This window comes from Oncorhynchus kisutch, linkage group LG12 (genome assembly GCF_002021735.2).
Source record: "Oncorhynchus kisutch isolate 150728-3 linkage group LG12, Okis_V2, whole genome shotgun sequence".
Classification (NCBI taxonomy): Eukaryota; Metazoa; Chordata; class Actinopteri; order Salmoniformes; family Salmonidae; genus Oncorhynchus; species Oncorhynchus kisutch.
The window spans coordinates 14,522,653-14,583,600 of record NC_034185.2 but is presented as its reverse complement, the minus strand read 5'-3'; the positions used below and the strand labels follow the sequence as shown (position 1 = coordinate 14,583,600).

Genomic DNA, 60,948 nt, shown 5'->3' with positions numbered 1-60,948 from the left:
ATTTAAGCTGCTGTCTTGTAGCTACTGTAGGTCTACCCATCAATTCAAGATGGAATGTATCATTCACTGATATTGTTGATAGAGGCCTACTGCAAAATTCACTTGAGCTCTGTAGACTGGTCTTACCTGGCTGCCTGGCCCTGCTGGGACCTCTGTCACCATTTGATCCTACTAGGACATGATGAGCATAGTGTTGTGTAATTACTGCACTAGAGGGCTGCATTCCCACTGGATGCCTGCGGTCGGACAGACAATCTTGGGATTAAAATAGTTTTGTTGTCCCGCAGATTATTTGGAAATGGTCCTCTTTCTGCTTTGTATGCGTTAGTTTACCTATTGAATTTAAAGCTAAATATATATATTTTTGCATTACATGCTGCCTAGACCGCATGCACGTGTGCGTCTGCGTGCGCCATCACTCGCATTTAGATTTTGTCCTCCCACACCAGACGCGATCAGGACACAGGTTGAAATATCAAAACAAACTCTGAACCAACTATATCAATTTGGAGACAGGTCGAAATCTATTAAACATTTATGGAAATAGCTAGCTAGCCACAGTGGCCTCAAGCTGAGTTTTTATTTAATTTATATTTGTGCTGGGATATAAACATTGGGTAGTTATTTTGTCCCGTTGAATAAATATTGTGGATCTTAATAAATCCTTTTTGGGCTAGGGGGTAGTATTTTGACGTCTTGTTGAAAATCTTGCCCAAAGTAAACTGCCTGTTACTCAGGCCCAGAAGCTAGGATATGCAAATAATTGGTATATTTCGATAGAAAACACTCTAAAGTTTCTAAAACTGTTAAAATAAGGTCTGTGAGTAATAATAGAACTGATATGGCAGGCGAAAACCCGTGGAAAAACCATCCAGAAAAAAAAGTTCGGCCTACCACTGTTTCCAATGGCTGTCATGTTTAATATGAAGGGAAAACCTCCCATATTGCAGTTCCTAGGGCTTCCACTAGATGTCAGCAGTCTTTAGAAAAAGTTTCAGGCTTGTTTTTGTAAAACTTAGCTAGAATTTGTAGTTTTTCTAAGTGGCTCCCATTTTGGCTGTAGTTTTTTCATGCGCGTGGATGAGAGCGCGTTCTTTGTTGTTTATCTCCGGTAAAGTTAAATGTTATCGTTTATTTACGTATTAAGGTACCTGAGGTTTGATTATAAATGTTGTTTGGCTTGTTTGGAGAAGTTTATTGGTAACGTTTGGGATTAATTTTGTATGCATTTTGAAGGAGGGAAACCGGTGGATTATTGAATGAAGCACGCCAGTTAAACTGAGTTTTTGGGGATATGAAGAAGGACTATCGAACAAAAGGATCATTTGCATGTAGCTAGGACCTTTTGGAGTGCCAACAGAAGAAGATCTTCGAAGGTAAGGCATTTATTTTATCGCTATTTCTGACTTTCGTGGCGCACCTGCCTGGTTGAAAAATGTTTTTAATGCTTTTGTATGCGGGGCACTGTCCTCAGATAATCGCATGGTGTGCTTTCGCCCTAAAGCCTTTTTGAAATCTGACACAGCAGCTGGATCAACAAGAAGTTCATATTTTTCTGATGAATAACACTTGTATTTTCATGAATGTTAATATTATTATTTCTGTAATTTGAATTTCGCGCTCTGCAATTTCCCCGGATGTTGTCGAGGTGGGTCGCTAGCGCCACGCCTAGCCATAACAGGACTATCGGACCACCATTTTATTACCTTTGCAATCGCAACAAAGAATCTGCTCAGACGCCAACCAAGGATCATCAAAAGCTGTGCTATAAATTCTCTGACAACCAAAAGATTCCTAGACACCCTTCCAGACTCCCTCCACCTACCCAAGTAAGTCAGAGTACAAAAATCGGTTAACCACTTAACTGAGGAACTCAATTTAACCTTGTGTAATACCCTCGATGCAGTCACACCACTAAAAACAAAAAACATTTGTCATAAGAAACTAGCTCCAAATGTACCTTTGTGTTGGCCTTTTTTGTCAACAATGTGGCCTCATTAGCCTGGGCACAGTGGCCACAGTGGCCTCAAGCTGAGTTTTTATTTTATTTATATATTTTTAAAAAATGAATGCCCAGTTCATGAGGCCCCTTGATGATGTGGTGCCTGAGATAGTTTCCTCTTCTGCCTAATGGTACGTCCGCCACTGCTGGTGTGAGAAGCTGTGGGCTGCTTCGGTTTTATCAGATGATGCTGGGATGAAAGAGACAGGAAAAAGGGCTGAGTGCAAAGAGACCGGATGTACTGACGCAGCTCTGATGCCTTTGTGTGTGTGTGTGTGTGTGTGTGTGTGCGTGTGTGTGTGTGTGTGTGTGTGTGTGTGTGTGTGTGTGTGTGTGTGTGTGTGTGTGTGTGTGTGTGTGTGGTACAGACTGAATGAGAATAATGAGGTAAATTGAAGTGACTAATGCAGCTCTGTACAGTACATTCAGTAGGTGGGGAAGAAGCCTTAACAGTAGAACATTCGTAAATCAGAAAATGTGATAGATTAATCATTTACATTACACATCAATATCAATATACATGATTTACATATTGACATATATACAAGAGTAGGTATAGTGCTACTGACACAACAACAACAACAACTGGTGTTATTGTAAATCTTGCCATCACACTAGGAACTGTGGATGGATGTCACAGTGGAGTATCTATCCAACAATTAGCCATAAACATTAGTCCCATTATCTTTAAAGGGATACTTCCGGATTTTGGCAACGAGACTTTTCATCTACTGTGTGTCCAGTATGAAGGAAGTTAACAGGTAGTTTTGCGAGCCAATGCTAACTAGCGTTAGAGCAATGATTGGAAGTCTATGGGTATCTACTGTATAGACTACCTTTAACTTCCTTCATACTGGACACAGAGATAGCCACGAGTTCATCTGACTCTGGGGAAGTAGATAAAGGGCCTCATTGCTAAAATCTCAAACGTATCCCTTTAACTTACAGGCCAGTAAGATAATACAGCATGTGGCAGCAGGGGAAACATGGCATGTGTTTGCTGAGAGATTTGTTATGGGTGAATTTATTACTTCATTTCAAAACATTTCCAGCCATCTGTTCTTCTCTGGGTTTGCTCACGTAACAGGCTGTAATATGGGCTCCAGGGACTGGAAACAGATTCACTCTGACTAAGGCAAGCTTGCCTGGCACACAGTTCTCCACTGAGAAGAATTTGCCTATTCACTAAATAAAATGTTATAATAAACTAAAGGAGCAACAGCTTTTGTATGAATCATCGATATTGTACATGCCAGATAATATAGTTAACTTTTTTGAAGTTTTTGTTGATTTTTGACTTCCCTGTGGGGTTTTTGTTTCCTCCAAAACGTGTGTTGATTGGTTTGCAAAAAAAACTAAAAGCTTAAAGAGACAATCAGCAAAGTAACACCCCACCACCTGTTTGAGTAAACAGCATAGGGATGGGTCTGGTGAAATGTAACCGAATTCATAGATGGAACTATGGATGCAAGGACCATCCATGAGATCAATATTGTAGTTTTAACCATGTAATGAAGCTATACAGTGTTTGTTTCTAATTACATTGCTTACACACAGAGTAAAACAAGCTTATATTTTGGTGCATTGTTGGGGTTAGACAGTTGATCTAAGGGCTCTATTCAATCTGCATCCCTAAAGTGTTACAGATTATTTGATAGAAATGTAAAGTTAACTTCCAATTAAGATCATATATACAGTGTTTCAAGTGAATGCAGTCTCTAAACTTCTGAACTTTCACAATATGGAGTGAATAGAGCCCTAAATTAATGATGCATTTATAATAATATTCTTCAAGAATCAATGTCTTCCTAATATTGAGTTGCAACCCCCTTTTGCCCTCAGATCAGCCTCAATTCATCAGGGCATAGACTCTACAAGGTGTCTTGTACAGGGATGCTGGCCCATGGACCATTCTTGATACACACGGGAAACTGTCAAGCATTAAAAAAACAGCAGCGTTGCAGTTCTTGACACACTCAAATCGGTTCGCCTGGCACCTACTACCATAACCTGTTCAAAGGCACATAAATCTTTGGTCTTCTGCATACTCCATGAAGGCCCAAGCTATCAAAACAGGACATTGGGCAAAGGCCAACTAAGAAAGAGGTTGTCAGCAAATCCAGAGATTTTTCACAGCAGTGCTCGTCATCGGCACCGAACTTCCTTCCCTATAGCTTAGCTACAGGAACAGGACAAATCACACATTTTGCTGTCTTATGATATGGGAATTTTATTATGAATCTAAATGGATAGTTGAAGAGTTTATTTCCAAAACACCACATCCACCAATATTTTTCATTTGTGTTTTTTCATAAAAAATGATTGCTTATGGGTACCTTCATATGTGTGTATGACTGTTTTCACATGTTTAATTCACAGATTTGAGATGTGTATGAATGTGTTGTTCTGCAAAACGCAACAGTATCCATCCATTGTTTAGCTGGAATGGAATGTTCTTATCCTGTATATTTGACTGTGATATGTGAATGTCTCATCTATCGTGAGATGAATGCACTGACTGTGTCACTCTAGATAAGAGCATCTAAACAACCATACACCATGATTAGAAGTGAAAAAACACTTGTGTCTCTTTCATCATTTCTTTAAACAATAAAAGCTAATTTACCAATATTTCTCAAAATACAGTGCTTTCAGAAAGTATTCATAGGGCGGTGCACAATTGGCCCAGCATCGTATGGGTTTGGCCGGGGAAGGCCTTCATTGTCAATAAGAATTTGTTAAATGACTTGCCTAGTTAAATTAAGGTAACAAATAATCAAATAAATAAATAATAAATCCCGCTTGACTAATTCCACATTTTGTAGTGTTACAGCCAACAACAAATCTCACCCATCTACACACAATGCCCAAATAATGACAAAGGGAAAACGTGTTTGACATTTTTTTTGCACATTTATTGAAATATCTTATTTATTTAGTATAGTATTAAGTATTCAAAGCCTTGAGTAAATACATGTTAGAATCACAAATGGCAGCAATTACAGCTGTGAGTTTTACTGGGTAACTCTATAAGAAGTTTGCACACCTGGATTGTGCAACATTTGCCCATTATGCTGTTCAAAATTCTTCAAGCTCTGTCAAATTGGTTGTTGATCATTGCGAGACAACCATTTTCAAGTCTTCCCATAGATTTTCATGCAGATTTAAGTCAAAACTGTAACTCGGCTACACATGAACATTCACTGACTTCTTGGTAAGCAAATCCAGTGTAGATTTGTCCTTGTGTTTTAGGTTATTGTCCTGCTGAATGGTGGATTAATCTCCCAGTGTATGATGGAAAGCAGATTGAACCAGGTTTTCCTCTAGGATTTTGCCTGTGCTTAGCTCCATTCTTTGTATTTTTTTATCCTGAAAAACGTAATGATTACACGCATACCCATAACATGATGCAGTCACCAATATGCTTGAAAATACTCAGTAATGTGTTGTATTGTATTTGCCCCAAACATAACACTTTGTATTCAGGACAAAAAGTTAATTGCTTTGCCACATTTTTTGCAGTATTACTTAAGTGCCTTGTAAACAGGTTGCATGTTTTGGAATATTTGTATTCTGTACAGGCTTCCTTATTTTAATTCTGTCAATGAGGTTAGCATTGTGGAGTAACTACAAGGTTGTTGATCCATCCTCAGATTTCTCCTATCACAGCCAATCAACTCTGTAACTGTTTTAAAGTTACCATTGTCCTCATGGTGAAATCCCTGAGCAGTTTCCTTCCTCTCCGGCAACTGAGTAAGGAAGGACATCTGTATCTTTGTAGTGACTGGGTGTATTGAGACACCATCCAAAGAGTAATTAACAACTTTACCATGCTCAAAGGGATATTCTATGTCTGCTTTTTTATTTTTACCCATCTACCAATAGGTGCCCTTCTTTCCGGGGCATTGGAAAACCTCCCTGGTCTTTGCGGTTGAATCTTTGTTTGAAATTCACTGCTTGACTGAGGGACCTTACAGATAATTGTATGTGTGGAGTACAGAGATAAGGTAGTCATTTAAAAAAGAATGTTCAACACTATTATAGCACACAGAGTGAGTCCATGCAACTTATTATGTGACTTGTTAAGGACATTTTTACTCCTGAACTTATTTAGGCTTGCCATAACAAAGGGGTTCAATACTTGTTGATTCAAGACATTTCAGCTTTTCATTTTTTATCAAAGTGTAAATATGTCTGTGTGTGAATACTTTCTGAAGGTGCTGTAGATATATAGCATTTTGAAATGAAACTTCAGTTATTTACATTGTGCTTGTAATAATTTCTGTCAGTAGGTGTTCTAGGTACAGTGATATTAAATCTGAACCCAGTTATGATACAAGATAACAGCAAAATATGTTTTTTTATTTGATTGGATACAAGGCATTTAAAATAATAGAGGATAACACAAAAAAGTAAAAAATAAAATAAAATCAAAATAACTGGCACCACACTGCTAGGTCTCTGACCTCATCCCTATAGGCTGTCTCATCGTTGTCGGTGATCAGACACTGTTGTGTCGTCAGCAAACTTAATGATGGTGTTGGAGTCATGTTTGGCCACGCAGTCGTGCATTCCAGGTGACTACCTCATGATGCTGGTTGAGAGAATGCCAAGAGTGTGCAAAGCTGTCATCAAGGCAATTGGTGGCTACTTTGAAGAATCTCAAATATAAAATATATTTGGATTTGATTAACACTTTTTTGCTTACTACATGATTCCATATGTGTTATTTCATAGATTTGTTGTCTTCACTATTATTCTACAATTTAGAAAGTAGTACAAATAAGGAAAAACCTTTCCTTTGTGGTCCTCTAAGTTCTAGAGAAGAGCCACCTCTGCAAAATAACTCTACCACTCCGGAGTACTACATTTATTCATCAATCATTCATTCCATTCATCATACGTCAACACCTTCTACTCATGAGACCAATCCCATGCATATACAGTTATACAAACTTGCAGGAGAAAACAATAGTCCAGTGTTTTCTAAGGGCTCAGCAGTCATTTTCCATTCCTGTGTGGCTTACAGTGGTGTGTCTGACTTGTCTCTTATCTCTTAAAAAAAAAAAAAAAAAGTAACACAATAAACTAACTATAAAGAGGTTATATACAGGGGGTACCGGTACCGAGTCAATGTTTGGGGATACATGTTAGTCGAGGTAATTTGTACATGTAGGTAGGTTGTGAAGTGATAGATAGATAGATAGATAGATAGATAGATAGATAGATAGATAGATAGATAGATAGATAGATAGATAGATAGATAGATAGATAGATAGATAGATAGATAGATAGATAGATAGATAGATAGATAGATAGATAGATAGATAGATAGATAGATAGATAGATAGATAGATAGATAAACAGCGAGTAGCAGCAGTGTACAAAACAAATGGGGGTGGTGTCAATATAAATAGTCTAGTGGCCATTTGATGAATTGTTCAGCAGTCTTATGGCTTGAGGGTAGAAGCTGTTAAGGAGCCTTTTGGTCCTAGACTTGGCACTCTGGTACCTCTTGCCGTGCTGTAGCAGAGAAAACAGACTATGACTTGGATGACTGGAGTCTCTGACAATTTTTGGAGCTTTCCTCTGACACCGCCCAGTACATCACTTGGGCCAAGCTTCCTGCCATCCAATACCTATATCATGGATGGCAGGAAGCTTGGCCCAAGTGATGTACTGGGCCTTACGCATTACCCTCTGTAGCGCCTTACGGTCAGATACCAAGCAGTTGCCATACCAGGCGGTGATGCAACCATGCTCTCGATGGTGCAGCTGTAAAACTTTTTGAGGATCTGGGGAACCATGCCAAATCTTTTCAGTCTCCTGAGGGGGAAAAGGTGTTGTCGTGCCCTCTTCACAACTGTCTTGGTGTGTTTGGACCATGATAGTTTGTTGGTGATGTGTACACCAAGGAACTTGAAACTCTCGGGCGCTCCACTACAGCCTTATCGATGTTAATGAGGGCCTGTTCGGCCCGCCTTTTCTTGTAGTCCACAATCAACTCCTTTGTCTTGCTCACATTGTAGGAGAGGTTGTTGTCCTGGCACCACACTGCTAGGTCTCTGACCTCATCCCTATAGGCTGTCTCATCGTTGTCGGTGATCAGACACTGTTGTGTCGTCAGCAAACTTAATGATGGTGTTGAAGTCATGTTTGGCCACGCAGTCGTGCATTCCAGGTGACTACCTCATGATGCTGGTTGAGAGAATGCCAAGAGTGTGCAAAGCTGTCATCAAGGCAATTGGTGGCTACTTTGAAGAATCTCAAATATAAAATATATTTGGATTTGATTAACACTTTTTTGCTTACTACATGATTCCATATGTGTTATTTCATAGATTTGTTGTCTTCACTATTATTCTACAATTTAGAAAGTAGTACAAATAAGGAAAAACCTTTGAATGAGTAGGTGTGTCCAAACTTTTGACTGGTACTGTACATTCAATGGCAGTTAACTGTAAACAATGAGCTGTTCAGTTTTCATAAGATTCATAACTCAGGTGGTTGCTTTTGTGTGCCTGTTGAATACAGCGTGGGGGCAATGATAATACCACGTTCAAGGAAAATGTATTTGTGTGCCTGTTGAATACAGCGTGGGGGCAATGATAATACCACGTTCAAGGAAAATGTATTTGCTTACTAGGTTTGGTGTGCAGATTGCAGTCTTGGGAATGAGCTGATCATTCCCTCCTTCCCTATGAGCACATTTTTTGTTTCAAAAGACGCTGAAAATACGTAGAAAATATGTCTTTCAACCAATTTTGATCACTGGGTTACTTCCTGATAACGTACCTTCTGACTCAACATTTTAGGGACAGCATGAATTTCCCGACATAGGAATGTAAAATCAATTTTGATTCATTAAGACAACATTTTAATTGGCAAACTTTAAAAAAGGGTTATTGTGTGCCCTTACTAGAAAAAAACAACTACAAATGCTTAGGCGTTAACTTCAACTGCACGTTGATTCAAACTTGCTTGTTTTGTGAATGATAGGTGACAGACGACAGAGCACTCGTGTTGAATATAAATTTACAGAAAGTTATGAAATAGCTCTCTCTAGTGGTGGAGCTGTGAATAGCGTATACTTCTTGCTAAGGACGACATGAGACTGTTATGGGTTGGTTATTAGCAACGGAGCTGACACATGCGCAGCTATGGGGCAAAACAGAGCGGGTTGGCTTAGATTGTTGACAACGTGTAAATCAATATTTCGTATCCAATGTTTTTTTGAAAACATAAATAAATGTGCACAATGAGCACTTGTTGTCTCTCAAAGACATCATTACAGTTATTGGTTATCTAGCTAGTGATTTTTTTGCCATATTAGCATTGACATGAAATCAGTCAAAACACCTCAAAACAAGAGATGGTATCAAGAACAAGATGAAACTAGCTGAAACCAGTCACTTATGATTGCCAACGTTGCAGTTTCTTGTCATTGTTGGTAGCTATCTGGCCATCCAGAAATACAACAGATGGACTTCTTCCCCACTGAATCTGCGCATTGTTTTCGTAATGTTCTCAGCTAATCCATTATTCCCATGGCATAACTTCTTCAGAAAGTTGCAAGAAATACAAATCATAAATTCTTTAAAACATTTTAGGCCTACATTTGGGTTTTGGTTTAAAAAAAAAACGGTTCCCCAAATGCTCTGTGACCACCCACCAATGTGGCTGGTAAAAAATACATTTTTACCCACCAATGCCTAAATCTACCTGCATTTCATTTACCACCCTACCCCTATGAGATAAACTAATAAGATACACTGTTCTCTTGCTCTGCATCAAAGAGTGATATGAATATTTTAAGTTAACCAACCTTGATTGATATAGGGACTGGTTTAACTCACAGAAGCTGATTTGTCTGCAGACAATGTTGTCATTTTGATCAGTGAAAGTTTCAATGAAGTACTGTTCAACATCACTGTTATGAAATGACTCTTCAGATGAATAAACTCTAAATTGATTTCAAAGAAGTCTAATACAAATCCGAGTGTACAGTATTTTAAATGACTATGTTTTTTTCCAGACACATCCTTTCTATTTAAGGAAGCTAGTGACGTGTACTTGGGGATCAGGCTAAACCCCAGAGTAAAGATTGTCTTTAATCTATAACAGGCTCTCTGGAGTAAACACCACATCATCCCTCCGTCATCCTCCTACATATAGCACCCAAAACCTAGAAACTGTGGGACGACTCCGTCACCACCATGGACCTGAGAGTGTCACTTGGTCACATGGCTACCTGATCTTCATGATCTTACCTGCCAATCTGTCAGCTCCAGGCTGAGTCTCGGCAGTTCTCGCCAAGCCAGAGAGACGGCCTTACGGCCATGTCAACACAACCTAGATTTGGGAATCGTCACTCACGGGAAGAGGAAAGATGGAGAGATGCTGGCTGCATCCCAAGTGGCACCCTGTTCCCTATGTAGTGAACTGGTTTTGACCAGGGCCTACAGGGAGAGAGACAGGAAGAATCTCTATTTTAGAATGCTCTGGAGAAGAGCTTGCAGGTGTTTATTCTCACAAGTGTTTATTCCATGGACAACCACACTCCTACACACTAACCCAACAGTGCAAGCAAGCGAACAAGCAAACATAAAAAAACACCCACACACAGACTTCAATGTAAACGCTCTCACACATGCACATACATATAATACTGAAGCTCATTTCCTTCTGTATTTGTAACATACTCAACACATACAGCATATGAACAAACCGTTGCTTTAATGATCATGCAGGAACAAACTGTGCCGACTGAGCTCATTAGGTACGGGACAAAATAATTGATATTGGACTGACCTTTAAAAAGCTATTAAAAGGCGACCATGTCGACCCATCAGTAAGCTGTCTTGTCATGTTTAGCCCACATACACCATCTCTCTCATCATCTTACTCTCTCTCCTACCCCCTCCTTTTATCTCCCTCCCTCCATCTCCATCCCCATCTCTCTTCCTCCCTCTCAGCTGATAAAGCTTATTGTGGCCAAATAGGCTTAGCTATGGCATCGCTATGGCAACAGGGAGTCCGTAAGAGGCTTCACAAGGCACTTCATCTGGGGCTGTGATCTGCCGTTGCCCTCTGAGACACTGCCCCCAATCTCTGGAAACAAGCAATGACAGGCCATGCCTCCGGGGAGGAGGGAACTGTGTGTGTGTGTGTGTGTGTGTGTGTGTGTGTGTGTGTGTGTGTGTGTGTGTGTGTGTGTGTGTGTGTGTGTGTGTGTGTGTGTGTGTGTGTGTGTGTGTGTGTGGAATCAACCACAGGCTGTGGCTCCAGGTAGGAGGGGACTGTGTGAAAGGGGTGGGGTTTACTGTATAAGACTAAGTGAGAGTGTGTATGCTCAAAGACTTCACAAGCAAGACGAGAACTATCGGAGTCCGTGCGACCGACAGCAACACATCTTCCAACAACATCTCTCTCTTCATCTATCTTTTGGTCATAATATACATCATATATTCACTCCCTTGTGAATTCACTCCTGCTATAGCTTCCAAGACTGACGAGAGTTCAGGTAAGCAGAGTTTATTCATACAATGTTTTGTTTTAGTTTATGGGGAGATGTGCAGTATTAGTATGGACTACAATATGTGCCAAGTGAGGTTTCTGATAGTCAGGGTGTTAAAAGTGGACAATGTAGTTTTAAAATATATAATTTATCCAAATCAGTAACATGCATATATATATATATATTTATTGTCTAAGAAAGACGCACTATACACTAGATGAGAACGTCTTTAACCTTAAATCTAATCACACCTACCTACAATTACATAAAAATTTAATAACAGGGAAGCCTATCTACTTCTGGAAAGTTCCATGAAAAATGTTATCCAATGTGTTCAGTTTGATCCATAGGAGTAGCGTGTTTGAGCAAATTAGTACAACATTAGCGCCGTTTATACCTGGTGCTAACATGCAGCTTGTGTCTGGATCATATCCACATTCTGATTGTGCCCACATTTTCAGACAGGTATAGACAATTAAAATATTAATTGTGAACTGATTTTGATGAAGTCTAAGTTTCAAATCTGTGTAAAAGGGGCAAATTCAGGACGAAGGTCACATGTTAGCACCAGGTATAAGCAGGGCTATTCTGGGCAGGAGGACAGAAGAGAGTGGGACACATTCCAGGAAACAGGAGTCAATGCAGGAGCCCTGTTTATACCTGGTTCTGAGATGCAGCCATTGTCTTGATCTTGTCCACATTCTGATTGTGCCAGCATTTTTAGACAAGTGTAGATTATCAAAAGAAACATTGTGATCTGATTGTGATCAGATCTTAAAAGTGTAAACAGACAAGATCAGGTCAAGACCAGGATGAAGGATGCATGTTAAGATCAGGTATAAACAAGGCTTAGGAAATACTTGCATATTCATGAGTTAACCTTACAATTACACTCGATCAATATGGAAAGTGGTTGGGATTAGCACTGCTGGTAATACTCCATTAAGCGTTTATGAATACTCATAACATTATTATCATTGTAATCATATACATTTGAGCTCACTGAAATTCTAAATAAGGAGTTGCAGTCAGTATCATAATAGGTGATTAATAATAAACTGGTCTTAAATACATCGAAAACTTAAAGCATTGTATTTGGTTCAAAATATTTTCTAAAACCTAAACCTTAGCTGGAGATGTGTATAAACGGTGTGACCATTGAGCAAGTTAAGGGAGCAAAACTCCTGGATATAACATTGGATGGTCACGTATCATGTTCAAGCTCTTGGGGCCCATATGTGCCGGTCATCAATGTCTAATTTCTTTTTTCTTTATTTAATAAATACTTTTGACAGTACTGTATGCTGTGGTTAAGGCTACGACGGCGCCAGTCCAATGAGTGGAGCTTACTCAGGTGTTCAAAAGCCATATCAGACCGAAAGATGAATGCTTCTTAGGTAGTTCTTTATGAGGTTCCGTTTAGAAAACGATCTCTCTGCAGAAACGACAGTTACAGGGATGGTAAAAACAGCTTGATTGCCGTAGCAACATCAGGGAAACATAAGTGAGTGGTGCTTCAAACACAGCAGTTCTGCAACATCTTAAGCCTAATTGAGCCTCTCATTCCCCTTAATTGCCGGCCTCAACACGTTACAGAAAGAGATTAACTGTATAGGATGCTCTGGGGAAAGTTTGTCTGGATACTGAACAGCCCAAAATTTGTTGGTTGGATTTAATTTATCTTGAATATAACAAGACAAAACCCGCTGAGTAGTGGCTGAATGTATCCTCAAGCCTACTACTGTTTTTTCCTAATTGTTATGCTATTTGATATGTAATTTGTATTAAAAGTTTATAAATAGTAGCTAAATAGTAACTAAGTAAGGTATATAGCTATATATAGTACACTGCATAATGAAACAATCCCTCGTGAACTAGTGTTTTGAGGGTGGACTGACTAATATTTGCAGTGGCAATTTTAGCATGTAAATGTTGGTCGGCAAAAATTTTTTGGGGTGGGGGATGCATGCCAGCAAAGCCACAACACAACATGAAACAATACATGAATTGTACTATAATGGTGACAAACTTTGCCCATAACCTGTTAGGGCCTACATAAAGCAAATTGTCCTAATAGCAGAGTCCCAACAGCAGGCCGAACACCTTACCACCACTACACCTGGCTAACAGCCTTGTCTGGCAGCGAAACAGTTTCATTTACTGCCATTAAAAAAAACAGCTGATATGGTTGACTTGTTTAAACAAATGTGGTTTCTACTGACAATTGAGATGTACAAACTACGGCATAAGGGGACAACAAGCAGATAAGAGGCTATCTGTAGTTTCTATTAAGACATTAATGAGTGAGCTAGGATGGATGTAAATCATGTAATCAATATAACTATTTGTTCAGTGCATACATACTTTTGACATGTACAGGACAGAATTCAGAACATTGGCCATTCTTACAGTGTTTTTCGTGTACACCAAGTTAGAACCATAGGATAAATAAAGGGGGCATATAAGCAGACAATGAAAGCTCTTACAATATTTGATGATTACATTTCTCTAAAACAGGTTATAGGCTACATGTGCACCACCAAGTCAGATCAGTAGGTGAAATTAAGAGGGGTAAATAGACCAAATTATTAGGGTGAGGCACATGGGCTACTAACAGCTTACTACACAACATACACTTAGTATTACTTTCTTAGCTACAGTATACATGTCTCCCTGGTATTTTACATCATTTATGCAGCGGCATACAAGACATTTTTGGACTCATCTTGTTGTACTGTGCTCTCTTGAACAGGAAGATGGCGTGGCGGTCCTTCATGTGCAAATTTTGTCATCAAACTTTGTCATCAAAGCCTGGCATTCTCTCGATTTATGGTGCTTTCAAGACAACTGGGAACTGGGGAAAAAACAAGGTCGAATCATGATGACGTCAGTGATCTAGAACGCTCTAGAAAGAGGCTTGAGTTCCCGACTTACATTTCCGAGTATGATGACCGTTGAAAACGTATTTTCCCAGTCGGATCTCGTTTTTTTCCCCGAGTTCCCTGTTGTCTTGAACTCACTGAAGTCAGATTTCCCAGTTTTCAGTTAACAGTTGTTTTGAGCGCGGCAGAAATCATTACCAACCCCTACGCTCAGTATTTTAAGCTGGCTGCCCCACACCACAGAAAGCACTGAGCTAGGTCGAAACACCTGCCTTTTAGTGCTGCCTTACTCAAGAAAGCAAAAAAAGAGACTATGTTGGTTTGCTGCTTTATTAACTCAATTATTGTAATAATGTTTTAGTTTACATTGTTTGCAAATTGATATGTCAATTTAACATGCAAAACAGGCAACTCCCCCAAAATAATGTGGGGTTTAAAACAGGTGGGGCTCTGCACTGAATGATGGGTCGCCACTGATTATGTGGCATTAATAGACTGGTTTTACAAACAACTTTCCACCCAAGCTGAGAGAGAGCGCGAGGACGGCTCATGTCATGCAGGGTCAGATACAATCTGCAATGTTTGAATTTCCAACTTTAATTAGCCTATTGAACAAGTCATTATATTATTGCCAGAAGCCAACCGTCTAAAAATGGCAACATTGCGACACATTGTATAGATTGTGAAACGTGAGAAAATGAACACGAGAAGAATACAACCAAATAGGTCTACCAATAAACATGTATCCATTAGCCAAAGCAAAGCCAAACATAACATTGGGGGTGCAGAGAAACTGACTCCAGTGACAACGTGGTACTATACAGGGCCATGATCGCATGGAACTCCCTTTCATCACCAATTACTCAAGCAAAATGATCTTGAAAAAAAGATTCAACAGCATTTAATGGAACGTCGGGGGCTGTAAGGGGACACACAAAAGCATGCACACATAGACACATAATCTTGTTTTTACTATAATGTTTTATTTGTTGTATTGTTTGTATATCATTGTATTTTAATGTGTGTGACTGTCCTTGTCTATCAGTGTATCGGTGTTTTGTTACTTGTCATGTTTGGTGTTTTTTTGTGGACCCCAGGAAGAATAGCTGCTGCTGGGGATCAAAATAAATCAATATGTACCATTTAAGTCGAAAAGCTACCTACCAAAAAGCTGCACTGATCTGATCATATAGAGAGCAGGGATGGGACTAATCTCGTGCTGTCTCTCTATCTGTCCAATAAGCCCGTTTATAAACACATACATTGTTCATCTACATCATTTACAATAAAAACCAACACAAACATACAAAATATATATACATTTTTAATCAAAATCCCGCTTTCGATAATAAAAACAATAAAAATCATGCCAACGCAGAGGCACTGATGGTCAAATTAGTTTATTCTGATTATTTATGCGTATAACAAACAATATCTTGTGTATTCTTTCAGTTTTATAAATGCATAGAACAGCCCCCTTCAGTTTAAATGGACACCCCTGAAAGAGGTTGACAGGAAGTGGGAGTCATGAAGCAGAGAAGACTGCATCCCAAATGGTACCCTATTCCCTATATAGCACTACTGTTGACCAGAGCCTATAGGGTAGTGCACTATGTAGGGAATAGGGTGCTATTTAGGACAAAGACGCAATGAGAGTGGATGTGAAGGAAGGGACTGGATATGAAAGGCTTTAGCTTGTACAGACAGACACCTGAGTAAAATGATTGTGCCTGTGAAACACCTCTCTCTTTGTGCTGTTCTCCTTTGGGAATGTTTTTTGATCTGTGATAATAGCCTGTCCAAGGGAGACAGGTGTAGAAAGCCTTCAAGCTGTTGGCAACAAACAGATATTAGCTAGCGAGGGACGCACGTTACCTGTACCTCCCATGGATTACATTGATGTGATTGCAACCCAGGCTAAACAGACTTTCTAGACATCCACACAATCCATCCAACGAAATCGTAAGATTACAAATAATCCTCTCTTATACAATATGGAGAATATCATTAGAAGTACTTTGTAGGATTCCCTCCCCTTCCATTTACAATTACCTTTTTCATTAAAGAAATATTGAGAAAACCTCATTGTGGAAAACCAACCCTATAAGACAAACAGTCCATACCACAACCTAGCAAAACACAGTAGACTTTTATTTTATTGCATGCACTGTACTAGAGAGGCACTGTACTACAGATTTACACCATGGCCTCTCCTCACACTGCCATCTGTTTTCTCCCATGCAGCACTCGGCACGAAGGGAACAAGGCGTCGGTGGCGATGGCCTCGTGGTTCAGTTGGAGCAGTGAGTCGGACTACCGGAGTCCGCGGCGGGACCCGTCTGACGTGGTCATGGACACCCTGATGCTGGAGCTCAACTGGCAGCTGAAGGAGGCCGAGAGGATGCAGCGTGAGAGGGACAGCGAGTACCGGCGCCTCCAGACTGGCGTGGACTACAGCTGGCTGGTCAACACGCCACGCAACACCTATGACGTGTCACCTGGTGAGAAGCTGGGCCTGGAGGACCTGTGCTCCAAGGTGCATCCATCCTACTGCGGAGCTGTCATACTGAGGTGAGTAACCTTTGACCTTAGTTGTTTCTGTACTTAACCCCCTAACCTAACGTATCTGGCGTAAAAAGACGACAGAGCAGAGTCCCCACATCCATTTTTCAGGGAATAATACTGTATTCTGAAAACCAGAAACATCTGCTCCTTCAGACCCAGCGGAGAGTGTTATCCCCCTAATCTACACTGGCCTTTTGGTTAAGTTCTCTATACCACCCCTGACCTTCGACCCCCATTGATTCAATGCTGTCCTCATAATTGATTACCCTCTTACTCTGACCAGGGTTGTGTGATTTTCCTTCTCTGGAAAGAAAATTCACACACAGTAATGGGAGGCAGAGAGAGAGAGAGAGGGACAGACAGAGAGAGACAGAGAGAATATAAAAAGAGCTGGAGGCCAATCGGCCAAATCAACAGGAGCAAGGGTACAGGTGGGGGCTGACCTATTTGAAGGCCTAAGAACTTATCAGCCTAATCTTGAGAGGAGTAAGTATCTTTAAGTATCCAATCTCTATGGGAAGACATAGGGGCCACCATTAAATATCCCATCTGCTAGCGGCCAGCTGATGAGCAAGGGACGCGAGAGCACTGATGCTGTCACAAAAGCATGGTGGAAAAGCAGAGAGAAGCTCTTCTGATATAATAGGCTTGTTTGGATCAAAGGTTTTTCAAGTGCATTAGTGATAGCACGTTGTGGTGGTACAGTGGCGGTGGTAAACGCTGCTGAGTGGAATAGTACGAGCTCATCTCCTTCCCACGCACGTACTCTCTGAACCCTCCACTAGACGCCCACATAGTTTCTCTCCTGTGACTATAACTAGGCAAAGTGAAACAAAGCTATTGATTACAGCGTATGGCTTAAGGTCTCTTGGTTTTGTACTATTTTTAAATCTATAGATAAGTCATCCATTTATCCTGTATTGGGGGAGGTTTGGAACCACACTCACATGATGAGTCCTGAAGACTTGCGTTGGCTTCTTGTATGAATGCCTAGGCTTGAGCTTGGTGGGCTAACAGTCTTGTGGTGCGCAAGATACCTAGGTTTGAACCCTGGCCAGTAATATGAAGACCTGTGTTGGCTCACTGAGTTAATTCCTAGGCTTTAGCTCAGGGGCCTAACCTAACACAGCCACCCGACCAGTCACACATGGGTCTAGCTGAGACCGATTTTACTTCTCTCTCTGACATCCAGGTTCCGCCAGTTGGTGACTGAGAACGAGCCGGAGGTGCAGGAGGTACCTGCCCTTTTCCGCACAGTCGTCCTCGAGGCCTTGGACCGCATGAGGGAGGAGCAGGAGGCGCAGCGGCTCTCGCGCCAGTGGAACAACAAACGGGCCATGAGCATGTCTCTCATGAACTTCAAGTCACGCGTCAAGATCAACCCCTTTGGCAGCACCTTGGGCCTGACCTCGACTGGAGGGGGAGGGGAGGGTGTGTGCGAGCTGAAGACGGTGTCAGAAGACGTGGAGAAGGCGCTGGAGGAAAGGGCTGACAGGTCCCAGAGGGTGTGGAGCATGCCCAACTTCAGACATAAAGGGCTGTACACTACCAAGGCCGTCTGAGCTGGGAATCCACAGGACAAGTGTTGTGGTTCAGTGGAGGATAGAGCAACACTAGTGAGAGGTAGCCTATAATAAACCCCTGGAACCTGCCCAGTCTGCTTTGAACAAGAATGGGGAGAAATAGGAGACATGTCTCTCCCATCCTCTCCTTCGGCAGTGTGGGGTCATCCACTATTGAAAGCTTTTGACTTATGAATTTGATATGGGGAGCTATGCTAAGGATGTTTCACAATGTTTTGAGATTTTCAGACACATTCTTTGCTGTACCTTTATTGTAAATTAGATCGTTTCTAAGAAAATTGTGTTGCATCCACTTCCTTTTACTGTGCTTTTTTTCATTATAACAACATAATACTCCGGAGCTACATGTATTTAAATTGTAGTTAACCAATGAGACTTACACAATCAACAAGTTCAGTTTTTTTCTCAAGCATTTTTTTGGCACTGTAAAGGGAAGTGCTGCTTATCATGGCTCTTTAGTGACCTTTTTATAACTTGAAAAATCAACAGTAAACTGACTGCTCTATTGGAGTGGTTACCATGACATTGTAGATTATATCAATCTTCGTTCTAACTCTTTACAGTTGGAATACAGTGCATCTTGATCTCTTTGTGTTGTCGGTCTTACTTTATTGCTATTGACTTAACAGAAAAATACAATTGCTGTGCAAATATTTTAAATGCCAAATATTTCAAATCACTTTCTTACGGCAAAAAGCATAGAAATCCACATCTAAGCTATGGGGTAAGCATGAAAAAAGCTAAGCGGTAAGCACAAAGGCACCGTTTTATTGCTCAGCAACCAAGGTTGAGGTGCCTGGGCTATTTGCCTTGTCCAATAAGACTGACAAAGCCTGGATACAGGACAAACTGTGTCTCATAAGAGGCACACAATGGCAGCAATAATTCATACACAATGGGAATGGATGCTTGATTGTACTGTAACATTTCAGATTACTATTGTAAAGAATCTCTATAACAGCAGCAGTTTATTGCTGATGAGAGAAGAGCTGTTTTATTGGGTGGACTTGTAAGCAGTTTGCCACATCAAGTGGCCTTCACAAAATATAAAAAGCTCATCCAAAATAATATTGATTTATAGTATTACATGTGATGACATTCAGCTTCCAGTCTCAGATTTGTACATACTATACATTATTCTCTGATAATCAATATATCTAACAATAACTACATTCCAGGGGACCCGAGTTTAGCTGCAGGACTGTTTTGGACCTTCTTAAAACTAGAAAAACATAGATCATCATCAAACACAATGCAATGCCGGACTGGTGTTCTATTTGACAGACTACGTTACAATAAAATGTACCCAAATCTCTTTGTTCATCAGACCTGGGTTCAAATAGTATTTGCTTTCAAATACTTTAAGCTCTTGAGCCTGCTGGCGTGAAAGATGGACGGGTTGGCACTTTTCCTTTTGTTCCATTGTGCCGGGCAAGATTAATCAACTGAAGTACTTAAAAGAAAACCGATACTATTTGAACCCAGGTATGTTGTTCATCACTCAGATCTTTGCTGATCTGTAGTCTCCACCACAGCAACACTGTTCTAACTTGCTTAGCAACACCTTGTGCAGCAAACATACTGATAAAAAGTCAGTGACTGGCTCCTTTGATGTTATAGCAAAATTACAATTCTAAAGACCAAACACACAGACATCAGTTACAAACAGTGTGAAGCACTAGAGGTTGGTGGCACCTTAATTGGGGAGGACGGGTTTGTGGTAATGGCTGGAGCGGAATTGGTGGAATGGCATCGAATACACATGGTTTGATGCCGTTCCATTGGCTCCGTTCCAGCCATTATTATGAGCCGTTCTCCTTCAGCAGTCTTCATTGGTCTGAAGAAAGGGGCCGACAACCACAGGAGTGACAACACGCTTTTTCTAAAAGAGAGACATGGCACATTCTGTCATTTTGAGATTACAGGCCATGTCCCACATCTCTTGCAGTGATAATAATAACCCTGTAAATGGATGTTAGTTCAGAGCTTCATCAAAATGGTCGTCTTTCCCTGAGTTCTGTTCTGGACAAAAATTGGAAGGTTCTGGAACATAACCAACGGTGATGGCCCTTTGCATTACAACGTGGAGTTGAGGAACTCAAGCAGTTCGGCGCGATTCTTGTCCCTCTGTTGAAACAATGTGTAGTATGCATACGTTTACATTTTAGAGAGACTTACAATCAGTGCTTTCAACTATGGTAGGCAAAATAACCCTCACTTTTCATAATCACTGTAAGTAAAAAACTTTATGCATCACACTCATACACACCAGCTTGTCTTTCTTGGACTTCTTCAATTTCATTTTGATCTTCTTTCCTGTGATCATGCTGTACTTGCCTTTTCTCCTCCTCTCCTTTAAATACTGAAAGATAGATATTTCATTTCAAAATGACAGCTTTCAGAAAGCTTCAAACCACTGGTCTGGATGTAGCTAACTTGGTTAAGGATAAATAGTCCCATAAATGTATTCTACCTTGGAGATCTGAATAGGTCCAGGTCCAGCGCTTTCCTCCTCTGGTGTCATTTTCTTGTCCTTCTTTCGTTTATGCTTCTTCTCCTTTTTCCCTTTCTATAAAACAACAACATAAGTCACAAACCACACCTTTATCAAAATAAATACTGAAAACAGAATATTTGAAGAAAAATACCTTCTTGTGTTGTTTTTCCTTTTTCCTTTTCTTAGAATTCTTTCTGGATTTGTTGTGGGAATCTAGACAGGAGAAAGCAAAATCTAACTGAAACACGGTCCTTCAGGCTTTGCCTATTAGCTATACATATACAGGGCTCTACAGTACTACCATTTGGGGGGCATACGCTCCTAAATATTTTGTTGTTCTACCTGAAATGTTTATTTGGGAGCACCAGTGCCTCTAGATGAGAAATAAAATAAAAAAATCACCCTGTTAATAATTGTTGTAATGATTTCTTCACTGTTCCACTGCCTCAGAAGAATGCAAACGTGGTAGCACAGAAAGAAAGGACAGGGGAGAGCTTCATCAGGAGATGTGCTTCAAAAGTAGCTAGGATTCATATCGGCACAACGTAGCCTACATCTCAATCGTAAACATCTATTTGCTTGTGCTCCGAAACCCTGTATTTTGTAATTGCTGGCAATTATTTTCATTAATACCTCAAATATTTTTCATTGTGCTCCTGAATTTCTTTGTGGGCTGCTACATTTTTCAATATAGGAGCACATGTGACTGTAGAGCCCTGAAATAATATGGTCATCTTTCAGATACAGTGCATTCAGAAAGTATTAAGACGCCTTCACTTTTTCAAAATTTTGCTACGTTACAGCCTAATATGGATGAAATAAATAAAGAATCCTCATCAATCACACAATACCCCATAATGACAAAGTGTCAGGGACTGGGAGATTAGTCAGCATCAAGGGAAAGATAAACAGAGCAAAATACAGAGAGATCCTTGATGAAAACCTGTTCCAGAGCACTCAGGACCTCAGACGGGGTGAAGATTCACCTTCCAACAGGACAACGATCCTAAGCATACAGCCAAGAGAATGCAGGAGTGGCTTTGGGACAAGTCTCAATGTCCTTGAGTGGCCCAGCCAGGGCCTGGACTTGAACCCGATCGAAAATAGCTCTGTAGCGATGCTCCCCATCCAACCTGACAGAGCTTGAGAGGATCTGCAGAGAAGAATTGGAGAAACTCCCCAAATACAGGTGTGCCAAGCTTGTAGCGTCATACCCAAGAAGACTCGAGGCTGTAATCGCTTATAATCGCTTCAACAAAGTACTGAAAAGGGTCTGAATACTTATGTAAATGTGATATATTTTAAATTCACTTGCGAAAATGTATAAAAACAGTTTTTGCTTTGTCATTATGGGACACTGTGTGTAGATTGATTAAAGTGATTTTTACTTTCATCAATTTTAGAATAAGGCTGTAACGTAGCAAAATGTGGAAAAAGTGAACGGGTCTGAAAACTTTCCCGAAAACACTGTACATGCGCGTCTTCACAATTACAGGACAAGTACTGGCACACTCACCACTGCTGCTGGAACTACTCCTACTGTGGGATGAAGAGCGGGATGAGGATGACGAGGATGATGATGATGAGCTGGATGAGGAAGATGATCTACTGTGGCTCCGTTTCGTTTTCCTTTTTTCTTTCCCTTCAATAGAAAAATACAAGAGAACAGTGACTATTTACATTGACTCCAAGGTAGGCGCACGCCCACACACTTGTGATATCATTTAATAAGTGATCACAATAGACCATTAAATTACCTGTGCTTGGTGATCTTCTGTCATCTCTTGTGGCAGACTCAGTACTCCTTCTGTAATTTCCTTTTGTGGCAGACTCAGTACTTCTTCTGTCATTTCCTCTTGTGGCAGACTCAGTACTTCTTCTGTCATTTCGTCTTGTGGCAGACTCAGTACTTCTTCTGTCATTTCGTCTTGTGGCAGACTCAGTACTTCTTCTGTCATTTCCTCTTGTGGCAGACTCAGTACTTCTTCTGCCATTTCCTCTTGTGGCAGACTCAGTACTTCTTCTGTCGTTTCTTCTTGTGGCAGACTCAGTACTTCTTCTGTCGTTTCTTCTTGTGGCAGACTCAGTACTTCTTCTGTCGTTTCTTCTTGTGGCAGACTCAGTACTTCTGTCGTTTCTTCTTGTGGCAGACTCAGTACTTCTTGTGGCAGACTCAGTACTTCTGTCGTTTCCTCTTGTGGCAGACTCAGTACCTCTTCTGTCGTTTCCTCTTGTGGCAGACTCAGTACTTCTTCTGTCGTTTCCTCTTGTGGCAGACTCAGTACTTCTTCTGTCGTTTCCTCTTGTGGCAGACTCAGTACTTCTTCTGTCGTTTCCTCTTGTGGCAGACTCAGTACTTCTTCTGTCATTTCCTCTTGTGGCAGACTCAGTACTTCTTCTGTCATTTCCTCTTGTGGCAGACTCAGTACTTATTTTGTCATTTCCTCTTGTGGCAGACTCAGTACTTCTTCTGTCATTTCCTCTTGTGGCAGACTCAGTACTTATTTTGTCATTTCCTCTTGTGGCAGACTCAGTACTTCTTCTGTCATTTCCTCTTGTGGCAGACTCAGTAGTGGTACTTTTTCTTTCAAAACTTATTATACTGGACTCACTTTTCACTTTGTCTACTTTGCTGGACTAACAAAGACAAAGTAAAGGGAAATGCCTTGTAAATCAATCTGCATTGTGAGCCCAAACCTCTATCATAAGCCCGTCAGATTTTAAACACAGATCATCAGTAGCGTTATTTAGCTAGCTAATTAGCATTCCTAAATGCAAAACAAGTTGCTAGCTAGCCCGATAACGTTAGGTACCTAGGTACTTACCATGGTGGCTGTTGTCTCGACCAAAAGAGGCGAATGCAATAAAAAGTTGCTGTTTATCAAAGTGATATTCTCTAAACAATTATTAGCAATACTTTATCGACTGTACTTATGTGTAAATGTAACTGTATGGCTATAAGAGATCACTGGCTGGCTACTCTGCTGACAACACGATTGAGCCATTTTGCATCCCACAATGCATCATTGATTTCTTAAAGCAACACAGCAATGTTTTAAACAGCAATATAATTCCATTTCTATGGTTGTAAACCTCGTTGGGCTCAAATATTATTTTTTGCATTTGACAGCTTGGGAGAGGTAAGGCAATATCGCTGTATTTCCTTAATAAAAACAACAATCAATCAGAAAGAGAGAAAAAACCTATCCCTAATAGGATACAGTCACTGGATACTGCACACACAAGTCATGAATCTACAAAATCATTCAGTGACAGTAATAATGCTCCTCGTGCAGAATAAACCTGACCTTTCAACCCCTGGCAAATCCTGGCAAATCCTGTGTGGTCAAAGTATGCACATTCATTAGTGCATGGGTCTTGACCCTGGAAAAGTTACAGCACTCCATCACCCCTTCTACTAGCCACAACTTTCTGGTTGTAAAAATAATGTTGATGTTGATTGTGCAATGGAATCATGGCAAAAAACACACACAGAGTCACTCTGATATTATATATAATCATATTTATAAGTGCCAGTATTAGTATTTATACATTAACAACAGTGTCATACATATTCATTTTCTGTAACCTAAAAAGCTAATGCCATGTCAATCATTTCAACAAAGTCTTGACTGCTGGTGTACTAAGCTTCAGGCCTACGTTTATATCACACGTTGGCTACTACATCAGCCAAATGAAATACTAGGCTATTTATCTATCTGTAGTCAGTTTAATCTTTCCTTGCAACAATGGTCTAGTACAGGAACTATTGCAGGCTATTTTCCTCCTGCATTCTAAAGTATAACCTTCGCTTTATTCAACAAAATGTTTGAAATATATAAAGACATACTTTTTTCTCTGATACACACTGTACCAATTGCTAGTCCTAGGTGCAGGGATTTAGAGAAACTAACTATATCCATTGTGTAACTAACTACACTGTACATTAAGAGGTTACAATAAGAAGTGAAAGAAATAAAGAAAGCTTATCAGTGACTATCTTTGTCACGCCCCATTTATTCTGTATCCATATTATAATTGTGACATGTAGCCTATCCGGTTTTTAATTGGACGTGTCAGATTTCAATGCAGCCTTTCTGTATTTGAAAAAACTTAGAGGGAGAAATTAAAATGTAAGACACTCTACTTTAGCTTTGAGGTGACTGGGGCTGAAGAAGGAAAACCACAGAGTGTTGGGAGCACACAGAGAGTAGTTTAATGCAGGACCAATCCTTGCCCTACGCCAATCCCTGTGAGCCATGGGCCCATATTTATCAAGCGTCTCAGATTAGAAGTGCTGATCTAGAAAGGCAAAACTGATCCTAGATCAGCATCCCAATATCAGACACTTGATGAATACTATCCCTTACCCACTGGGCCAAAAATGGTTGAATCAACGTTGTTTCCACATAATTTCAACTAAAAAATGTAATGTGATGACGTTGAATCAACGTGGAAAACTGATTGGATTAGCTAAATGTCATCAAGGTAAAGGGATTTCAATGTTAACCTAAATTGATTGATGTATTTTTGTTGTTGTTGTTGATTTCATGTTAAATTCACGTTAGTTGACCACTCAAAAATATGTCAATCAAAACTAGATGTTGAAATGATATCTGTGCCTAGCGGGTAGCTACTGCCTATACTTCACAGGTCTGGGATCAGATTCTCTCCAGTAGGAGTAGTGGGCGGACTTGCTCTGCAGCAGGCCAAAGTAGCAGTTGATTCTCTTCATGAAACAAGGCTTAGCACACAATATCGGTTATGTCAGTTGGATGGCGAAAAATATACTATGTATATGAGGAAAAACAAATGTCTGTTAACATTTTGAGGAGGATTGGTGATATGATTGAATGTCAGCTTGATATACTGTTTCTACTATTTCTATACTGTTTCTACTGTTTCCAGTGGCTCAGAACATGGCACATTATTGGTCATCAAATTCAGTTAAAAAAATAAATCCCTGAAAGTATCTTTCCTCCGAATGTGTGAAAGAACAGTTCATGCTTATATGCAACTTATTAAGGGGCATTTATATCAAAATGCTGCTTCGCTGAAATCAATTTTCAGACTAACACATCCAAAACTCGGCAAGCATGTAAGGTTTGATATGATTTTCTGTAAACAAAAATACTTACAATGTTATTTCAATTACATTGAGACCTGATAATACATGTTTTGTATGTAACATCTACGCCAAACCTCTTACACTTTAGTTGGAATTATAATGAGCTAGAACATCTTCCCCAAATGCTCTTCAGTGGACCTATTCTATTCAATTAAAGATTAAAATATTTAATACAAATCTATGGACAATGAGGACGTAGTTTGATACACAGAAAAGTGCAACATGAGCTTCCTTGCTGTTCGGATTGAATTAGTGATGTGTAAATAAGGTAGCATGAACCACTTCAAATATGATTTGATATGATCTCAAATCAATACATTTATGCTCTGGGTAAAAACAACTGACAAGTTGATAGCACTGGTCATTCTGGGTTGATCTCAATAGCATAACTTGGCTTCCTCTCCTTCTCTCCGTCAGCACTGATGGTCAAGACATTAGACAGGTTACGCAGGAAGTCCTGGTAGGGATCCACCACTTAAACGAAGGAGAGGAGACGAGGAGAGGAAGCCAGCTAAGAATATTAACATACACCCAAGGTCTAATGTCTGGTTCATGATAGCTCCAAGGGTTGTGGATAATGTATTTGCAGCACAGGGCAGGAGATTTAGGCCTCTGCTTTGTTCATGGAATGGTCTCCGTGAGCCAGGCTCTCCTCGCCCTCTTCCTCTTCAGGAACCTAAGGACAGTCACATCTCAGTCAGTAACAGAGCTTACATTTTAGCCCAATTTCATCTACGCCAAATCATATTTGTTATAAGATAGTATTTTTTTTATTTACAAATTAAATTGTTTTTGCATGTCACTAGGTGGTCACGTGACATGTAATACAATACAATATGCCATCTTAGCTAATGCCACATTATGGTATTGGATATCTCAAATGTTATATGAGTGTCACACCAATACATGAAACATCATGTACCGTGTACTATATAGCTCAGGTGTTTGATTCAACTGTAAGCTAGTGATGTTCAAGGATGGAACATTATGATGTGTTTTATCTCTCAAGTTCTTACCTCCCAATAGATTGAATCATCAAAGCAGTTCTGATCTGGAGGCTGTCCCCAGAATGGAAGTTTCATTATCAGACCTGTACAAAGAGATAAGTCAATTACAGTATTATTCAATACGTTTCATGGAATAAAGTCAATTGTTATGACCTACGATTTGATGATGAGTGTAGAAATATAATATTTCTATTACCATACGAAAACTGACACGACAGTGTGTTCAAATTGATTTTGTGATGTCAATTTTTTTGAATGACAAAACATTTGACTGTGTTTTGTCCACCCACCTGTCATGGCTCCTCCAACCAAAGCGAACCCAAGGGATGAGGCCAGGGCTGCAGCCTGCATGACAGCGCTCCTGAGGGAAGAAGGGCGGAGAAGAGAAAATGAGAAGGGTACAGTACGCCTTCACTGAAAAGTGAATTACTATAGACATTCCAGAACTACAGTATCTATACAGAGATCACAAATATGGCCACTGGTCAAAGATGCTGAGTTTCCCATTTCTGTTGAACATAAAAATGACTACACATTGTAATTTACCGAAAGTCTTTATAAAATCCTTCCTGTTTCTTAATCTGCTTGTATAGATACAGTATGAAGAGTGTGGTTAGATGAGCCTTACCCATCCTTCTTGCCCAGAGCGACAGCCACAATGCCAGCGATACCCCCAAGGATGCCAGGCATGCCGTGCAGATTGTGAACGCCACAGGTGTCCTGGATGCCCAGGTTGGATGCCAGGATGGGCTTTAATGCAGAGAGAAACAGTTGTCATTTACATTATTCCCTCCTCATTAAAAAAAAAAAAAAGATTTATCTGATGGTAGGTGTTTGTTTTAACTAAAATGCAAGTTTCTCCCAGCACGCAAAACTGGTTTCACCAACCACAACCAGAACCATTTTTGCTCATTAGGCTCATTATTCAAAATAATGTAGGTGTATTGCCACTCACAAGACACATGACAACCCTAGTTAACTATGGCATTTTCTAGACAGTTTGGTGTCCTGGTCCATCTCAGGATTGTCGTCCTATTGGTTCAGACGTGTGTGACCTTTGTACTCACAGTGAGGAACTTGAAGCCCAGGGTGGAGACGATGCCAGCCACGAATCCGATGATCATGGCACCGAAAGGCCCGATATTCATGTCAGCGCAGGTTCCCACGGCAACACCTCCGGCCAGAGTGGCATTCTGGATGTGGACCTATGGAAGCATCTATTAGCTTTGCTACAGTAGGTGCTGTGTGAGATTCTATTGTCTCTCTCCCAGAGACACACATGCACACACACACACACACACACACACACACACACACACACACACACACACACACACACACACACACACACACACACACACACACACACACACACACACACAAACACTCAATAGCCTTGTTTGAATATATTCAAGTCAAATAAATTGAGGAGGTAAACAAGCTACAGCTTTGCTGTCTTCTGACTTTTTGTGGTTTGAGTGAAGCATGTGATATCTCACCATGTCCAGTTTCCCTTTGTGCTCCACCAGGCTGGAGACGGCATAGGCGGAGAGCACACAGGCAGCCAGCGAGAAGTAGGTGTTGGTGACAGCCATGAGTTGATCAGCACCGGGTTCTGCAATGGCAGAGTTGAAACTGGGCCAGAACATCCAGAGGAACACGGTACCTGGAGAAGATATTCAAGTAGATTTTTATTTGTCTGCTACTTCAATTGATTCTGAAATATATAAAACAAAATGAATGCATTAAATGTATTAAAACTATGTCAAACAGAAGTTGGCTGGCTAGTCTGAAGCAATTAACGTTTTTGTCCACTAGGTGGCGTATGTGACTATGATATACGCAGGAGCCTCCACTTGAGCCACACACATACAACACCCTTGTGAGAAAAGTATAAATATACCGTGCAAACAGACACCAGGGGCTAAATGTATCAAGCATCTCAGCTTAGGAGTGCTGATCTAGGTTCAGGTCCCCTAGTCCATATAATATCATTCATTTTGATCTAAAAGTCAGAACTTGATTTCAAATCAGCACTCTTATTCTGAGATGCTTGATACAAAAGGCCAGGCATTCCCTAGGCATTCCCTTAGGCACGTATTGCAACATTTCTATTTCTAGTGTTCCAAAGATACATAAGGGGACATTTGATCAATATTTAGCTGATCTATCTTTTAATAGTAGTTAGTGACTGACTACAGTAATAAGATCAACTGAATTTTGCATTGACTGTGATGACTGCCATGTGAGATGCTGCTCCTACCGATCATGGCGAAGAGGTCAGAGTGGTAGACAGAGCCGTCGTTCTCATGACCGTTCCCCAGAGCTGGCCTGTACAGCATGCGGGCCACTGCTAGACCGAAGTATGCCCCGAAGGCATGGATAATCATAGAGGCCCCAACATCATTGGCCTGTGAGTTGGACAAACCACATAAACTACTTCATTATGTTGTAAAACAAAATACAACAATTCAAATAAAAGCCCTCCCAAACAAACTTTCTGCTTAGCCTGCTAGGTTGTCTCAATCACTTGTCACTCATCCATCCCGCCTCTGGCCATTCCCAAGCAAAACTAGTGCACTGATTGGTTGGGAATAGGAATGGGACAGATTCAAGAATAAAATTTGACCCCTTGACCTTAAATGTATTTTTTCCAATGGTAGACTCATCCCTATGAATTAACAGCATGATTATATTTATAAGAGCCCTTTTGGTAGGATGAATCTTGTCTAGTTGTTTTGGGCTGCCACTTCTCACCACTAGAGAGCAATTTCACTGGGGTTAAGGGTCAGGTGGTGGGGTCGTGGGGTGAGGTCGTGTGTGTAAGGGCTCAGGTAAACGGGTAGTAGTCATGCACAGTAGGGGGTGGCATGCACCTTAAAAGTTTGTTTACGGACTGCCATGATACCAAGGAAGAAAAAGAAGAAGAGGTAGTTATGCATGGATCAACAGGAGATTCACCTTTTTTTTTTGACCATTACTCACAAGATTGCACACAATATTGCTCCTTTGACTGTATAAACGAACATACTTTTTTTGCATAGTGTTGTCTTTCATGTACACGAGTGCTTAGATGAGTGGTTGGGGGTGAAGTTAGTCTGTTGTGACTGACTGTTAACATAAGGGTTGGTTCTGGGTTCTGAGATTATGGTGAAGTGCACTGACCTTCAGGACTTCGGCCACCAGATGTTCATTGATGCCGAAGATGGTGATCTCAAGGAGGGTCATGATGAGGAGCTGGACTGGGCTGGTTTTTCCCAGGACCGCCCCAAACGAGATCAGAACCGTGGCTGTGCTGAAGTCTGCGTTGATCATCCTTTTGGAGAGGAGTAAGAGGAGGTGGAGGTGGAGATGGGGAGAGAGAAGAGCGAGAGATTGAGGGAGACAGAGAGAGAGACAGAGACAGAAAGAGAGACAGAGAGAGAGAGATGCATTATTAACACTAAAACAGACCACTTTCTCGGGTGTCCTCTATCATGTGGACATAATGCTGCTACTGCTAGCTACATTCCTTCTGACCGTATTGTGTTTTATTGTATTTACTTGAAGATGGAGACTTTGATCTTTCCTTCGTCCAGGTGCCAGAGGCCTTGCACGAGGAGACCCCACTGCAGAGCGAAGGCGGCCAGGAGCAGGTTGAGGCCCACGCTGCTGAAGCCATATCTCTTCAGGAAGGTCATCAGGAATCCGAAGCCAATGAAGATCATCACGTGGACATCCTGGAACACTGTGGACCAATGAGAATGCAGGTCAGAGGTCAGCTCAGGGGAGTTTGACTATTTGATCCTTAACACAACATGGTTTTATTGAAGGTCCATTTTGGCCAATCTGGCCCTATTTGATTTATTCATCACATTGAATGAATGCTGAATGAAAACAGAGAGGATGAAAACAAGGACACTGAATTAAACTAATAAAGGGTGTCAACAAGACAAAAAAAGACAGAAATGCAACTGTAAAGACATTCAAATCGGTTGACAGACCAGCAATTGATCAAATACATGACTCACGGAGCAGCCGCATTGGACTGTGCAGCAATCGTAGTAACCCCTATCCCCACAAGGGGTCATTGTAAATCCGGACTTGTTAGAGGATGGAAGACCAATTCAATTTGTCTGTGAATGGGATACTGAGAACTGAGGCTCCCGATCAATGTGTCGTGTCAGTAACCTTACGCTGTTCCATTCACTGACTTCACATGATTTTAATCAAGTCTTCTGAACTTATCAGAGGGTCTCGGGGAAGCAGACACTCCACGGTTAAACACATTCCTCACTATTAGTTTCAGTTACTGGAATTCTAAGGACAGGGATCTTGTGTAGGGATCACTGTCCTTGCACTTTATGTACTGTATGTTTAGATTGATTTACATAAGAGGACAGAGACTTTACTTAGAGGGTGTATGAGGGCTCTAGTTCACTGTGTTTGTGGACAGTAGGACGTGAGCTCTGTCCGATCGTCTGCAGATAAGGATCAGGCTACTAGCCCAAGAGACTGACCAGACGTGTATGTGGTTGTGCATCTGGTGTGTGTGTGTGTGTGTGTGTGTGTGTGTGTGTGTGTGTGCGCATGCCTGTGTCTGTAGCTTAGAGCGGTATGTCCACTGCCGCCAGAGAAGTGATCCTAATTCTCCAAGATCCACTCTCGCGCAATGCTCACAAAAGGTTCCCTTCCCTGAAATGCCTGACAACAGGAACTTCCTAGTCCCAAAAGCCATGTGCGATGGATGACGGGTTCTCATCTGGAAAGTACATGAAGGTGTGGCAGAAAGGGAAAACAATAGGCCTCATTTCTCCAGGTCTGGTTAGCATTGTGGTGAGCAGTTAGCATTGTGATGAGAAGTTAGCATTGTGGTGAGCAGTTAGCATTGTGGTGATCAGTTGGCATTGTGGTGTCATGGCAGGACCTAGGGAGACAGTCACTACTCAGAAAGTCCTGGCTGGGGAAGTGATGGAATATAGGGTGTGTGGTGGGGGGTTTGGGGGCTTAGTTGCAGCATTGTCTAGCCCATACGTCCATTGTCTTCTTTTTGTCTGTGACTATGTACAAGCATTTCGCTACACTCGCAATAATATCTGCTAACCATGTGTATGTGATCAATAAAATGTGATTTGATTTACTGTCTGACTGTCTACCAGAATGCCATTCTAGAGCTTATATACATCTCTATCTTATATTGCGGTCTTGAAATACAAGACCTTGCTATAAGTATAACTGATGCTGCATTGTACAGTTGTAGAGGGATTGTTGTAACTGGCAATTAATTTTAGAGTTGAGTTTATTTGGAGGCTCCCTGCTTCTGCCACACCATGATAGAGACAGAATAAACAGGAAGGTTAGCTCTTCTAAACAGATATTGTCTCCGATTAGAAGTCTGTGAATTCCTCTCTCTCATTATTGTGTTTACATGTGACTGGCTCTTTCTCCCCAGTAGTGCATTGTATTGCAATGGATGATCTTCAGCACACTACACCATGATTGTAATCAGGTTTAGTATTACTTACGCAATGCCTCCGAGACGTCATAGGATACATTATAACCCTTCTGGCACTGGTCAGAACACCCGCACCCATCCGGGAACAAACAAATAACTCAAATCTATTCAATCTTTCCCTGATATCGAAGTCTGAACAATGTCAAATATGTAAGATATACAAATAGCCTTGTAAAATATATATAAAAGGTAAGATATACAAATAGCCGTGTGTTGACTTGACTTTTGTTACGGAACAAATCTGCGTTTTTGTTGTTTATACATTGCATGCAATATTTTCTTTTCTTTGGCACTGATTGTGGGTACTTATTATTGGGAATGTGCAAATCAAACATCTCTGGGTGGATGCAAGGGAATGGACCGTATGCTAATAATGCTAATAATACAAACTAGAATATACATGTATCGTGTAAAGCTGCTGAGAACTGCCTTACCTGATAACTTCCTGGCGTTGCAAGCACAGAGCACAAACTTTAGAACAGAACAGCAAAACAAGTCTCAGCTTTTGTCTTGTCCATATTGCGTAACTTTTTTGGGGGGGCCCACCGCTACACATCGTCATCTTAACCGGCACTGTCATCTAAAATCTCTAATGTTTAATTTCTTTGGATTGGTAAGGTATGCACTATGTCGTGACCCATTGAGGAAGCCCTTGGACGGTCCTATATCACCTGAATACTTGATCCCTTGGCGACATCATACCAGTTGGCGTCTCTAAGAAAAGGATGTGGTGGGAGCTAGAGAGGTCCATTTGGAACTCAGCCTCGTAGATGACCTCTTTGCCCAACATGTTAGGTCTTCCCCCATATAGTAGTTGTATTGTGCTAGCACTCTAACCAAGATTACAAGTATTTTCTGGATTGCTAGTCTTCAACATTTTCAATAATGTTGAATCCTGATATGTTTGGAGGTCAGTGCACAACGATCTGCCGAAGACGCTTGCTCTGAAACGTGTCAGCATCAAACATCATTGAAGGGAATCAAATTGCTGTTCCTCAACCGTCCGTCAACATTTCAGTAATCCTAAATGTGCTCATTCTGTCTCCCAGGCATGAGCACCTAGTGCCAACGCCACTGCATTCACTAGGGCGGGTGCCCATGACAGTATGGATCATGCAGATCCAGTTGAAGTCGGAAGTTTACATACACTTAGGTTGGAGTCATTAAAACTCGTTTTACAACAACTCCACAAATGTCTTGTTAACAAACTATAGTTTTGGCAAATCGGTTAGGACATCTACTTTGTGCATGACACAAGTAATTTTTCCAAAAATTGTTTACAGAGAGATTATTTCACTTATAACTCACTGTAACTCACTTACACGTATAACTCACTTACCTTCAAACTCAGTGCCTCTTTGCTTGACATCATGATAAAATCAGAAGAAATCAGCCAAGACCTCCGAAAAAAAATTCTAGACCTCCACAAATCTGGTTCATTCTTGGGAGCAATTTCCAAACGCCTGAAGGTACCACGTTCATCTGTACAAACAATAGTACGCAAGTATAATGGGACCATGCTGGGACCATGCAGTCGCCATACCGCTTAGGAAGGAGACGCGTTCTGTCTCCTAGAGATGAACGTACTTTGGTGCGAAAAGTGCAAATCAATCCCAGAACAACAGCAAAGGACCTTGTGAAGATGCTGGAGAAAACAGGTACAAAATTATTTTTATCCGCAGTAAAACGAGTCCTATATCGACATAACCTGAAAGACCGCTCAGCAAGGAAGAAGCCACTGCTCCAAAACCTCCATAGAAAAGCCAGACTACGGTTTGTAACTGCACATGGGGACAAAGATTGTACTTTTTGGAGAAATGTCCTCTGGTCTGATGAAACAAATAGAACTGTTTGGCCATAATGACCATCGTTATGTTGGAGGAAAAATGGAGAAGCTTGCAAGCCGAAGAACACCATCCCAACCGTGAAGCACAGGGGTGGCAGCATCATGTTGTGGGGCAGGAAAATTATCTGGATATATTGATGCAACATCTCAAGACATCAAGGATGTCTTGACCAAGTTAAAGCTTGGTCGCAAATGGTTCTTCCAAATGGACAATGACCCCAAGCATACTCCAAAGTTGTGGCAAAATGGCTTAAGGACAACAAAACTCAAGGTTTTGGAGTGGCCATCACAAAGCCTTGACCTCAATCCTATAGAAAATTTGTGGGCAGAACTGAAAAATATGCGAGCAAGGAGGCCTTCAAACCTGACTCAGTTATACCAGCTCTGTAAGGAGGAATGGGCCAGAATTCACCCAACTTATTGTGAGAAGGTTGTGGAAGGCGACCCGAAACGTTTGACCCAAGTAAAACATCTTAAAGGTAATGCTACCAAATACTAATTGAGTGTATGTAAACTTCTGACCCACTGGGAATGAGATTAAATAAATCATTCTCTCTACTATTATTCTGACATTTCACATTCTTAAAATAAAGTGGTGATCCTAACTGACCCAAGACAAGGAATTTTTACTAGGAAATGTATTTGGCTGAGGTGTATGTCAACTTCCGACTTCAACTGTATGGGCAAACCTCCAAGGCACCAGCTTAATTTAGTATCTAACTGAATCTCACTGCAAGTCACTTTTTATGTTGTTAACTGTAATTACAAAATTGAATTCCGTCCGAATAGCGCCTGACTTTGATGATAGGGCTTTACGGCTGTGAAACAACTCTGTGTTGGATCAATTCTTAAGGTCCCACTTCTCTGAGGAAAACAAGTATTTCACAGAGCCACAGAACCCATTGGTTCCTCTCAATTACATTTTTTCAATACTGATTTTGTCCCTTGATGATAAAGCCCAGCAACAAGATAGGTTCCTTTTTTTCTAAATTGCATTTCTCTGCTTATTTCCTCTGCTTTGAACCTGTAATTGTAGAGTTTTGGTATACACCATATAGACGGACAGACAGGGGGTGCAGAGAAAGGAAGTCATTGCCCCCTTTTATATGCATATCTAACTGTATAATTCCTTAAACAATTACTATTTAAGTAATTACTAGCTTGAAATAAAAATGTATTTCTTGTTGTTTATGTAGGATGAATTTGGATATTTTATTTAACCTTTATTTAACTAGGCAAGTCAGTTTAGAACAAATTCTTACTTACAATGATGGCCTAGGAACAGTGGGTTAACTGTCTTGTTCAGTGGCAGAACGACAGATTTGTACCTTGTCAGCTTGGGGATTCGATCTAGCAGCCTTCGGCTACAGTGATACAGTGGGATATCATATGAACTGGGACAGCTTAATCCTGATGCTTTTATTTCTTCGTCTGACAAGAGAAAATCAAAACATTTGTTAGGGCTCTTGAGTGGCGTAGTGGTGTAAGGCACTGCATATCAGTGCTAGAGGTGTCACTACAGACACTGGTTCAATTCCATGCTGTATCACAACCTGCCGTGATTGGGAGTCCCATAGGGCGGCGCACAATTGGCCCAGTGTCATCCATGTTAGGGTTTGGCTGGAGTAGGCCGTCATTATAAATGAGAATTTGTTCTCAACTGACTTGCCTGGTTAAGTAAAATAAAATGACATGACTAAGCCCTTGCTGAGGAACCACATGATCCAAATCACATCACTTCATTGGAGTGACATCATAGATGGGGGCAGAGCAAGCTTCAAACAGGAAGTTCACCCGCGGTAAGATCCGTGACATAGCTTTTCTTCTTTTGATGTTAAGGTCACAAAAACTTGCAATGTGGCAAATTGTGATGTAAATGTGCATACTATGTACTTGTGCATCAAAATACATCAAAAACGTTACCAATATTATGTTTCTATTTGGTAATTCAGTCAGTTTTTGTTGTTGTTCTGCTTCACCAACCATAGTGGTAGGACAGCATGAAGTAACTAAAGTGGGACAGTCTTATAGGCTTTTCCAATGGTGGACAGAGATCCAGTTTACTTTAGGGACCCCCTGTATTTAGGTTAGGCAGGGCCCTGCTTCTTGTAGTACTATATCCTGTTCATTTTTTATTGTAGTACTGTTATTAGTATTGTTATTAGTATTGTTATTAGTACTGTTATTGTATTGTTATTAGTACTGTTATTAGTATTGTTATTAGTACTGTTATTGTACTGCTATTGGTATTGTTATTAGTACTGTTATTGTACTCTGATTAGTACTGCTATTAGTATTGTTATTAGTACTGTTATTGTATTGTTATTAGTACTCTTATTGTATTGTGATTACTACTGTTATTGTACTGTTATTGTACTGTTATTATTACTGTTACTGTACTGTTATTAGTACTGTTATTATTACTGTTATTGTATTGTTATTAGTACTCTTATTGTATTGTTATTATTACTGTTATTGTATTGTTATTATTACTGTTATTGTACTGTTATTATTACTGTTATTGTACTGTTATTATTACTGTTATTATTACTATTATTGTACTGTTATTAGTATTGTTATTATTACTGTTATTAGTGCTGTTATTGTACTGTTATTATTACTGATATTGTACTGTTATTAGCACGGTTATTAGTATTGTTATTATTGCTGTTATTATTACTGTTATTAGTATTGTTATTGTACTGTTATTAGTACGGTTATTAGTGCTGTTATTGTACTGTTATTAGTACGGTTATTAGTACTGTTATTAGTGCTGTTATTGTACTGTTATTAGTACTGTTATTGTACTGTTATTGTACTGTTATTAGTACTGTTATTGTACTGTTATTGTACTGTTATTAGTACTGTTATTAGTGCTGTTATTAGTACGGTTATTAGTACTGTTATTAGTGCTGTTATTGGTATTGTTATTAGTACTGTTATTAGTACTGTTATTTGAGTGAATTCAGAAAAAGTGGGCCAGTTTTTACATTTCCGTCTTCTGTAACCTCTTCAGAAATCGATCAAACATATTAGACCAACAATTCAAATCAAATTGTATTTGTCACATGGGCCGAAAACAACCTTACTATGAAATGCTTAGTTACTTTTTAAGTAAGTAACAACATTTTAGCAATTTTTTTTTAAATACAATTGAAATAAATAAATGTAACACAATAACGAGGCTATGTGCGGGGGACAGGTTAACCAAGGTAATTGAGGTAAATGTACATGTAGGTAGGGGTAAAGTGACTATGCATAGATAATAAACAGTGAGTAGTAGCGACGTAAACACATGATACATTTCTGAAATCGTCAGATGTTTCCTATCACACAAAATTGAATAGAATAGTTATTGGGGTACAATTGGGACTATAATAATAGTATTCCAGTTTATTTAACCTGCTGTCTCAGTCTACCAAATGCAAACTGAAAATATGGTTTTGACTCAGTGCACACAAATGGGTGTGACATGCCTGCTGTGACTATGATTAGGAAACATCTTGAAGTTTGCAGAAATGTATAATGGCTTATATGTTGGATAGATGACAAAAGAGGTGACAGAAGACAGAACATTCTAAAAGTGTCCCACTTATTTTGAATTGACCCTATATTGTTTCTCTGATCATTTAGAACAACCTATAGTTATAAAAACTATTAGGATGTCTTTGGATATGACTGAACGTAAACAAAGAGGGGAAGTTCACCAATTTTTACACGTGTCCTAATTTGGACTCTTTCTGTCCTTGTAGTTGATTCCTCCAAACCGTTTTTTGTTTTGTTTTGTTACAGAGAAAATTGGTCAGATTTGGCTGAGTCATCATTGACTATAATGCAATATGCAAACATGTTAGGAAAACACATCAACTCCCATTCTGAATGTCTCTGCACAACATTATTTATGTCCACTGTGCCATAAATCCATGTTTGAATGATTGTGTTTACAACAACAAAAATAAGCAAATATGGATTTATGGGACAGTGGAATTTGTTTTTCTAAAATTGAATGCAGAGATGATTCAGAATGGGATTCTGGTGTAATATGAGTTGGTGTTTTCTAACATGCTTTAGACACATTTTCATAATGCAAATGGTTTTGGGGATCAACTACAATCACAAAAAGAGTGAAGTGTAAGTCTACATGTAAAAATAGGTGAACTTCCCCTCCAGCATTTCTAAACACTGAACTAATCTCTTTGGGTCACAGCTGCCCCACCCATTTATGGTTAAACCTCTGTACTGTAAGTCTTCAAGTATTTATGCTGTATAAAGATTTATGTACAAAAAAAAGGCCATTGTCATATCGGTAAAGTAGTAGGGGTGGGTCTTTGTCACTTTTCCTCTGATAAGTCACAAGATTTACAATAGTCTCCAAACACAAATTAATGTACACATGTGCAAACATTTTTACCCGTAACTCAATCAAATTCCCATTAAAATAAATGAAGAATTTATTTCCCTTCAGTGCATATGCATGTTGCCCCAGTTACATTGTAAGTATGTGGACGGCATTCAACAGACACTCATATCCAGAGCGACTTACAGGAGCAATTAGTGTTAAGTGCTTTGATCAACTTTTCACTTAGTTGGCTCTGGGAATTGAACCAGCAGCCTTTTGATTACTGGCCCAACACTCTTGACTGCTAGACTACCTGCCACTAAGCTTCCACTTTGTACAATCCATCTGGGGGTAGCCACAGTGAACCTGCCCAGTATGAGAGAGAGAGGTGCCCCTATGACAACTGGAGCATCTGGCCCGTTTCATACAGAATCAGTAACGTACCCAGGGTTGGGTACGTTACTTTCTAAATGTAATCCATTACAGTTACCTGTCCAAAATTGTCATCAGTAACGTAACTTTTGAATTACCCAAACACAGTAACGCAATCTGATTACATTCAGTTACTTTTGGACACATTTCATCTTAACAGGCATTAGAAGAAGACAAAAAGGATCCCTCAAACACATTTGGTGTGTTATCATAGTGGTCTCTGACTTGTGGTCAGACTCGCTCAGGTGGAACAAACTTAAACTTGTGGCTTTTTTCAATTCTGAATTGAACGTCATTGAGAAAACAGAAAGGTGTAATAATGTATTTTTTTAAACTAAACCTCCTTTCTGAAAGTGATCCAAAAAGTAATCATTCAGTTTTTCAAAAGTATCTGTAATCTGATAACAATATTTTTGCTGTTAACGTAACTGACTACATTTTTTTCTGTGATTAGATTACATGTAATCAGTTACGCCCAACCCTATGCACAACAAGCTCACACTATGCTAACCCACATCCTTTCTCTCTGATTGATCACAGGAGCTACTGCACAATTATAAAGAGAAGAGGGGTCAAATCATTGAGACTCAATTGCATTATTAACTTCATAGACTGTCATCCATAGCAACCATGGCTGCTATCAATAAGCCAAATACAAACAGATCCATTATTCTTCAACCGGGCTCCCACAGCCAGACTGACACACTGACAGACTATGTGTAGCACCACACTGAGGTAGCCTGCTCCCAGATCTGTTTCTGCCTTGCCAACTGCTATGGTCATTGTCATGCCAAGACAACACAAACTGATCTGGGAACAGGCTAACACTGAGAAGCCTTCAGGTGTCACTTACTGGGGTAGAGGGTCAGAGGATTCTGTTCCGTCGTCTCCTCATGGTGTGTGGCATTGTTGTGGGCTCCATGCCCCCCGTGTTTCCCATCATCGTAGACCACAAACACAGCAAACAGGATGATGGTGATAATCTCCAGAGTCAGAGCCAGGATGGGAAACTTCAGCCTCATGTTGGTGGAGTAAGCAGGCATGCTAGCATGAACTAATTCTGTGTGTGTGTGTCTCTCTCTCTCTCTCTCTCTCTCTCTCTCTCTCTCTCTCTCTCTCTATCTCAGTCTGTCCCTATCTCTGGCACACTCACACTCCCTCTCTCCCTATCTATCTTTTGGGGCTTGTGGTGGTAGTGTGACGGTGGAAGAGCAACTGGTGTCTGGTTTTAAATTGGTGGAGGTTTCATGGGGACCAATGGCAGGGCATAACAGGCAGGCCCAGGTGGTTACTCCCACTTCTGGACTTTGCTTATGGGGATTGGTTCCCTCCCTGTTAGGTGTTTACTATTTTTAAAAGAGGGGGCAAAAACAAGACTTTGGCAAAACACACAAACACACAAAACACACAGTAATGACAACCGGCCAGTGACAGAGCCATGATATGAATGGCTAATGAGCTTTTTCAAACTCATTTGCAATTGTAATGTCATATTAAATTGAGGCTAATCCTGTAAAAATTAAGATTAAAAAGCAGTCTTCATCATGTGCTGTGCAAATATACACTTTAAAATCCTTAAGATTCTATTGACACACCTGTGCGTCAAATCTAATTAACATGATAAAAAAATCCCCATCAAAATCCATCAGTTTAAGATAGAGATATCCGCTAATGTCGGCCTTTCGCATCTGCGGTGGAACGTGGTAGAGCTACAGCGCTGGTTGTCAGAGCAGGTTAAAGGACCCCATCAGAGTGACACTATTTCAATGTAATTCTGTCCTAGTGCAGAAATGCTTGTTTAGTTCCACCCTCCGAACTGACATATGGCTCTTTATAAATATTGACAATCATCTCCACCTTCCTTTGTGTGCATAGCTCATACGGTCTCTAGCACAGCCCACACTCTGAGATTTGTAAACAAACCAAAAGCCAGGGTCAGGGTAGCTTCGCTAATAGCTAAGGAGCAGAGCACAGCTAACGTAGCTACGACGAGGCGAAGGACCATCTACTCTCCTCCCTCTTCTGCGACGGAATTGAAAGATCAAGTTTAAAGTTTTATTAGTCAAATGTACAGGATACACATGGTATACACCATCCAATGAAATGCTTAAGGATGAATACAGAGTTTAGTGGTCATTCTGAAGTTTTACTGGTGAAGCTAGAGGGTAGCTAACCTACTCCAATAATGCTAGCTAAAACTAGCTAGCTACTGGTAACTATTATCAACAGTGGATAATTGGTTCCAAAAGTTGTTTCAAGCATAACAGTACCTATAACTATGCTAGCTTGCTACCATTCAGCTGTTTCCGATATCCTAAATTTCTTAAGAGTAAAGGTAAACAACATTACCAGTTAGCTTGTATTCTCTGAACAATAACACCAGTGTTTAGGTAACAGAATGTGTATAGTGTAATATAGGTTGTAGCCAAGAGAGGAGGAAGTGGAGGCTTATTAGAGCACAGACTTGGTTCTAATTTTAGTGGTGCTCATGAGGACCCCCATAACAATTAAAATGTCTATGTGGCATTTCGGAACCCTCAGTAGTCAATGTGTGATAGAACCTACCAGAGCACAGGAGAGGACTATAATGAACGTGGGTGTTCTGTACATTGTTATCATGTATTGTCCATTCCATTGTTTGCTCAGCTTGTAATTGTAGTTGGTTATGTAAACATTATCAGAACAGGCATTGAATAACAAACAAAACAAAACAAAACATGGACCGATTCAGTGATTTCTTTTTTTTAAATGTACAATTGTCACGGCCGTTAAAAGAAGAGGACCAAGGTGCAGCGTGGTGAGCGTACATACTTTGAATAGTACATGTCGCCAACAAAACAATAAACAATACCAAAACAAACCGTGAAGCTTAAGGCTATGTGCCATCAAACAAAGTTAACTTCCCACAAAGACAGGTGGGAAAAGGGCTACCTAAGTATGGTTCTCAATCAGAGGCAACGATAGACAGCTGCCTCTGATTGAGAACCACACCCACACCGGCCCATCCTAGTCACACCCTGGCCTAACCAAAATAGAGAATAAAAGCCTCTCTATGGCCAGGGCGTGACAACAATTTTATCCACATCTTCACTTTATCTCAATATTAAAATATTTCTGCTTGCTCAGCCTGTACTTGGTCTGCGACACACAGCGCGGGAGTCCTCAGTCCTGTAATAATCAACTAATCATCAAACTTTGATAAGTTGAATCAGCTGTATAGTGGTAGGGCAAAAAAGTAAATATTCACTCCTTGGGATCCCGGGGAACGAGTTTGAGAAATGCGGCTTTGCATTTCCCAAAGCAGTTTTGGAGACAAAACTGGTAATAAAACTAAAGCATTTGGTAATAAAACTAAGGCAATGCGGTAGGGCTAGTACTGGTAAAGCAGTTATTTACTAATTGAGCTATACTGTATAGCTTGCTTCATATGGATTGACTTTACTGCTCAGTTAGCTGTAGCTAGCTAGCCAGCCAAACTTGAATAATTAGTGAGCAACTGCTACTTGCTAGCTAGCTACACTGTTATACTGTTGTTATAATAATATACGGTAGCTCTTTTCTTATTCACCGTTTCACCGGCGTCAGCCCATCCAACATCTTCGAACAGTCAAGTGTATTGCAGACAGCAGTAAGCCTGTCATGCCTTGGTCATTGTATTTTGTGTTTTCGTTATATGTTTGGTCAGGCCAGGGTGTGACATGGGTTTATATGTTGTGGTGCGTATTGTTTTGTTTTGTATTATTGGGATTACGGCTGAGTAGGGGTGTTGCATAGGTTTGGCTGCCTGAGGCGGTTCTCAATCAGAGTCAGGTGATTCTCGTTGTCTCTGATTGGGAACCGTATTTAGGTAGCCTGGGTTTCGCTTTGTATTTCGTGGGTGATTGTTCCTGTCTTTGTGTAGTGTTCACCAGATAGGCTGTATTAGGTTTCACGTTCCGTTTGTTGTTTTCGTATTTAATAGTTATTTCATGTATCGTCATTCATTCATTAAAGAACATGAGTAACCACCACGCTGCATTTCGGTCCTCTCTTTCAACAAATGAAGAACGCCGTTACAGAATCACCCACCACACTCGGACCGAGCAGCGTGTTAACAGGCAGCAGCGAAGGGAGGACGTTATGGACAGCAGAGGCTTTGAGTATACGATGTGGGAAGAAATAGACAGGTGGGCTGCCGACCCAGAGAGAGTGCCTGAGCCCGCCTGGGATTCGCTGGAGCAGTGCGAAGAGGGCTATAGACGAATGGAGTCGAAAAGAAAGTCACGGCGGCGCGGAGAAAAAAACGAAAAGCAGCCCCAAAAATGTATTGGGGGGGGGCTCAGAGGGAGAGTGGCTGAGTCAGGAGATAGACCTGAGCCAACTCTCCCTGTTTATCGTGAGGAGCCAAGGAGGAGACCAGAACCAGAGCCGGTGTTGGAGGTGAGCGAAACAGAGACTGTGAAGGAGTTAATGGGGAAATTGGAGGAGAGAGAAATGAGGGAGTTGCTGTGTTGGTGCTTTTTGCATGGGTTTCGCCCGACGGAACATGTTGGGGATTTGATGGCACCTGGGTTAGCGCTCCATACTCGTCCTGAGGTGCGTGTTAGTCGGCTGGTGAAGTTGGTGCCAGCCTCACGCACCAGGCCTCCTGTGCACATCCCTAGCCTTGCACGTCCTGTGCCAACACTGCTCTCAAGATCTCCAGTACGCCTTCACAGTCTAGCCCATCCTGTGCCACCTCCACACTCCAGTCCTCCGGTAGCAGCTCCCCGCACCAGGCTTCCTGTGCGTGTCCTCGATCCAGTACCACCAGTTCCAGCACCACGCATCGGGCCTACAGTGCGCCTCGACTCTCCTGCGCTGTCGGAGTCTCCCGCCTGTTCAGCGCTGTCGGAGCCTTTCACCTCTCCTGCGCTGCCGGAGTCTCTCGCCTGTTCAGCGCAGCCAGCGCTTTTCTCCTCTCCTGCGCTGCTGGAGTCTCCCGCCTGTTTAGCGCAGCTAGAGCTTTTCTCCTCTCCTGCGCTGCTGGAGTCTCCCGCCTGTTTAGCGCAGCCAGAGCCTTTCTCCTCTACAGCGCTGCTGGAGTCTCCCGCCTGTTCAGCGCAGCCAGAGGCTCTCTCCTCTCCTGTGCTGCCGGAGTCTCCCGCCTGTTCAGCGCAGACAGAGCTGCCAGCCTATATGGAGCAGCCAGAGCTGTCAGTCTGTAAGAAGCCACCAGAGCTGTCAGCCTGCATGGAGCAGCCAGAGCTGTCAGTCTGCATGGAGCAGCTGGAGCTGCCAGCCTGCATGAAGCAGCCAGAGCTGTCAGTCTGCATGGAGCAGCCAGAGCTGTCAGTCTGCATGAAGCAGCCCGAGCTGTCAGTCTGCAAGGAGCTGCCAGTCTGCAAGGAGCTGTCAGTCTGCAAGGAGCTGTCAGTCTGCACGGAGCTGTCAGTCTGCACGGAGCTGTCAGTCTGCAAGGAGCTGTCAGTCTGCAAGGAGATGTCAGTCTGTAAGGAGCTGCCAGTCTGCAAGGAGCTGCCAGTCAGCACGGAGCCGCCAGAGCTGTCAGTCTGTAAGAAGCCGCCAGAGCGATCAGCCTATATGGAGCAGCCAGTGCCGCCAGTCTGCCCAGCGCCGCCAGTGCCGCCAGTCTGCCCAGCGCCGCCAGTGTCGCCAGTCTGCCCAGCGCCGCCAGTGCCCCCAGTCTGCCCAGCGTCGCCAGTCTGCCCAGCGTCGCCAGTCTGCCCAGCATCACCAGTCTGCCCAGCACTGCCAGTCTGCCCAGCATCGCCAGTCTGCCCAGCGTCGCCAGTCTGCCCAGCGTCGCCAGTCTGCCCAGCGCCGCCAGTCTGCCCAGCGTCGCCAGTCTGTCAGGATCAGTTAGATCCACCAGTCAGCCAGGATCCACCAGTCTGCCAGGATCCGCCAGAACTGCCAGTCAACCAGAATCTTCCAGATCTGCTAGTCAACCAGAATCTTCCAGATCTGCTAGTCAACCAGAATCTTCCAGATCTGCTAGTCAACCAGAATCTTCCAGATCTGCTAGTCAACCTGAATCTTCCAGATCCGCCAGCCAGCCAGGATCTACCGGAGGCTACTACCTACCTGAGCTTCCTCTCAGTACTGGGCTTCCTCTCAGTACTGGGCTTCCTCAGTACTGGGCTTCCTCTCAGTACTGGGCTTCCCCTTAGTTCAGGGCTGCCCCTCAGTTCCAGGCTGCCCCTCAGTTCCGGGCTGCCCCTCAGTCCCGAGCTGCCCCTCAGTCCCGAGCTGCCCCTCAGTCCCGAGCTGCCCCTCAGTCCCGAGCTGCCCCTCAGTCCCGAGCTGCCCCTCAGTCACGAGCTTCCCCTCAGTCCCGAGCTGCCCCTCAGTCACGAGCTGCCCCTCAGTCACGAGCTGCCCCTCAGTCCAGTGGGGTTCTGGGTGAGGACTATTACCAGTCTGCCCAGCGTCGCCAGTCTGTCAGGATCAGTTAGATCCACCAGTCAGCCAGGATCCACCAGTCTGCCAGGATCCGCCAGAACTGCCAGTCAACCAGAATCTTCCAGATCTGCTAGTCAACCAGAATCTTCCAGATCTGCTAGTCAACCAGAATCTTCCAGATCTGCTAGTCAACCTGAATCTTCCAGATCCGCCAGCCAGCCAGGATCTACCGGAGCCTACTACCTACCTGAGCTTCCTCTCAGTACTGGGCTTCCTCTCAGTACTGGGCTTCCTCAGTACTGGGCTTCCTCTCAGTACTGGGCTTCCCCTCAGTTCAGGGTTGCCCCTCAGTTCCAGGCTGCCCCTCAGTTCCGGGCTGCCCCTCAGTCCCGAGCTGCCCCTCAGTCCCGAGCTGCCCCTCAGTCACGAGCTTCCCCTCAGTCCCGAGCTGCCTCAGTCCCGAGCTGCCCCTCAGTCACGAGCTGCCCCTCAGTCACGAGCTGCCCCTCAGTCCAGTGGGGTTCTGGGTGAGGACTATTAGGCCATGGTCGGCGGCGAGGGTGGATTATCCCAGGACGCGAAGGGGAGGAACATTGACATTTATGGAGTGGGGTCCACGTCCCGAGCCGGAGCCGCCACCATGGACAGACGCCCGCCCGGACCCTCCCTATGGTTTTGAGGTGCGTCCGGGAGTCCGCACCTTAGGGGGGGGGGGTTCTGTCACGCCTTGGTCATTGTATTTTGTGTTTTCGTTATATGTTTGGTCAGGCCAGGGTGTGACATGGGTTTATATGTTGTGGTGCGTATTGTTTTGTTTTGTATTATTGGGATTACGGCTGAGTAGGGGTGTTGCATAGGTTTGGCTGCCTGAGGCGGTTCTCAATCAGAGTCAGGTGATTCTCGTTGTCTCTGATTGGGAACCGTATTTAGGTAGCCTGGGTTTCGCTTTGTATTTCGTGGGTGATTGTTCCTGTCTTTGTGTAGTGTTCACCAGATAGGCTATATTAGGTTTCACGTTCAGTTTGTTGTTTTCGTATTTAATAGTTATTTCATGTATCGTCATTCATTCATTAAAGAACATGAGTAACCACCACGCTGCATTTCGGTCCTCTCTTTCAACAAATGAAGAACGCCGTTACAAAGCCAGCAAAGCAACAGTAACAATAGGTTGTGAACAGGAAGTAAGAAGCAAACACATGTTAGCTCTAACAAGTTTGTACGTGGTTCCAAATTCATTAAAGCCAGCCCTATAACTCACATAAGTCAGAAAGAACTTGCAAGTCATGGGCACCAATTTCCACGAAGTTCCCACTTCGGATTTCCAACTTCAAGCCCAAATATATCATATTTTGACTAAAATGATGACCTATTGACTTAAATCGTTGTGCAACATCATGGGTAATCTCTGGTCATAGCTTCCTGGAAGTGTGCACCAGGAGACCAACACCACACCCCCATGTAGTAGTACTGTACATCCTAGCAATGTCACACTATGTGCGTTGAGCCTGGTGTCCTGTACAGCAGAAGAACATTTTAGCCTAATATGCCAAAACTTAAGCAATTTAGCTTGAGGGAGCCAATGGATTTTTTCTGGTCTCGGGCAAAGTTACTTAACACATGTGCTTGTTCACCGAACCACTACTTCCTGGTTAGTCATTGGTGAGTAAGCATGCCTGATACCTGAAGAGTTTCATTGGCTACAGGCTTTGGTTTAGCGGACTTATGTAATCTTCTGATTTGCAGAAGACTCTTGTTTGAACCCTGTCAATCATATTTGGATCAGATGGATCTCTGTAAGAGAAAGGATGGTGAATTTTAACTGAGGTGGTCCAGTTACCACACATGCATGATGAGTTAGCCTAACCTTGCTTGAGACCTGAAGAGTTGCATTGGCTCCCCGAGTCAATGCATAAGCTTCATCTTAGCAGGCCTATGCTTTTCTGGTGCGCAGGAGACTTGAGTTCGTACCCAATATGTTGGTTACACTAGACTAAGATTGATGTACAGAGAGCATGACATGGCTAGGATGTACAGTGCATTTGGAAAGTATTCAGACCCCTTGACCTTTTACGTAAATGTGATATTACATTTATTTATTTATTTCTAAGAACCTGTTTTTACTTTGTCATTATGGGGTATAGTGCGTAGATTGATTTGGGGGGAAACGATTGAATCAATTTTAGAATAAGGCTGTAACAAAATGTGAAAAAAGTCAAGGGGTCTGAATACTTTCCAATTGCACTGTACTACTACAATCCATACTAGTACTAACGCTACCACACACCCTTTGTATCCAAACGTGAAGCTGTCTCCAAAACTGCAAGGTGTCTCTTCAGTAAAAAAGAGTGCTTGCTAGCCAATGTGGTACAAAATGATGCAAAGTAATAGGAAAAAGTGCAAACTACAGTTCATGTAAAGTTGTAAGGACAAAACAATTATGTTTCAATAGCTAATTAGCTTGCTTTTAAAATTGAGAGATTGTGTGTATGTAGCTAATGCAATGAGTTCATCCCTCAATTTTGCAATTCTGTGTTTAGCAGAGTAAAATGCTGCCCTATTCAACATGCAGCAAATGTGAGTACTAATACTGCCATTTTCTCTTAGGCTACCCATCCGAGCCCCCCTCTGCTATGACTAGCCACAGAAGTAAAACCATGGTCAGACAGAGGCCTTTCTCTCCACCCAAGTGAGATATTTATTTTTATTTTTATATATTACATGTATACTAAAGTATAGTAAATAACACTACAAATTCTAATAATATACTCCCAGAAGTGGGAGGGGGTAACATGTCTGCCACTCCTGATGATATACCTGTTGGGGCAGGCCTCTTTGACAGAAGCCCTCCACAGAGGGTTTTGGTTTGTTTGTTTTTTTGAGGGGGGGCTTGCCTGTTTTGCATGTTATTTTGGCATTAATACATATCAAATGTAAAATAATACATACAGTGGGAAGAATTATTATTTTATTAGAACTTATTAGCCTATTTTCTGCTCCTGCTGAAGTAGGCGCCGTTTAACGTTAGCTTCTTACTTCATCCTTCTAGCTGGCTAAATAATAATAGCCAGAGCCCTTCAATGTTACTGTAATAGAAGTCTCTGCAAGCAGCTAGCCATCTGACTGACAGACATGTCTATTTTGTGCACTCCTTCTCTAAAACCAAAGCAAAACAAAGGAGTTGATTGCTGACTTCAGGAAGCAGAGGAGGGAACATGAACCGATCCACATCAACGCGATTGGAGTAGAGAGAGTCAACAGTTTTTAAGTTCCTCAGCGTCCACATCACCGAGGACTTGACATGGGCCAACAACACCACCACTCTTGTCAAGAGGGCACAAAAGAGTCTCTACTTCATAAGGCGTATGAAGAAATTCGGCATGCCACCCTGAGTACTCTACAGATACTACTGCTGCACCATCGAGAGCATCCTGACCAGTTGCATCACAGCCTGGTACGGGAATTGCGCGGTCCATGACTGCAAGGCCCTCCAGTGGGTGGTGAAGACGGCCCAGTACATCACTGGGACCGTGCTCCCACCCATCCAGGACAGCTTCTCAGAAACGGTGCCTGAGGAAGGTCTGCAGCATCATCACGGACCCCAAACACCCCAGCCACGAGATGTTCACTCCCTTACTGTCAGGCAGTCGATATCGGAGCATGAGCTCTGATACCAACAGGATCAAAGACAGTTTCTATCTACAAGCCATCAGACTGTTGAACACTTGAACTGGACTGACCACTTGCTCTGATTTTCCACACCTTAGCACACATGCACTCACACACACACACACACGCACACGCACACGCACACGCACACACACACACACATCACAACTTTTGCTACCAGACTCTTTTTATGATTGCATACCACCCTGCATACCACTGCTGGCTTGCTTCTGAAGCTAAGCAGGGTTGGTCCTGGTCAGTCCCTGGATGGGAGACCAGATGCTGCTGGAAGTGGTGTTGGAGGGCCAGTAGGAGGCACTCTTTCCTCTGGTCTAAAAAATATCCCAATGCCCCAGGGTAGTGATTGGGGACACTGCCCTGTGTAGGGTGCCGTCTTTCGGATGGGACGTTAAACCGGTGTCCTGACTCTCTGAGGTCATTAAAGATCCCATGGCACTTATCGTAAGAGTAACCCCGGTGTCCTGGCTAAATTCCCAATTTGGCCCTCAAACCATCATGGTCACCTAATAATCCCCAGTTTACAATTGGCTCATTAATCCCCCTCCTCTCCCCTGTAACTATTCCCCAGGTCGTTGCTGCAAATGAGAACATGTTCTCAGTCAACTTACCTGGTAAAATAACAGATAAATAAAATTAAAATAAATAAATAAAAGTATTGCTAAATGCTGCACCATTTAAACACTTGTCCCCCAATCCTCTCTTCCCCAAAACATGTGTAAATATTGGACTATAAATTGTGCCTTGTGTATTCTACTTATGCAAAATGTTTTTTTTCTATTCTACTGAGCTATTTTCTTTATGTTCATATTCTTATCTTTTATTATTTGTTATTGGTGTTGCATTGTCGACAAGGAACCTACAGTACAAGTAAGCATTTCATTGGATGGTGTATGCTATGTGTATCCTATACGTAAGACCAATACATCTTGAAACGTAGTGATGTGGAGCCGAAGTAAGAAGCTAAATATTAGCTAGACATTAGGCCATTTAGTAGCTAAATATTAGAGCTGTAGGCTAATTATGTCAAGTGCAAGAAAACAAAGTTAAAGTGGCACTCCAGTTTCCTTTTCACTTCATTTAACACCTGATTTACTTAACAAAACGTACATCTCCATAGGTGGTCCAGGTACGTCATCACCAAGTACGTCATCACATAATGGGACGGGGGGGCTTTCCTCTCTTGTTCTCTATTTCTCCTCTATTGTTCCTCAAGCAAGGGGAGAGGCTGATGACATCACCGATTTCTATCAGACCAGCTCGTTGACTGCCCTACTCCTTGAACTTTGCAGATGGGGCTAAAAAACGTTCTTTTTTTTTGCTCATAACAGATTTTGTGACATTTTAGTGTGTGTACTTACTGTATTTATCCTTGTGTCACTTTTCAACAGTAACATTTCCAAAATCACTGGAAGACGTCTTTAACAGATTATGAAATGGCAGATCTGTGGGTTCCTCCAGTCTGTGCTCTGTGGTCCTCGGGCATGCACAGCTCCACTATTGATTAGGTCTAGGCCTAAGTTTTTAGACAGGTAAAGTATTCTACACTGCATGACCAAAAGTATGTGGAGCATCTCATTCCAAAATGATGGGCATTATTATAGATATGGTCCCCCATTTGCTGCTATAACAGTCTTCACTCTTCTGGGAAAACATTACACTAGATGTTGGAACATTGCTGCAGGGACTTGCTTCCATTAAGCCACAAGAGCGTTAGTGGGGTTGGGCACTGATGTTGGGCGATTAGGCCTGGCTCGCAATCACCGTTCCAATTCCTCCCAAAGGTGATCGATTGGGTTGAGGTCAGGGCTCTGTTCATGCCAGTCAAGTTATTCCACACCGATCCCGACAAACCATTTCTGTATGGACCTCGCTTTGTGCACGGGGGCATAATCATACTGTAACCACAAAGTTGGAAGCATAGAATCGTCTAGAATGTCATTGTATGCTGTAGCATTAAGTTTTCCCTTCACTGGAACTAAGTGGCCTAGACCGAACCATGAAAAACAGTCCCAGATCATTATTCCTCCTCCACCAAAGTTTACAGTTGGCACTATGCATTGGGGCAGGTAGCGTACTCCAGGCATCCGCTAACCCAGACTCGTCTGTTGGACTTCCAGATAGTGAACCGTGAATCATCACTCCAGAGAATGTGTTTCTTTTTTTTCTTTTTGTTTAATATTTATTTAACCAGGCAAGTCAGTTAAGAACAAATTCTTATTTACAATGACGGCCTACACCGGCCAAACCCAGACGATGCTGGGCCAATTGTGCGCCGCCCTAAGGGACTCCCAATCACGTCCGGATGTGATACAGCCTTTTGCTCCAGAGTCCAATTGCGGTGAGCTTACACAACTCCAGCCAACGCTTGGCATTGCGCATGGTGATCTTAGGCTTGTGTGCGGCTGCTCGGCCATGGAAACCCATGTCATGAAGCTCCCAACAAACCGTTATTGTGCTGACGTTGCTTCCAGAGGCAGTTTGGAGCTCAGTAGTGAGTGTTGCAACCTAGGACTGGCGATATTTACGTGCTACATGCTTCTGCACTCTGCAGTCCCATTCTGTAAGCGTGTGTGGCCTAACACTTCGAGGCTGAGCCATCATTGCTCCTAGACGTTTCCTCTTCACAATAACAGCATTCACAGTTGAGCGGGGCAACTCTAGCAGAGCTGAAATTTGACAAACTGAATTGTTGGAAAGGTGGCATCCTATGACGGTGCCAGATTGAAATTCGCTGAGCGAATGTTTGTGTATGGAGATTGTATGGCTGTGTGTACGATTTTATACACCTGTCAGCAACGGGTGTGGCTGAAATAGCCGAATCCACTAATTTGAAGGGATGTCCACATACTTTTGTATATATAGTGTATCTGGGCTACACCAACATAGTGCAATGATTCATTTATTATTGTTATAAACAATAGGCAGGTAGCCTAGTGGTTAGAGTGTTGGACTAGTAACCGTGAAGGTTGCTAGATTAAATCCCCAAGGTAAGCATATGTTGTTCTGCCCTTGAACAAGGCAATTAACCCATTGTTCCTAGGCCGTCATTGTAAATAAGAATTTGTTCTTATCTGACTTGCCTAGTTAAAATAAATGTGAAATATATGTTGTTGTTTTTTTAATCAAGTGATTACACAATTATTGTCTATAGGGTGTGAACTGTAGTGATGTATGTTCATTTGAATAGCCACTCAAACATGTTTTGCTTCATGCCAAAGTAACTGCATACAGACTAGGTCTGATTATGCTGTCAGCAGCGTCTCTAGTTGCCTACTTGAGCCGACTCCAACTTGGGATAGTTCGTTTCACGTCTCTGGCCCTCGGCATGTGCTGCAAGAGGGCGGAGTTAGCTGTTTGAGAGAGTGGTGAATGTGCTGCTAAAAAGGTAAATCCGGGGGACGTAGGCGAACAAAACGAACAAACCACTGTTCACGAGTCCACTCTTTCTCAAAGAAGCAGGCGCATTTAGAACTCAGTTAGTTCAAGAATATCCACTTCATTTTTTTATGTTGCTATGGGCACAGCTAGACAACGGAAGTGAGGGATTCGACTTCTGCTTTACTTCCCTACTGCAGTGCGCCGGTGACAAATGTGCCAGAGTAAATTACTCAAAGGAGTCCATTTATAGCGCATTAAAGTGAAGTAAACAAGTATAAGTTTAAGTGTAATTTGACATGTATTTCCTTCAAGTTGGCTAACGTTCGCTAGGCCTACTTGTAGTTCTGCTATTATAATAACAGTGGGACTGACCACCTCCTCTGACTCTCAACACCTTAGCACGCATGCACTCACCCACACACGCACACATATCACATCTGTTGCTACGATACTATTATTGTCATGTGTGTCCTGTACACGTGACTAATAAATCTTAAAATGTAGTGATGTGGAGCCGAAGTAAGAAGCTAAATATTAGCTAGACATTGGGCCATTCATTAGCTAAATATTAGAGCTGTATGCTAATTATGTCAAGTGTAAGAAAAAGTTAAAGTGGCACTCCAGTTTCCTTTTCACCTCATTTAACACCTGATTTACTTACATCTCCATAGATGGTCCAGGGACGTCATCACCAAGTACGTAATCACATAGTGGGGGGACTTTCATCTTTTGATCTCTATTTTCGTCTATTGTTCTTCAAGCATGGGGGGAGATCGATGACATCACAGATTTCTATCAGACCAACTCCTTGACTGCCCTACTCCTTGAAATGTGCAGTTGTGTCTAAAACAACACAATTTTTCTCATAATTTACACTTTAGTGTGTGTATTTCACTGTATTTATACTTGGGATATCGCTTTTCAACAGTAAAATAAATATAAAAAATCACAAACGGCAGATCTGTGTGTTCCTCAAGTCTGTGCTCTGCTCTGCGGTCCTTATGGCACGCAAAGCTCCACATTGATTAGGCCTACGTTTTGGGCTACAACAACATAGTGCAATCCTGAATGTCTTATTGTTATCAAGTGAGTACACAATTGTTATGTATAGACTGTAAACTGCAGTGATGTAGGTTAATTTGAATTACCGCTCAAACATGCTGTCAGCAGCGTCTCTAGTTGCCTACTTGAGCCGACTCCGACCTGGGATAGTTCGTTTCACGTCTCAAGCCTGGGATAGTTCGTTTCACGTCTCAGGTCCTCGCCTATGCCGCGAGAGGGCGGAGTTAGCAGGTTTGAGAGAGTGGTGAACGTGCTGCTAAAAAGGTAAATCCGGGGGACGCAGGCGAACATTCCACTCGTTCGCAAAGAGCGCGATTAGAACTCAGTCAGATCAATAATATCCACCTCATTTTCTAATGTTGGTATGGGCACAGTCAAACAACGGAAGTGATTGTTCGACTTTCACTTTACTTCCCAACTGCAATGTGCCAGTGGCAAACCACAAATACGATGACATTGCTACAGTAGGTGTACACTGAGTATACAAAACATATGAATCTATGGGGAAAGTTATGATCCAGTATGGAAGTCACTTGTTAAATTCAATTCAATCAGTATAGATGAAGGGGAGGATATAGGTTAAAGAAGGATTTTTAAGTCTTGAGACAATTGAGACATGGATTGTATGTATTCCATTCAGAGGGTGAATGAGCAAGACAAAAAATGTAAGTGCCTTTGAATGCGATATGGTAGTAGGTGTCAGGTGCGTCGGTTTGTGTCTAGAACTGCAGCGCTGCTGGGTTTTTCACGCTCAACAGTTTCCCGTGCGTATCAAGAATGGTCCACCACTCAAAGGACATCCAGCCAACTTGACACAACTGTGGGAAGCATTTGAGTCATCATGGGCCAATATCCCTGTGGAACACTTCTGACACTGTGTAGAGTCCCTCCCCCGACAAATTTCGGCTGTTCTGAAATGTCACTACATTTCATCAGCCAGTGATAGTCAAGCAAATAACTATCGGTCTCAGGTAATTGACCGTTAATTAACATAAACACATTTAGAATCTCCTGGCTTCCAAACATAGCCTACAAGCCACTGATGCAGACCTTTGGAACATTTTAAAATGTCTAATACATCCATGTAATATAGCCTACACCTTCACAATATATCCATGATTTATTTTAGACAGGTCTAAAGAAACATGATATGAAGATAATGTTGTCTGTATCAGAAGAACAGAATAGCATACTCTTTGTTGTCCTTTTGTTAGGTCCTGATGTGGCTATGCCATATCACTGTGGGCTACACTAGTTAATTTATCAGACAAGATTTTCTTAGAACTCCGTGGCATTGTTTTATATTAGTTTATAGTATGAAGAATAAAATTGAACAAAGTTGAATTAAATATAAATGATATTCTCTAAATTTTTTGAGGGAGTGCGCACGTCCCTATTCTGTGTTGAGCGGTTAACAAATAAATAGTTACTTCTATAAGCATAATTTAGAGTTATTAATGTAACTTTAGTTGTTCTACAAATGTTGGACTATATGTTTTGACTTTAAATACATTGTAAGGCTGCATGATGCAACTCTAATGATGATTTGTAAAAAATAGCTTGAAAGGCATGAGCTCTGCTTTGTTTTTTTGCACAGGCTGTACACACTTCATCAGTCTCTCATTCACAATTTGTCAAGCACTTGATAATGCCTTGAATTTCTCGGCGGCATCCCCTTTGTGTGGACTTAATGCACCCCGAAAAAATCCATCACCTTTGTGGCCAGTTGCCGTTGTGCCCTTGGCCCGGAGTGCTGCGTTGTGCCCTTCTCCTTGAGTGCTGCATGCTCCGAAGCACCTCTCACTCGCATGGCTCCCCATCACGTGAACAGATCTTTCTCACAGGATACAAGTGAAGACAGACACATTGGGGACGCAAATGCACTCGTACTTATCCAATTCCGAGGTGCATATGGAAGATATTGGAAGCACTGTCCACATTTACTTTTTGTCAGCCAACAAGATGTGTAGGCCTAACAAACAGCAAAAGCACTAGCATATGTAAATCGACTATCCCCCATAGTACAAAAGGTGACCTATTGTCACGCCCTGGTCGTAGTATTTTGTGTTTCCTCTATTTATTTGGTCAGGCCAGGGTGTGACATGGGTTTATTTTGTGTTGTGTTTATGTATCGGGGATTTTCGTAGGTTTTGGGATTGTGGCTTAGTGGGGTGTTCTAGCAAAGTCTATGGTTGCCTGAGGCGGTTCTCAATCAGAGGCAGGTGATTCTCGTTGTCTCTGATTGGGAACCATATTTAGGCAGCCATATTCTTTGAGTGTTTCGTGGGTGATTGTTCCTGTCTTTGTGTTAGTTGTCACCAGATAGGCTGTATAGGTTTTCACGTTACGTTTGTTGCTTTTGTATTGTTCGTTTTTTCTTCGTTATTAAACATGTATCTAACTTACCACGCTGCATTTTGGTCCGACTCTCCTTCGACGGAAGAAAACCGTAACACCTATTCTATTCTGTGTGAGAAATAAATATTCCAAACATAGATATAGTCTGAGACAGTTGTGGGATGCGGATAGATCCCAAATTAATACAACCACTAGTATCCCAAAACTCTTTGAAGCAATGTGGCTGACGCAACAGATCAGAAAGATAAACTATTAAGCTATATTTCATCACATTATAAGCACAGCAATGCACTTTCGGGCAGTAGGCTATAAGCACCAATATTCCATTAGCTTTAACAAAAGTTACCACAAATGCAATTATGCATATAATGCTTTTATTATAAAGGTGCATGTTTATGGTGAAAATGATCTTCCCCAAAGTTGAAACTCACGCGCTGCTTATGTTTGCCAGTTAGGCTCTACACCCCTTGGAAAGCAGATTAATGTGGTTAATTTTAAGAAGTTATTTGGCCAATTTAGTTGTGATAGAAACCTTATCAAAACATATAGGACTATGGGCTAGGCTACATGAGGTGTGCAACTATTATTCGGAAAAGGTCATGTGTCTTGCCTTATTCTGGGCATTATTCACAAGTGATAATATATCATTCTCAAGTGACAGGCTAATATTGTCACCCATCAGACTATTCTTGATTTAATCTCGTCTTTACATATACTAAATAATATATGTGTGAAATTTGTTTTGATTTAGAATGGACCATTATCATGCATCTGTCTGGAAACAGGCAGAGGGAAAAAATACATGTAATCTATGCACTTAAAGCGAATGGAGGACGCTTTTCCCGTGGTTCATTTTCAAGCCAGCCAGGTAGGCAATACTCCTGTTGTAAATATAAGTAATGTGCTTAATATTAGTAAAGTTGAGAAATAAATATAGTAGGCCCTGCCTATAGAAAGCTGATGGGAACCTTCTCTTTTTAATAGAGGCCATCACTCTGTTTTCTCATGCAATTGCATAGCCTATAGAAATGTTGCGCAACATGAGCTCACGGGCTCTCATGAAGTGTTTGATAAGATTTCACATCGACTCTGTACTGGCATCCCTTGTTTATAGCCAAGTTATTGTTACTCATTATGTATCTATTACTACTTTTATTATTACGAGTTTTACTTTTCTATTATTTCTCTTGTCTTTCTCTCTGCATTGTTGGGAAGGACCCGTAAGTAGGCTATTAATCCACACCTGTTGTTTACGAAGCGTGACAAATAAAATGTGAATTGATTTTATCCACAGTTTCCTCATTTAGTTTCTGTGTTTTAAAAGTGTTTGAAAATGAGGTGGGTAAGTGTTCAATGCTTTGATCAATGCTGGGGGCAATATTTAGACATTGACCCCTAATTGATTTTCTGTACAAATATAGGGGTACCATCTCTTTTAATGGCCCTGTTACAGGTACTCTTATGCTTGAAACAACTTTGGAACCAATGCCGCTCCTCATCCATTGTAAACAAGACACACTGATTTGACATGGAGAAATATGATAAGATTAACACACAGGCTTATCTCTCTGTCCATTCTTAGCCTGTAATTTCTGTAATTTGTGTGGTATTAAAAAATATTTTGCTAATATGTAAAATGGCATAGAATTGCATAAAATGTTTAGAAAATGATTTTTTTTCTCTGATCTGCAAATACAATAATAGATTAATGCAATCCTTTTAGAATAAAGGATATCTTTCCACCCCTACTCTTGTCTACGGCAGTCTGCGAACTCACAATCTTCTGGCCCGCAGCTCTGTGCGCTATTGATATTCCTGCATTGCTATGTAATGCCCGCAGGACTAAAACTGTATATCTAAGGCTCTGGTCTGTCCAAGAGGGTAAACCGTAGACATGTTCTCTGCTATCCACTTCATGTTTTAATTATTATTTTAGTTATAGGGGAGGGTCACTTGTTTTTTTCCCCAAGTGTTCAGGGAGGGTTTAGGTAAAATATATTTTGTTGAAGGGAGGGCCATCCATTTTCATTTCAGAGAGTTCCGATTTTCTCCATGTAACCCTTATTATAAATAACGGCCACTTCCTTAGCGAAGCCACCCTGACCCTGGATTGTTTGGTTTGTTTACTCTAGGAGTGTGGGATGTGCCAGAGACTGTATGGGCTGTGTACATGGAGAAAAGTGTAGATGTGCATGCAAATGCTTATTTACAATGACGGCCTACCAGAAGGCAAAAGGCCTCCTGCGGGGCTAGGATTAAAAATAAAATATTAAATAAAAATAAAAGCTGTTGGAAAGCAGGCTGAACCAGTTTTCCTCTAGGATTTTTGCCTTTGCTTAGCTCTTCTGTTTTCTTTTTATCCTGAAAAACTCCCTAGTCCTTGACAAGCATACGCATAACATGATACAGCCACCACCATGCTTGAAAATATGCGGAGTGTACTCAATGGTGTTGTGTTGGATTTGCCCCAAACACAACACTTTGTATTCAGGTCAAAAAGTTAATTTCTTGGCCACATTGTTTCCAGTATTACTTAAGTGCCTTGTACAGCTTTCTTATTTTCACTCATTTAGGTTAGTATTGTGGAGTAACTACAATGTTGTTGATACATCCTCAGTTTTCTCATATCACAATCATTGAACTCTGTAACTGTTTTAAAATCACCATTGGCCTCATGGTGAAATCCCTAAGCAGTTTCATTCCTTTCCAGCAATTGAGTTAGGAAGGACCCCTGTATCTTTGTAGTGGCTGGGTGTATTGATAAACCATCCAAAGCCTAATGAATAACTTTTGAATAGTCATTCAAAAATAATGTTTATTGAACACTGAATGCAACAACAAAAAAATACAAACAAAATTCCAATTTGACATTATGGGGTATTGTGTGTAGATCAGTGACACAACATCTCCATTTAATACATTTTACATTCAGGCTGTAACACAACAACATGTGAAGGGGTGTGAATACTTTCTTAAGGCGCTGTATATTCAAACTCTGCCAGCTATACATTTCTGTTAGTCTTGGAGCTCAACCCAGTGGACCTATTCCCAGACCTATTGGGAATCGCTTCCACATGTTGAGGGATATTATAACCCCCTTCTAAACGTTCTATCCATTAAGTACTTCTATGGTTGGAGAACAGGCTGAGAGAGCAGCCATATTAGTTTCCACCAGCTTGTTAGAGTAATGTGCCACATGGGGGAAAAAAAGGTGCTGAATTACGATGTTAAGAAATGGGTGGTGACCATAAAGGGACACACATTAAAAACCTTTTGTTTAAGAGTTATCTTTTATTTGAAGTGTATACGGAAATATAATTAGTGACTTTGAAATATTATCATATGCATTCATTATAATGATCATACCTTGGTTACCTGCCACCTGATAGGTGGACAGAAACTGTAAAGGTTCATGTTGATTGATCAGTCAGTTACATGCCACCTCACTGTTATTTGTATAAATATGTGTCTTGCCTTTGAACTGCCTTGGCTTTCACACAAAAATACTATATTTGCTTGATCAATAAAGTAGTTCTTGACTTTCTTTTGGAGCTGTAAGACATCTCAGGTCACAAGTGTGGAATTCCCGTTTCACCACAAACATGAGACAGAAACTGAAATACTGTATACATAATGATGAGAATATGAACAACAGAGATTTAGCTGAGTAAGTAGCTGATTTGTCATGTGTCATCTCAGTGCTTGGAAAGTGAACAGGATGGTGCTGTGTTGAAATGTGGGATGATTCAGTTTTGAATTTTTTTGGTTAAAAGCAGTTTGTGGAAATCAACCAAGGAGTGCAAATAGATTTCAAATAGATTGCAACAGAAGGGAAAATGTACAAATCCCACTGAAAGGTGACTTTCAAGCTGTGTTTTTAAGAATGCAACTGTTTTTGCCACAATAACAGGTTGTACTTTTTATTTTGAAAAAGCAGATTTTAGAGTGGACTGGGTCAATCAGATCACTTTAGGGGTTATTATTTCAAAAAATCTATAAGAATCGGAATATGTAATTTGAGTTTGGCCAAATATACTGTATCATAGGTTTAGTAGCAGAGCTTGTACAATAAATTAGATCATCAAAAAAACTATAGAGTAGTCTGGTTAATTTCCTATCCTATTTTTTCTTTTTCTCACGTAAAAAGTTTGTAAATATCGCTCTATTGCTACTAAAAGCAGTGAAATACTATGTTCCATGTAAACTTTATTCTTGCACTAAGTCGGAATTCTGTTGTTTAAAATATATCTTTGTACATAAACTCAATGGAATGTTCACCGTAATCTTCAGCAGGAGCTGTCGATGGTGTTTTTAGCATTCTATGCTAGCTAGCTAGCTATGCAGCTTTGCTGTTAGCTAGCATTGTAGCTGTTATTTGGTTTTGAGATGGTATACAGCTCCGGACAGAAGTCACTTTTCATAGGAGGTTTGAAGAATTAGGAAACGGAGTGGCTGCGGATCCAATTTTTTACAAAGGTCCCAAGATGTTCTACTTTACGCACAGTTTCTGCTCTACTTGTAGAGAACAGGCTATTCTGACTCATTTAATAACATTTAGATTTTTAGAATGATTGAGATCATATCGTCAAATTTTTCTCTAATGTGGCCAAAACAGAACAGCGTGCGCCACTTGGCAAAATATGTACTTTGATTGAAACGACACAGAGGTATGCTATGTTACAGTTTGTTAACAATCTGCTCTGAAATTCGCTTACGGTCCATAATTCAAAACAACACTGTAGGCTACTTTGAAACGTTAGTCTATAACTGAAGAAGATCTAAATGCG

General features: G+C 41.4%; 3 protein-coding genes across 5 annotated transcripts; 1 reads left to right on the top strand and 2 right to left on the bottom strand.

Moving 5' to 3' along the window:
- Nucleotides 1-11,181: 11,181 nt before the first annotated feature.
- rd3 (retinal degeneration 3, GUCY2D regulator) lies at nt 11,182-19,138 on the top strand. Its single transcript, XM_020496239.2, has 3 exons — nt 11,182-11,525; nt 16,646-16,972; nt 18,159-19,138. The coding sequence occupies exons 2-3, from the start codon at nt 16,680-16,682 to the stop codon at nt 18,526-18,528; spliced, it is 663 nt and encodes a 220-aa protein (XP_020351828.1). The 5' UTR covers nt 11,182-11,525; nt 16,646-16,679; the 3' UTR covers nt 18,529-19,138.
- A 378-nt stretch (nt 19,139-19,516) lies between these two features.
- Nucleotides 19,517-24,069, bottom strand: si:ch211-22i13.2 (uncharacterized protein DDB_G0271670). 3 transcript variants are annotated; one of them, XM_031836953.1, is made up of 8 exons: nt 23,872-24,069; nt 23,173-23,683; nt 22,804-23,136; nt 22,563-22,688; nt 21,198-21,259; nt 21,023-21,118; nt 20,819-20,911; nt 19,517-20,676 (listed from the first exon to the last, which is right to left on the bottom strand). In XM_031836953.1, exons 1-8 carry the CDS (start codon nt 23,872-23,874, stop codon nt 20,626-20,628), a joined length of 1,275 nt encoding a protein of 424 aa, XP_031692813.1. In that variant the 5' UTR covers nt 23,875-24,069; the 3' UTR covers nt 19,517-20,625. The 3 variants fall into 3 exon arrangements, with proteins under 3 accessions (XP_031692813.1, XP_031692814.1, XP_031692812.1); XM_031836954.1 differs by having other exon boundaries at nt 22,804-23,526; nt 23,599-23,683; XM_031836952.1 differs by having other exon boundaries at nt 22,804-23,683.
- Nucleotides 24,070-24,549: 480 nt separating this feature from the next.
- Nucleotides 24,550-41,141, bottom strand: rhag (Rh associated glycoprotein). Its single transcript, XM_020496238.2, has 10 exons — nt 40,146-41,141; nt 30,725-30,908; nt 30,347-30,497; nt 29,445-29,592; nt 28,681-28,847; nt 28,249-28,386; nt 27,810-27,931; nt 27,472-27,542; nt 27,191-27,264; nt 24,550-26,850 (listed from the first exon to the last, which is right to left on the bottom strand). Exons 1-10 carry the CDS (start codon nt 40,333-40,335, stop codon nt 26,779-26,781), a joined length of 1,317 nt encoding a protein of 438 aa, XP_020351827.1. The 5' UTR covers nt 40,336-41,141; the 3' UTR covers nt 24,550-26,778.
- Nucleotides 41,142-60,948: the final 19,807 nt, after the last annotated feature.

Coding starts and splice junctions, on each gene's coding strand:
- rhag (XM_020496238.2), bottom strand. CDS start 40,335: ATGCCTGCTTACTCCACCAACATGAGGCTGAAGTTTCCCATCCTGGCT. Junction 28,848..29,444: donor TGACCTCTTCGCCATGATCG/GTAGGAGCAGCA, acceptor TATCTTCTCCAG/GTACCGTGTTCCTCTGGATG. Junction 26,851..27,190: donor ATGATTCAATCTATTGGGAG/GTAAGAACTTGA, acceptor GACTGTCCTTAG/GTTCCTGAAGAGGAAGAGGG.
- si:ch211-22i13.2 (XM_031836952.1), bottom strand. Junction 22,689..22,803: donor CAGAAGATCACCAAGCACAG/GTAATTTAATGG, acceptor TTTCTATTGAAG/GGAAAGAAAAAAGGAAAACG. Junction 20,912..21,022: donor GACCTATTCAGATCTCCAAG/GTAGAATACATT, acceptor TCTATCTTTCAG/TATTTAAAGGAGAGGAGGAG.
- rd3 (XM_020496239.2), top strand. CDS start 16,680: ATGGCCTCGTGGTTCAGTTGGAGCAGTGAGTCGGACTACCGGAGTCCG. Junction 16,973..18,158: donor TGCGGAGCTGTCATACTGAG/GTGAGTAACCTT, acceptor TCTGACATCCAG/GTTCCGCCAGTTGGTGACTG.